We start from the raw sequence: 72,089 nt of genomic DNA, 5'->3' as shown, positions 1-72,089 counted from the left end.
GAGGGGGAAGACCAAAAAGGGGAAGATGAGGAGGAAACCAAAACAGAGGAAGAAGACACCAAAACAGAGAAGGAAGAACCTGAAACAGGGAAGAAAAAGACCAAAACAAAGAAGGCAAGACCTGAAACAGAGAAGGGAAAGACCAAAGCAGAGAAGAAGGAACCTAGGACAGGAGGAAAAAGGACTAAAACTGAAAGGAAAAAGACTAAATCAGTGAAGACAAAGACTACAACAGAGAGGGCAGAAACTAAACAAGAAGAGGAGGAAATTAAAACAGGGATAGAAGAAACAAAACCTGCAGAGGCATTAAAGACAAAAGAAGAAGAAACAGAAGCAAATAAGGCAGAGGTGTCTCCTGAAACACTAGAAAGGGAGGCAACAGCTATTCTGGCTGCACTCAGCACCCCAGTTAAGCCTAAACAAAAGAGAAAAAGGCAACCATCAATGTATTTCAGGGCTCGAAAAAGTACAAGAATAAAAACAGGGAAGCCTCAGCCACCCTCAAAAGAGCCTATCACCATTGAAGATTCTCCTACTGCCAAAAAGGAGGAATCTCCATCCAAAACCCCCATTACCTATGAAAGAGGAAGCCCTAGAGCTTCTACTTGGAAGGAGAGGATAAAACTACAAGACTCTAAAACAGTCCTACAGGAGGTGCAGACCACTCTACAGGAGACCTTGACAAAGCTACAGGAGACTGAGAACCTTGAGAAAAAGGCAGAAGATCAGACCCAGAAGAAGAATGAGGCAGCAAGGATACCAAAACCTGACCCTCAGCCCAGTTTAGGCTCTTATTACAACCTTCTGGAAGGAGGGAAAATCATCCCACAGAAGTTTGCAGTCCCTCTTTTCTTTGAGCTAGAAAAAGAAAGAGTAAGGAGCCACAGATGGATGCAAATTGCAAAGTCCAAAGGGGTGGAAGACATTGGGCACATGGAAAACAAGTTGAGAGAAATGGGCAAGGAATTGAGCACTGTAAGACATATAGAAGCCATCAGAAGATCTCACTTGGAAGTAGAGAATGAAATGTTAAGAAAACAGCTGCAAGAAAGGGAAACCCAGGTAGAGACTGAAGTGTTAAGAAAATAGCTACAAGAAAGGGAAACCCAGTTAGCATGCATGGCTAGCTGGGCTATGGAGGCACTATAGTGTAGACAGCCAGCCAAATCATATGGAGTATACCTCAAAGATCAGTGGCTACAATTCTAGATCAAGACTCTGGCCCAGAGAGGCACCATACCTTTCCAGGACTATAGACAGTTCATGGATTTATGTGATCACAGTTCAGTAGAGGACAAGGCAAAGTTGGCAGAGTTTTATTTACATAACGTGCCCCTTACTGATATGAACCTATGGGACCCCAATGCTAGGTTAGGAGACTTGCAACTAATGGCCATGGCATCATGGATGAGTCATGAGGAAAAAAGAGCAACAGAAATCAAGAAGTTGATGGCAAAAGAACAAAATGAACCCCTGATGATTAGAGCAGAGCCATCAGACCCTATGGCTCTCATTAGCACACACCAACAACTTTCAGTTGATCCTAAAAGTTCCCCTAAGTACATCAATGATCAGGCCCAGGCTATTACACATTTTGAGGACATAGAGAGATTGCTTGGAGATGATTGCAATCATGCCTACATGAGAAGGTGGAATACACTGCCACACAACCTACAGATCAGGGAGTATCACTCCCCAAACAGAATGAAAGAAGCATTGAGGAGAGTGCCACTGTACAAGAACTCTATGCAAAGTTTGAAGGCCCATTGGATTGGCCTAAAGCTGAGTCCCCCACTGCTGCTAGGACTGCTAGAGGGCACAAAGGAGGAAGAAGAAAGACAGCAGTGGGAAGAGGTGGATAGAAAGGCTGGATTCCATGATAGGGAAGAGGATCTCACATCAGAGGCATGGGATGTCAGGGGGGCCATCAAGGCCATCAAAGATGAGGAGATAGACTAGTTGCTCAGAGGATGAGCAACACATTCAGTAGGGGGGTGATGATGAGCCCCATAAATGGGTAATTATATGGGCTCATTTTGCCTCTTAACTCAGCTTAATCCACCATTATCATTAGTTTATTGCATGTTTTTTATTATATTTATGCTAATAGAGTGAATTGGGTTAGTCATTATGCCATGAAGTCTAATGCGTGCCTTATGCAGATTTTTGGTCAATTTTGGAACAAAGTCAAAGGATTAATGAGCATTTGGTAGCCAATAGTCGAGGAAAACAAGGGAGAGGATTTGTAGGAGGGTGTCCCCCTCATTTATGACTCCCTACCTCGAATCCTCCTTCAGAAAACTCGGAGCACACACAGCCACATTGATGCATCAAAGGGGCAGTTGAGCAAGTGAAGAAGAACTGTTGTCTATCTCTAGTCTTGGGAGCTGAGCCTCCTTGATTTTAGGAGAGTTGTTGGAGGCTCCAGTTGTATAAATAGGATGGCTTAGGTTCTCAGTAGTTTAGTTGGATGTTAGTCAGAATTCTCGCACTTTTGTTGCAGTTTTTGCTCAGCTCATTTTTGAGCTTACTCTTGTGAATAGTTTATGTAATGTGACTTTTATTTTGATAATGGAGATGAAATATTTTCTGAGCCAGCACTGATTTCTTTCAGAGGGTTGAAGCTCTTGGGTTAGGGCCCAACCCAAGCTTCCCAACACCTCTTGCTTTGTACTTATATGTTTTTGCTTCAGTTCATGAATTAATTTCTGTTAGATAGATTCATTTTTCCTTAGTAGAATAGGTTGTTTTTGGTGGTTTACATAGCTGTTTCCATTTCAGTTGCTAAAGTAGGTTAAATAGTGGTAAGAGAAAGATACAAAAAGGCTATCAACATAGCCTGACCTCCTTTCCTCCTTTGGGAACCATGAATTGAGGTCATCATCTGCTTGCTGTCATAAAAACACAGTTTTGTAGTTCTCATGCAATTTCTAGTGTTATAGTTTGATTCAGAGGTTAATGTTTGATTCAGATCCATTTTTCCATACTCATTTCGGTTTCTGCAATAAATCTCTTTCTATGCTTTCCTGTTCATATAGCATTGTTCAGCATTTTATTCTTCTAGGTTAGAATTTAGGTTAACATAAGAGATAGTTCTGTTCTTTTGGTACATTTAGTTCTTTTCTTGCTCAATTGTAGTATTTTGACTCGCAGCTCACTTACAACACACCTCTGCTCACAGGTCCTAATTTCTCTCATCATCATCTCTTTTCTCACAGGTTTCACAAGTCATTCACAACCCTTCACGAATCTGCCCTAATTTTTGCATTTCTCTCATAAACTTTCCTCTTGTCTCTTGAACAAATCCAACCATCATATTATTTCATAATAATCCTTAATGAGATTCAGACACCTTGACACCTCCCTCTAATCTTCAGTTACCCTTTCCCACCATTCTTCTACCTTTAAAACCTCTAAAAACAGCTCCTGGCATCCTCTTGTAGATCCCCTGTAGCCTCTTGTAGAATTTTCTGAAAGTGAGTTTTTGAAGTCCGATTGCAGAGGAAGTCTCTAGAAGGTTACCAGAGGCTTCTTAGGACTCCCCCACACCTTCCTGCACCTTTTCAAACCCCAAGGTCGCCTCCCATTGCCACCAAATCTCTGCCACAACCACAAACAGATAAATTACAAGCATAACAATTTCACATAAAACACTCAAAAACCCAAAAAGATGTTTTTTTCTCATTTCCTTCCAAAAATAGCTTGAATAGATGTAATTTACTTTCTCAGTAGTCAATGGCACTCATTTCATCAGTTTCATCTCTTTTCTGCAAAAGTAGGGTTAGTTGGAAAAATTAGGGTTTACTAGGGTTTGCTTTACACTCCAGTCTTCTTTCTCTTTCTGCAAATAGAATAGTCTCTGTAGAGTTAGCTTTCTTTCATCACAGTTAAAAGCTTCTTCTGGAAACTCATAGAAGTTGGCTTGAGCTCCTAGTGATCTTGTGCCAGCTGACCAAGTGACAGCCTGCAGTAAGAGCTAGTACTTGTGCATACAGCACCGTCACTTCCAAGTTTGTTACGAACTACCAGGTTGATAAAAGTAAAGTAGGAAGCCCCAAGAGTTGCAGCATTGTTGTTGCAATACTGGTGCTCACCAGTATCCTTATTCTATTTCTTAGTACTAGGCATTTCAGTCTGTGTTTCTACTGTTTTGCCTTGATTTCTCTTATTTTGATTGTTTTCAGTAATTGTCTCTGTTTGGGTTTCAGTGGAGGTTATATCTACAATTTTAGGGGTAGAAGTCTCTGGTGTTCCCCGAGGGAGGATTTGTAACACTTTGTTAACTGGAGCTTCTTTTATTATCTTAGTCTGGGTCTGGATGGATCTTTTAATGGGAGTCTCATTATTCTTTTTACTTCTCAAGCTATATTGTTTGTGTACCTCATATATAGATGACTCATATCCCTATTTAAAATCAAAGGATTCACCAGATTATAACTGCAACTGCTGCAGCATATATAACTCTTGTTCCTCTTGAGTAAGAAAAACAGTGTCTTCCTCTTTGGTTTCTAGTAATTTTATATGGGTATCCTCCTCTCCTTCTTAGTTCTATGAATCCTCAACATAGTTCTCTTGGAAGGGGGGCCTAATCTATTGATCTAGTGTAGGATTCTTTGCAGCATTAGGGTTCTTCCTAAAATTGGGGTTTCTTATTGGGGGTTGTTGTTGTTGATTCTCCCATTGATTTTTCCTCTCCATGTTTTCTAATCTATCCATTATTCTCTCTAAACTCTTAGCTAAAATATCTACTTTTCCATCTGAAGTGGAAGCTTCCTCTTTAAATACAACTTTCTTCTCATTTCTCATTTGGACTTTCTTAGCTAATAGGTTGGCCTCTACACCAACAACATTGCTTTGCATTTTTTCTAGTGTTTCAAGGTTTCTTTCCCTTAGCTGGTATGACATGTCAGCGTCAAAACCATCAGGGAACCTAATTAATGCTAGGTCCTGAAGGCTTAATATTGGCTGGAATTGCATTGTAGATACTATTAAACCTAGTGCAATAGTCTTTAACTGACTCATTAAGATCTCTTCTAATGTTTTCATATTCAGAAAATATTTGCAATGGGTTTTTCTTTCTCTCCCATCTATCAATGAGTAACCTATGAAAATTAGCTAAGTCTGCAATATGGTTGACAGGAAAGGCTTTGAACCATTTCTTGACATCCCCAGTTAAAGTTTGGGCAAACAATCTCATTTTGACATCTGCTTCATCTATATCATGCAACTCAAAAAAGTTAGACATCTTGTTTACATGTTGTTGGGTAGTGTAATGACCAGTAGCATCAAACAGGAAGATTTTACTCTGATAATCTGCGGGCATGGCATGGAGTTGTGCAGGTAAAACTAGAGGTGCATATCGGTTTGCCATTGTTGTGATTCTGGCTTGACTAGGGGGTAAAGTTGTGGTGCTTGAGGAAGGACTTGAAACTGATGGAGGTGAACTAGATGATGATGAGGATGGTTGATTAATAACTAGTTTAGGTGATTGGATTGTGGTAGATACAATTGGTGAAGTTGTGGTAAAAGAAGGGGTATTTACAGTGAGTGAAGTTTGTGCAGAAACTTCAGGGGCAGCAGTAGTAAGGGCAGCTACTTCAACAGATTGTTGAATGTAAGAATCACCTATATTACTTATCAATTTAGAGGCCCAAGCTTCTATCTTGTCAAAAGTCTCAACGACAAATTTATCTAAATCTGAATGAATAATCCTTTTTTATTCAATGAGTTGAACAAACTCAGGGTCTAAGATTGTTTCATGGATTGCATTCTCAGATTTACTTCTAAATAATGAGAGGTCAAATGAAAAATCGAGAGGGATTTCCTCTAAAGTTGACAACTCCTCAGGGAGTGAATTGGATCTAACTAACCTGCTACTACTAGCTTGAGTTTCTGTTGTTTTGGGTTGTCTTAAAATTCTCTCTAGGTCATCAACTATAGTTGCAGGGTTTGGATTTGGGTTTTCCCTGGTATAGTGAATCTTCTTGGGAGCCAGAATTTTAACCTTTTTAATTTTTTTTATGAAATTTTTCAAAATTGACTTCAGAAAATGACCTTAAGGGGCTCAGGATTAAATTTAAGGTTTCCTTAAAGTTTTATGAGACTAAGGATCGAAGTCCCCAATATGGTCGCCAGAAATGTTATCACTCTGATATTTCTTTTGAAGTCGATGAAGAAAGAAAAGTCAAAGGTAACCACAAACCACTTTTGGAGATCAAGACCTAGCCTTCCTGATGCTCAGAGAGGGATCTATCTTTATAATTTAACTTTGTTTTACTTAAGATGATTTTAGGCAAGTTATTTCTTGCACTTGGGTTTTGTTTTGAAATTGGGTGGTGGGATCACTTTACTTAGATAAACAGAGGTTTGGCTTTTACCATTAGGCTATGGAGTCGAATGTCAGACAAACAAGACTAGATTCATTTCTAAAAACAATTTCTACAGGGCAAGATAGATGAGTTACTGCGGATCTCAAAGGCTAAATGGTGAAATGTTTCAAATCGGATCCAGGGAGCAATTAAGGGTTCCCTAGGCCGGATTCTAGAAGAAATAAAAGAAGTCAACTAGGATGGGAAAGAAATTAAGGGTTCTCAAATGCAGGTATCAGAGGAAAACATGTAAATGACTAACTGTGCAAAACATAGTGTAATTAAACAAATTCTGAGTGATATTTCCAGTTAATTCATTCAAATTTAGAACACATTTAAGATTATGAAACACATAAGAAGGTAACAAAATCACACAAAGAAAGTACTTCACTACAAATGGCTCATCTCATGAATCTTGTAGCGAAATGCTTTTGCAGTCTGTTGACTTGAAAATGGTACAATCACCCTTAGGTTTAAGATCAAATTAACTCTACAAATGTAAAATAGTCCACCCTAATACTTTGAATTTTGAAGCATTTCTACAAAAGGAATTACAAAATATCTGAAACTGTTTTCAGAACTAATCTAGGAAAAAAGAAATATATTCTTGCAAGAAGATAGAGACAACTATTGAACTGTTGCTTGTTGTCCCTGTTATTAAGGTTATGTTGGCTTTTATCTTTGATATTTTGCCCTTTATTCTGCTTGGCTATTTGGTCTTCACACTGGATGTTCTATTTTACTTTAACCTTTCATCTGATACACTTTAACCTTGCTGACCTGTCAACATCCTTTTACCTTACTGTTTCACTTTTTACTATGGATTTATAATTTACTGTCCTTTTACTAAAGTAAATCATTGAGTTTTTCCTATCTTTCTTCATCTAGTAATTGGATATTGAGCATTTTTCTGTATATCTCATCTGCCTCTGTATATTTGGAAAAAGTAGGCTTATTAATAAACAAGTGTTTTACCTCATGTTGGAGGTAACACAAGTTTTCAAAGGTTTGGTATAACACTTTGCCTGTTGGCATGCCCTTCATGGATGAAGTGATTACCTGTTCTTTGGCCACTTCCCTGATCTTTTTGTTATAATCTACCTGTGTCATTAACTTGTCATTTATAACTAAGGGATTAGGTAATCCCTTTTTCTTCAAAAGTTAAAACTTAGCCATGAACCTATCAACGGCTTGTTGCATGTTCTAACACTTATCTTCTAAATTCAACATCAAATTCCTCATGGTGAGGACTCTTTTGACGTCCAAAATTGTACATGTCCTGTCAGGTATCTCCAATTCTTGAAGTTCATACTTATTCTTGGAGTTGAGGAAGTGGATGATTCTTGCTGCTTCCTCTGGCATATCTCCAAGTTCTGTTTTAACCCTTTCAATGGCTTATGTAGCCTGCTTTATTAAATCTATCTACTCAAATATGATCTGGATGGATGGCCAAATATCATTGACAGAGTCAATGATATTGGCCCACAGTTTCTCTTTGGCCTTTCCTATAGGTTCAGTCAAGGCCAGTTCTTTCTCCAGGCTTTTTATCCTTTCATTCATCCTTGCAGCCTTTTGTTGTTCTTCCTTATGTATGATCTGGGTAAGCTTGCAATATGTCTTAAGGCTGCTGACTTTCTCCTTCAGTTTGTTCATCTCATTGGTCTGAATGGACATTTCTTCCATTACTTTAACCAGCCTGTTTGCTTCTTCACTTGTGGAGGTTGTTGTTGTTGATCCTGTTGCTGATGTAGTCTGTGCAGATGTCAGTAGTGTAGTGGCCATTAGAGCAATAGGAGCTAATGTTGCTTCCAGAGTAGAAGGTACACTTGTGGTCACTGTTGGAATGATATTTGCCAGAGCATTATCAATGCTCGCTTGTTTGAGCTAGATCAAGCTATCCAACTCCTTCTCCATATCCTTTAACTGGTCATTCAGTTGCAAAACCAAGTCCATCATCTCCTCATGATTGGTCTAGCTTTCTAGGACTTCTTTTGTCTGTGGGTGTTGCAAATGAGGCAACTTGAGCTGTTTCTTGAGGGCTGTTATGTCCTTATTCTTCTTCTTGATCAGTTTCTCTTTGGAATTTACATCGCTTGGGTCATGGCCCAATTCAATAACCAAGTCCTCCAAGGAATTTATCCTGGCATCTTTAGCTTATGAAGAGGCTCTCTCCAACTTGAATTGAGTTGTTATATTGTCTAATGAATCCTGTAGCTTGTAAGAAGCCATGGCCTTTACTGTGAGGGTGGAGTAGATCATTTCTCTAGCCTGCTTGTGAAACTCTATCTGATCAATGGGACGAACATCCCTGGCTAAGACCTCAAAATTTGTCTTCTTGTAGTCTGCTGAGGTCTTTGGTTGCTATACAGTGGGCTGCAAGAATGAGACGTGCATTTTTCCTTCTTTGATGTCAAAGGCTGACATCAATCTAGTCTGGTTTGGCGGTGTGAGCTTGAGATATTTAGCATATGTCTCCGCCTTCAATCTCTCATTTCTCATTTTGATTTCTTTAAATCCATCTTCGATGCCCCTTTCCTGTTCAGCTGGCCTGACATAGGAAGAAATCTCCATACTGGGTTGTCTATCTATCAACTGTGTGTTGGATGTTGAGGGTTGTTGTGTCTCCTCTAATGCAGTTGCTTCTTTACCTTTCTGTCTCATTGCCTCAGTGTCAATTATTTCTTCTGATGCAATGTTATCCTCCTGTTCAAAGACAGGATTCAATTTGGGCCTCTTGCTTGGCTCAACCAACTCATCAATAGTCTCCATGGCAGAGCTAGATGCCTCATCCCTGCTCCTCTTAGGATTCTTCTCCTCATTTACTAGAGTTTGTATGACAGGAGGAATGTTCATTGGTCCTCCTTGTTTTGGAACCTGCAGGAAAGAGTTGTGATCAAATTGTCTCTCCAAATCAATAAGTGTGTTCTCTATATCCACAACAATGTTGTCCATGTCAATCAAGGTTTTCTCCACTCACTCTTCCTGGTTAGAAAACTATTCAATTCCAGGCCTTGGGTGGTGGATGTATGCTGCCAACTTGACTTTGAGTCTGAGCTTGTTTATGACCCCATGAGGGTCACAGTGCTAGATGAAATTGTTTTTGAATTTCATTAGTTGAAGTAACCTGTCGGCCTCTGGTCCAACTTCTTTGTTGTTGCAAATAAACGGGCCCATCTGGGTATTCACTTTGAATTGGGTTTTCTTCATATAGGCTAGGAAGTTGATCTCATCAGAGCTGATGATTTGCCTAAAGTACTCAAGAGAAAATATCCTCATAGGGAGGTATTTAGGCAACTTATAGGGGGCTAGCTCACAGCCATAAATCCTTATCTCTGTGTGGTTTTGGTATAAGTACCAATCTCCCACCTTGTTGTTCTTGGCTAATTACAGTACTCTCTTAATCTTTGGGTTGATTCTAGGCCGAGTCTTAGAAGTCAGCATGTTCATGACTCGGTATACAAAAGAGTCTTTGAAGACTTTGTAAGTGAATGAGGTGGAAAACTTGTGGACCAAGGGTGTCTAGTAGATGACTGATCTCTCCTTTCCCTAGGTGTCCAATTTCAAGATCCTCAAAGGGAACTTATCTATTTGGTAATACAAGAAGATATGAAACAACACTGAAGAGTATTTGAAAACTCTTTCAGTGGCAAATCTAGTGAACTATTCATGCATTCTGTCTGCAATGAACTGTGCATAATCATACATGACAGCAGGAGGCTTGCCTGGCGTGAAAATGGATAAGAAGGCCATGATGACCTCATCCACATGCTCATCAGATGTGTATCCTAGGATGCATGAGAGCATGGTGATGATTCTCCTGCCAGTCTCTGAAAAAATAGTGGCAGCATAGAGTGGAATGTATTTAGGAGTATGTCTCTCCTAAATGATGAAATTCTAGAATATTTGTTTGATTTTGACTGTGTCTGGTGTGATGTACAGTTCCAACAGGTTTCCAATGGACAAAGGAGTCAGATTAGGACTAGGTTGGATTTGCAGCATCTGGTTGATGGATTTAGCAGTAATGGTGAATAATATCTCATGGTTTGGTGCCTCAATAGCCCTATGGCTTGGAACATAACAGGCATGACAAAAATGTACTATGTCTGGGAATGGGTGAACTTCTGGGAATGTATACTTGGGAAAATTGGATTCCCAAAGGTTAATATCATCAGCATGGTTTAGGAACCTATCCTTGGCCCAGCAGTGGATTCTCAGAAGGTGACCTGGGTGGCTATGTCTTTAATTTGAGAATCCATATTTGCCAGGGCCAAATGGTCAATGTCCAGGTGAGGGGTTGAGACTGGTTTGACATCCAAAGAGGTTGGGGTAGCCATATTTGTGATAAAATAAGGGGATTGGGCTTATACAGCTGGTGAAAATGGAGTCTTGGAAACTCTGGTACAGGGATAGGGTATTAGCAGTTTGCAGGATAGGGGTTTTCTGTTTTTGAGGGGAAATACTCTCAATTCAATGGAAATTTATTAAATTCAATTAGTTATTTCTTGAATTTACTGTATGCTTTTGAATTTGAGAGGGTCGTTCTAGTTCTGTGTCGAAATACCTGGAATTTATGGTTCAGGTTGCAGACTGGTTTTGAATGGTGGCTACAGAGGTTTATGTGGCTTCAGTCGTGAACTGGAGGGTTAAAATGGGTGTCTAGAGCTTCTTCAGGCTGAAATTGGTAGTAGGAACTAGTTGCAAAATCTCAGGGGCACAAGAGGGCTTAGAAATATTTCGCAGAGAAAATGAGCGAAAAAGGGTGAAAATGGGGATCGGCGGCCTTTTAACTGGCAATGGTGTAAAATTGGCAGGGAAAGTGTTTTATGAACAGTGGACGGTTTTTGCGTTGGGTGGGGAGGCGGTTTAGGGAGCGATCACACCGCTTTTGAGCAATGGGTGGTATTTTCCCGAGAGCACACAACTTAACACGGTGTCGCCACGTAAGCCAAGGGGGTCCGAGCAATACCACCCATATCGCATCCTCTCGGGCCGGTAAAGGTCAGGAGATGAATGGGTGCGATATGGGCGAGGGCCATAGGATCTGAGGGTACATGATCCAACAGCCATCGCTTGGTGGAGATGCACGGCAAGAGATGGGGGAAAGATTTAGTGAGGCCCAGGGGTTAATTATACTTTAAATGTAATTAATTAATGTATAATTGCGCGGTTAATAAAGTAATGTGGGTTTATGGAGTATGATGGGGAAAAATGAATTTGTGGGGTTAGTAAAGTAATGTGAGGGGGAATAATAGTTAGGATAGGAGGTTTTAGTGGGGTTTTAGGGAAATTAATAAAGGAAAATTGATTTTTGCATGATGAAAAAGGGTTTCACACTAGGGAAAAGGGGTTTTTTGGGTAGGGGAATGAATTTAGATGGTAATTCACTAGGGAATGTGTGAAACCAAGGGGGAAGGGTAAAAATGAAGGGAAAAGGGGTTTTCATAAGATATAATAGGTAAAAGGGGAAATTAGTTAAGTATATAGTGAGGGGTGAAATGGAATGGGGGAAGTTAAGCAAATGAACTTGAGAGCATCCTTTTTCTTTCACAATTGCTCTTGCACACTGAAACACATGATTTAAACATGATATATGTGCTTATGCCTCAAAAGGCTTGTATTTCTACAACCTTTCTTCTACTTACCCTTTTACTTACCCTAACATTTTTTATTCACTTTGTTGGGTGCACTTAAGCTAGCAAACCTTTTTCTTTCCTTTTTCTTTTATGAAATAAACTATCTACTTCTAACCTTATATCTTCCAAGGGCTCAGATTAAACTGATGAGCTCCTTTTATTTCTCTACATATCTACTAATCTGCCAAGATTAAACTGTTTGGCTAGATTTTTATTCTCTAACTATAAACATGAAATTCAAAGCATGATGTAGTCAAGATTTAACAGTTTGACTATCATGGGTTGTGGCATGTATGACAAGCTTCACACAACCATTATTTAAGACAGTAAAGTAAAGAGTAGTGGCACCTGGACTTGCACACTTTCATAATCTGTTTTTTGTTTGGGGTTCATATTTTTTCATTTTTTTATCTTTTCTTATTCTTTTTGTCCTTTGATGTTTCTTTTAGGACATACCCTCTTTACATTTTTTAATTTTAATATGGAAAACATTTGCAGAAAGCAAAGGTATGTACAATATTACAAGATTTAACCTCAGCCAATTCAAAATTATGAATCCTATCACTATAGGACTCTAACAGACCCTATGGTTTCTCAAGTCCATAAGAGTGAGCTTAGGGAAGAAGAAAATGCTTCGCCCCTTCTTAATAACAATGTTGGTCCTTATGAATCCATTCCTAGTGGTTGGAAAGGTCTCTTCTTTATGTTCCAAGATGATTCAATTAAAGAAGATCCTTTCAAGATTGTGGGAAAATATGATGACTCTAATATAAAAGAAATTAAGGAAGATGTTTCCCTAGGCCATTCCATCGACAAAGGGTTTTTCTTCATGTTTGAGCATTCCTCCCCTGGCTTGGAAACAGGTGTTTGTGATGATATTCATTCCCCTAGTCTTGATGAAGAGCTGATTTCCCCTATGAAGAACCAAGAATCATAGTTTTTCCCCAAATATGATAATGAGTCCACTTCTTGTCTTCCCAATGACCAAAATAGTATCATCCTAAATATGTTTTATTCTTTCACTCCTTATTACCCTAAGGATGATAGGCTCGAGATAGTTCTTCATCAAAGTTTCATATACTTGGTTATTGACATTTCCATTTCTTGGTTGGAGGATCAAATCCATTCCTCTCAACTCGTGTCTTTTCCTTCTTCCAGGGTTCCTTTATATGGCATATGGGTCTCCTGTTTTCCCAACTCCCTCCCTTGCAACCCCTCATACCATTATTCCCATTGTCAGATAATCATGGAAGCATGCCTTCTTGTATTGATCAATTGACATGTTGGTTTCATTAGGTCTATCATTATACATAGCACCTGACATTATATGTTATGCATGTTAGAGTAGGATGCATCGCATGTTTATTTTGCATTAGAGCTAACATCATATGATATTTCTCATGGTATATTAGATGTATTTAAATTAAAATTCATAGATTTTATTTTTATGTTGATTTTATGGCCTAACATTAAGCATGTGCGACCATGAGATGTCGTGAAAGCATGTTCCCCCTATGTTTTCATCCATTATATGTGCAAGTAACAGGTCTACATTAACAAAGATATTTCTAGAGTTCTCGTGACCTCTCATTCAAGTTGCTTTGTTCACTTTTTCAAGAGATCACGTCCTAGCTAGAGCCAGATGTTACCCACCATTTTGTGGGTGATATCCTTATGAGAAATTTTTTCTCCAAGATGGTCCTCAGTGGGAACTAATAGCCCCTTGCAGCCACCAGCAAGCTCATTGTTCCATTTCTCTGCCACCTGAGCCAACCATGTGGTCCCTTACCCATCTGTCATGATCGTATATTTCAAGGTGGGTTTCCCGAACCTAAAGGTATGCCTTGTCATTTGGTAATTAAGCATTGTAGTTTGCTTATCATGGACACTTCTAGGCATGGATTAATGGGGGTATTCGGCGAAAATAATGGACTAGGTCTTTCCTCTTGTCCCCTAAACCCATTTTGGATATTAACCTTGGATTCTAGTCCCGTGGGATATCTTTTATTGACCATTTGGCTTTAGGGATGGTATTTCATGGGAAATCTACTTTTGGTTATGTGATCCCACTCCCTCATCCACATATATTGCCTCCTTCCCACTCATTAGAACCCCATTCATCACTTCTCCCACTCGGGTCCACATTCATCCACTGGGTTCACATAGGGCTATCTCTCCCCTTCCACTTGCCCACACCTTGGTTCGGGCAGGGAATGATGCCCTGAAGGTTGATGCATCTAAAACAAAAAGTAAAAGCATAATTGGCCACACTCAACAGGAAATGTACCACAAAATGCAATAGATGTCAGGACAAACACATTTAGCACATGGGAAAAATCCAATACATGAGCTCTACCCCATCATCATGCCAATCACCTTGGTTCTTATAGGTTCTATGAGTCTCCTTCATCATATAGGAACCCATGATTGTCCCAACCCCTAGTGGGCAATGAACTGCCCTACCTTAAAAGGGGTATCCACTACTATATCTTACACATCATGATCTTACCCCTTGAGCCCCGAGAAATTAATTACAAAAAAATCATAAAAGGAAAAAGGTATATAAAGAAGGGTGGATAAATCAAGGCCGAAGCACCTCACTTACCACAATTGCTCCCTCCTATACATTATATACCCAAGTGTGGTTTTCTCTTTTACTAGCTACGCTTGTACCCTATCATGTGGCCCATGACTTCCCCTTTTCATTTTGTACTCCATTCATCCCTTTACCACGTGAATACCACCTTTTAAAGGATGTACCTTGCACATATTATCCCCATTAGAAGTAGAAACTACCTAATGGGATACTTGGTTAACTCCATTTGGAGCTTGGAGACATTAGCACATGTCAAAGCCCATTATGGAAGGACATTATGGAGTCCCCACTTGTGTTCCATGGTTTGTAAGATCTTTTACTCGATTTCCTTGATGCCTTTTTGTACTGGAAGGCTAGGGGACGCATTGGATCTTATGCAGGATTGCCGGTGATTTCCATCTTGGGTTTGGTGTCTGTATACAGGGTCCTAACCCTCCATATGGATACATTGGCACATGTAGGGTGTGTGTTGAGAGCCATGGGCCTCTACAACAGTAGAAAACACTCCATGGATCCCTAGAGAGGTTCACAGATTGCTCGAGATTCACCTATTGGACGAGGAAGATTGATCAGGTGCTCAAAATTAGGCTCAAACTAAAAGTGGTATAATCTTGATAAAATTAGCTTCAGATCAAAGTGCTTGTCATCTTGATTCCAATGGTGCAAACGACACTCGAATCTGAGCTCATATGAAGAAGTTAGAACAAGTCAAAGTTCAAGTTTGACTTGGACAGATGGCAGGAAAAGATGATGTGGCAAGACTCTTCAGCAAATGGGGAAGCACCAAGTGGCAGGCTGCCATTGGCCCCGCATTTTACAAATCTTGTATCAAAGGCAGGGCAGCGTTAAAGAATCAGCCCCAGAGCAAGCCAGGGTGTGATGCAATAATCGCATTCACACATCGCAACAGGGAAGGCATTACAAAATCAACCTCGACAGTACAAGGTTGTGATTGCAACATTGCAATCGCATATCGCACAGTGCAAAGTCACGTTATATGTATTACACTGGCTCCGCCGATTGCGATATATTTCAGATGTGATACAGTTATACTGCAATTGATAGTTCCACCGAGTCCGTCGCCTATCGCAATCGCATATAGCCCACACCGCGTTCACAAAACATAAGACCCACTGGTTCCCACCAATTGCAATTTGCGATGGAGTTATCAGTGCCGATAGTTTATGGCCACCGTGCGGTGAAATTTTGCCCAGTTAGCACTTTTTGGAGTGAAATTGTAAGATCATGTCGGAAATGGTGCAATTTGTGGAGCGAATATGGCGAAAACTAGGAGAGGTCATAACTTTTGCAGTTTTCAACCAAATTGGAGGAAACAAGAGGCTAGGTAGAAATTTTGGTACATTATGGACTCATTGGAGCAGGTTTCAAAAGCATTTGAGCATTGTAAACACATATTTTTACACTTTTAAGCATAATAGAGAGGCCCAAGCCATTGAAAGTTGGACCAAGGAGACGTAGCCCAGGAGGAGTGAACACCTTTATCATGTTCCTATTGTAATGTGATGTTCTGTACATGTTTATGCTACTATTCAGTCTCTTATTTATGTTAATTTTTTCATAAAATTAACATAAAAACTCATCATTTCACTTGCAAAAAAAATCATGAATCCTTAAGCACAATGAAAGCATTTTGTTTCTAATCTGAGGAGCATCTTAGCATAGAAATATAATATTCTAAATCATGTCATTTTGGTATCAGAGCTCTAGGTTTGCTTTGTGAAAGAAGGATTTAACTGTTTACAAGTTTATGGCATGCTTACAAGGTTAAAACTCAAAAGAGGAGAAGGGAAGTGATCCAGGTGGATGTTGGTGGCCACCCACTTATCCCACTTGGACCCCCACAACTGTCTCTTTCAATTTTTTAGTTTCCTTAATTGTAGCACAGTTTACTATTTTTAGCATTTTTTCGGGTCCTGAACTTCTGGAGCCGTTTTGAGGCCCTAAACGATGTTTTTTGGGAAAACCGGGAGCAACATGGGTCCTAGACCGATGTTGTTCACTCAAAAGTTGTAGTCCTCAGATAGATGTTTCTAACGAGGTATTGTGCGCTTCAAACAGAGATCATATGTATTAGTGTCAGTATCTGCATACTTCCATCAGGGATCAAAATTTGCTCTTTGCATTGTCATTTTAGGGGTCCCATACTGATCCACTGATGGTTATCTTCTCTTCAAAAAGTCCAATTTCTCCCTCATAGAGTATACTTGCTAACCCTTCTTCAGGTTGTCTTCAATTATGGTTTCATGGTCAATTTGCAATCATGCTTTCATTAGGTCATAGGGCATGTTTTCATTAGGTCTTAGGGTTTCATTTCCAAGGTCAAGAGCCTGATTTTAACATATAAATAAAGGTCAACAAGGGTATGAGGATGATGAATAAGTCAAGCATGATGGCTTGTAGGTCATAGCCACTGAATAATTATCTTTTAACCTAATGTAATTTTCACCTCAAAAACATGTTTTTTGAGCTGAAAACAGTGTATTTTGAGTTTATTTGTATTTCATATGTAAGTTTAAGTCACTATATGTAATAACTGATCCCAGTTGCACCAGAGCATCTCTCCTTGCTACAAGACAAAGAAACACTACAAAAATCAATTCAAGTTGAGCATTTATCCACCTGCAAAGACACAAAGAAGAAAAAGGCATTAAAATAGAGTTTTGAAGAAGGACAAGAAACATTAGAAAGTGGGTTTTTCAAATGAAAAATCAAAATCTACTCCTATTTAAGCTCCCACATTTCATTTCCAAGTTCATTATTCTCATTGGCAAGCAAGGAGTCAAAAAAGTGAGAAGAAGAGGCAAGCTTGAGCGAGTTTTGGGCGAAGGAAGTTTGGCGCTGTGCTTTTGGAGGGTGGCGCTGCGCTTCTGGAGGGTGGTGCTGCACTTTTGGAGAAGTGGAGTATTGGCGCTGCGTGTTGACAGAGCGGCACTATGCTTTTGAGGCAGACAGGTTGGCGTTGCGCGTCTGGGTTGGTGCTGCGCATTGAGAAGGGGGGCCATAAAGCCCTCAAAACTTCAAGAAACTTCAAAATTTCTCTCTCGTACCTTCATTGCAAGTAATTTGGCCTCCCTAATTTCAGTTTTGGTTTGCAAATCAAACTTTTAAGCATCATTTCCCATGGTAAATATGAAACCCTAAATTTTCCCCTAGTATGCCTAAAACCCTAAACCCTCATTGTTCCTCCTATCACCTATCACTACAACTTTAAACTCTTTCCCTATCCCTATTTCCTTATGCCTTTATCCCTTTAACCTTATTCCATAGCATTCCTATCCCTTTATCCCTCTTCCTAAAGTGCAATTTCTCAAACAAGACAAGCCCTCCCTCTCATTTTTATCATTCCTACTCCCTCATTCATTTTCCAGCCCATAAGGTCATCTCCCATCCCCTCACTCCTAAATCACCCATACTCACTCCTTCCATACCTTCTCTAGGGGTACACAACTTCAAGACTTAGCAAACATGGACAAGGAATACCTTCCAGCAGTGCTCAAGTGAAGACAGATGAGAAGGCCAAAGAGACTAGAGTTACTGAGGTGCCTAGTACCTACATGACATATCATAGGGACACAAGGAGATTGTTTGCAGCTGATAACATAGCCTACCACTACAGGACTTGAAACAAAATTTGCAACATGAGGGTCAAAAAGATGAAAGCTAGGCTAAGGCGGGCTCTAAAAGGAAAAAAAGAGGAGGATAGGCTTAGGATACTTGTTGAAGCTTCCTTGGCTCATTAGGACACTTGATGATGGCGCTTCTCACCAATTTTGGGCAAGTTTGGAGAATTTTTTGTCATTTGCCAATTTTTGAAATTCTACACACAAGAAAACTACCTAGACGCGCAACGCCACCGGTATTGCGCTTTTCCTAGGGGAACCCAATGAAGAAATGGTTTACATTTTTGGATTCAGAGTGATGAAGACATGCACCCTAGAGATTTTCAAAGTTTTTGGGGCAGAACTGGTCCACCAAAAGGTCAAAAAACACCCTAAAAATGACCTTTCTACCACTTTTTGGACACACAGAAGCAATCTTGGGAGAATCACGTTTTAAGGGGTCAAATTAGCTTCAAATTCCGAAATTATAGGTCTTTCGGAACGTAGACTTGAATACCTTTCCAATGAGCTATCATGAGCTCAATTTGGATGTCGAGAAGGCCTCCAAAAGGGACCTGAAAGTGGCACTATACGTTGGGCCAGTGGCGCTGTGCGTAGGGAAATTTTTGCTCAGGATGGCTATTTTTCCAGTTTTTTACTATGATCATGGATTCTCTCTCATGGAGGATGATTTACATTTGTAAATGATGACTTGGCATGTAACTATGATAGATAAATAGTGATAGAGGGTAGATTCATTGCTTTAGAAGTCAGTTTGAGCTCAAATGAATCAGTTTTTCACTTTTAAAGGCAAGTTGTTGAGATGCCTATATTCCTGATTCTTGTTCAGTATTAGTTAGATTAGCTCCTCATCTTAGGGATTTGACCCCTGAGGATGGGAGGAGGTTGAATTCATATCTATATCTTCTTCTTATTTCTCATTGTAAAGGGTTGGACTCAGTTGGATGCTCAGACCTTGATTGTACACCATTTGCAGCAGTTTAGCAGGAGATTAATAAGAATTGTAGCTATTTTTGTGGGATCCATGTGGTATGGATTTTTAGTAAAGTTTCTTCTTCTGTGATCATATGTGAATGTGTTTTATGTATTACTTTAATCATTTCATTGCTTCTAGTTGAATGTTTTCAAGTTGATAGGCCGAATTCATTACATCAGTGCTCTGCCTTGGGAAACCATTCAAAATTTCATGTTTTCTGCAATCTAGGAAGGATCCATGGTTTTCACATGCTCTTCTTAACTTCTCACTAGTCTTAAAAATCTCACCCATCAATCTCTAGAGTGCTAAATCCTACACCTACCTTGCCCCATTGAACACCCTGCAATTCTGACCTAATTCCCTAGACCTAAACTGTCCAACTCCTCTTGATCTGGCAGAATCCCTTCAAAATCCAATCAAAATTGTGTGCTACTATACCTAGCCTAATATCCTTTACCTAATCTAGTCATCTTGGTTGAGATCCTTATGGAGAGAGCCCTCTCCCAGCCTAGTAGGGCTAGCTACTTGGCTAAGCATGGTTTGTGGTTACCCTGGCATTGTCTTCCTTCAGCCTGAGGTTCAATCCATGTGATAACAGTATGCCAAAGTTACGACCCCGGGAAGTTGATGTACCAATTTACCCAAACAGGGCCCACAGTTTGGCGTTTCATCTCCTAGGGTTAGGTTTTTGTATGTTTAGGGTTTTCCATTGTTTCTCAAAAATAAATAGGCCTTCGAGCCTCATTGTAACACAGTTCAGAGGCATGTAGCCACCACATCTCTTCTCAGAGATAAGCTACCATCGCCCTAGCTAGTTTATTTCCATTTCTGTTTGTAAGCATATTTCAGTATTTTACAATAATGAAATGAATTATTATTTCTGTTGCATCTCTATATGTATGGTTATATCTATAATTTGTCGTGTTCCTGATTAAATCTGGATCAGTGGTATCAGAGCAGTCTGCTCTTTCTATGTCTTTCTTTGCATGTCCCCAACAAGGTCAGGATATAAGGAGTTAGGGCTTGAACTAGTCAAACCTTTGCAAGACCAACCTCGCAAATCCTGACGGCCTCCCATGGCAGATGAAAAGAAAGATGAGGAGGCAGGAGATCCTATCAAAATCTTGCTCAAAGAAGCCCTCGAGCAACAAAGGAACGCGGTGATGGACAACTTTGCCCAGATCCTTCAGTGGCTACCCAGGGATGACGCATCGACTTCCAACGGCTACTCTGGAAACACCACACCCTTTAAGGTACAAGTTAATTTTGAAATCCCCATATTCAAGGGTCAAATAGACGTAGATGCCATAGATAAATGGTTAACTCTGCTAGAAGGGTATTCTTTTGTTCATGATTTTTCCAATCAGGAAAATATTATTTTCACTCTTCTCAATGCAGCCCCCCCACATCAAGGATTGGTGGTAAACCTACTGCGAGCAGAAGGATGAAAGTACGAACTCACTTTTTCTAGTCACACCCACTTGGAATTAATTTCGGGATGCCATCAAGGAGTAGTACTACCCTGTCAAAAGCTATGAGGAAAAATACATAAAGTGGACCATGCTGTGGTAGGGAAGGGACATAGATGTGCTAGAGTTCACAAACATTTTTCATACCCTTCGCACACAGTTAGGTATCAAGGATTCTGAGTTGCATCTGGTACTCAAATACTGTGGTTGCCTACATAGATACATCCAGGACGAGATGGAGTTCCTGAACATCTCCTCGCTCAACACGGCATACCGATACGCTGTCAAGATCGAGCATAAGTTTAAACAGAAGAAGTGAAACTTTGGATCTCCGAATCCGAAGACTAAAGGACAAAGCCAAGGCAGGGTGACCCAAGACAACCCGTCGAAGCCACAAGAAAAGAAAAACACCACGAAGTCAAAGAAGGACACAGGAAAGTGGTATGAGTTCCACAAGAGCCCCACTCACAACACAAGTGAGTGTGGGACCAAGCAGTCGTTGGTGGCCGAGTTGAAGGCTTCAGAATCAGATGCATTTTCCGACCCTGAGTCAGAACCCAACAAGGGGAATGGCAAAGGGAAGCAGATCATTGATGCGGAGCCCAGCGCCACTATTGCCAATGCCAAGATCCAAAAGAATGAGCCTTAAGATCCAAAGGAGAGGGAGAATATTTTCCACTCATAGATGTGGGTGAAAGGTTCGCCACTCCAATTCATTGTTGACAGTGGAAGCCAAAAGAACCTCATTTCAGCAGGGGTCGTGAACCAGTTGGGCCTACCGACTACACCACACCCATAGCTGTACAATATCGGGTGGCTTCACCAAGGATGAGATCTCCAAGTTCACCAGCAGTGTTGCCTTCCCTACAGCATTAGGCCCTTCACAAACAAGGGATTGTGTGATGTTTCACCTCTAGATGTTTGTGATGTATTATTAGGCCAACCATACTTATGGAGGCAACATGCTGTGTATGAGTCAAGGCCTCGTGCTGTTATTATTACTTTGGGTAATTCATTATACAGGATACTGGAGGTAGCCCCACCTACCACCACCTCTTTGATCACTGCTAAGAAAGGTAGCAAGCTCATCTCCCATACTAGGAAATTCATTTCCTATCTAGTTCACTCCCAAAGTAAGGGGAAGATCATCGCCACATCCATGACCCCCGCGAAGGATTCCTCCACGCAGCAGTAGCAGCAGAGGGATATAGTCATGAATACAGACAGGAACATCTTCTCCTCACTCACCGGGACATCGTTGCACTATCAAGTACCACACAAGTTTCAGGTGGGCGACAAAGTTTGGTTGCATCTACAGAACGAACACCTTACCAGAGCCCATCAGAAGCTCGGACCACTCCGATATGGTCCTTACACCATTACCAAGGCTATGGGAAACAATGCTTTGGAGCACAGTATTCCCCAATTCCTTCACTTGCACTGAGTGTTCAATGTGGATCACCCTCGACCATGCTTCCCACCATTACTGGACACATCAGAGGTTGCAGAACAACTCACCGAGGACCAAGTTCAGCAAAAGTTTCCTCATCTCATGGAGGGACTCAACACAATGGGAGGAATGATCTAGGTGGATGTTGGTAGCCACCCACCTATCCCACTTGGACCCTCACAATTATCTCTTTCAGCTTTTCAATTTCCTTAATTGTAGCACAATTTACTATTTTTAGCAGTTTTCCGTGTCCTGAACTTCCAGAGCCGTTTTGAGGCCCTAAACAACTTTTTTTTGGAAAACTAGGAGCAACATGGGTCATGGACAAATTTTGATCACTCAAAAGTAGTAGTCCTTGGATAGATATATCTAACGAGGTATTGTGCGCGTCAAACGGAGATCGTATGCCAAAGTTATGACCCCGGGAAGTTGATGTACCAATTTACCCAAACGGGGCCCATAGTTTGGCGTTTCATTTCTTAGGGTTAGGTTTTTGGATGTTTAGGGTTTTCCATTGTTTCTAAAAAATAAATAGGCCTTCAAGCCTCATTGTAACACAGTTCAGAGGCATGTAGTCGCCACATCTCTTCTCAAAGATAAGCTATCATCGCCCTAGCTAGTTTATTTCCATTTCTGTTTGTAAGCATATTTCAATATTTTACAATAATGAAATGAAGTGTTATTTCTGATGCATCTCTATATGTATGTTTACATATTCAATTTGTTGCGTTCCTATTTAAATCCGGATTAGGAAGCTGGTTGGAAGCCCTAAAGTTGGGTCAAGGGGATGGAGACCAAGGTTGCCACAATATCCAACACCAGTTCAACCTTGAGTTGCAGTTGATACTCCAAAGATCATGTCTCATGAAGGAGAACCTACAAACATGATAGAAGATGAGAATACCTTCAGAAAGGCCTTCTTTGATATGGCAGAGATGGTGAAGGTCCTCTATGAAGAGAGGAATACCAGGCTACAAGGGGAAAGTTCCAAACCTCCCAAAGTAGAAGGTTATTCAGGATGAGGTAATGGAAAAGGAGGTAATGGAAATGGATACAAACCTCCACCCTCTCCACCATATTCTTCATCTTCTTATTCACAAGTATCTTTACCCTCTTCCACTAACACAACCCTTACTCATACTCATCATCATACTTCAAAAGGAACTGGTAAATCACCTTTTTTAAAACTTGATGTTAAATTTGAGTTGCCCATCTATAATGGTGAAGTGAATGCAAAGAAGCATGGTAATTGGATTCATCATTTGGAGGTCTATTGCGGGATTCAAAACTTTCAAGAGTATGACATAAATATTCAGTTAGCGTCCTTGAGAATGGAGGGTGCAACATTGGTATGGTGGGAATCAAAGACCCAAGAGGAGATTAAAAGACACGATAAGATCTCAATTTCTTGGAATGATTTCATTGTTGTAACAAAAAGACAATTCTACCCTCTAGCTTATATGTAGAAATCCATCATGAATTGGCAAAACTTTAGACAGCTTAAAGGTCAAAATGTGCAAGATTACACCCAAGAATTCAGAAAAAGGTCTTTGATGTTAGGTGTAGATTTGCAATCACAAGACACATTGTTGAAGTACATAGGCGTTTTACATAGTTACCTTAGGCATACTATCTTAATGTTTAATCCCAATAATCTAGATGATGTGTGTGTGTAAGCCACTCATCTTGAGGCAAGAGGGAAAAACACCCCAGAAGAAGGTAGTAAAAATCCATTTAAGAGTAAAGGAAAGGAAAAGGCTTTCAAAGGGAAGGCAAAGAAAAATGTGTCTGACAAAAAAGGAGAGAAAGTTGTATGCAAACATTGTTCGAGAGAGGGTCATGATGAAGCTCATTGTTGGAAGCTTCATCCCAAAATGAGGCCAAAGAGAAACAACAACAATGGAAAACATAATACAACTGCAACCACTCAACAAGATTTGGGATCCGATTCGGGTGATGAAACTAAAATCACAACCATGGGGTTAAAAGGAAAAGAATTCATTGCTAGCACTAGTTCTTCAAACTCACAAAATGAAACTCCAAATGAAAAGAGGAGAATAGAACTTTTTCACATAAGGGTGATCTCAAAACACAACAAGATTGATATGCTTTTCAATAGTGGCTCTCAAGCCAATATTATCTCTGAAAACATTGTCAAAAGTTTAAACTTGGAAACCGTTCCACATCATAAACCATATCCACTTGGATGGGTGTGTGACAATGCACAATTGCAGGTTACTAGAAAGTGTAAACTAAAATTTGCCATTACTGCAAATTTCATAGATGAAGTGGAGCTTGATGTTGTGTCGTTAGATATCTGTGGCATAGTTTTGGGCAACCCATACCTTTATGACAAAAAAGCTATCTTCCATAGACATGAAAACAAATATCATTTATTCAAAGATGGAGTAGAATATATTGTGAGAGCTCATAGCAAGAAAATAAATCTTTCACTTGTTAATGCAGGGCAGATGAAAAGACTAGTGAATTCGAGCAAGAATTTTGTGCTTCTAATGATCAAACCCAAGAATGATGTTGATAATGAAGCTTTTAAAGGTTGTGATTCAAATTTGAAAGCTGAATTGATTGACATAGTTAGCCAATATGATGAGATGTTTCAGGAACCAAAGGGATTACCTCCCAACAGAGGAATCCAACATGAGATATAGTTGCAGCAAGATTGTCCTCTTCCTAACATTGGCATGTACAAGATGTCAATGATGGAAAGCATAGAAATTAAGAAGAAAATATAAGAGTTGTTCAATAAAGGGATCATCATACCATCTTCCTCACCATGTGGTTCACCTATTATCTTGGTGCCAAAGAAGGATGGAACATGGCGCATGTGTGTGGATTTTCGTGCATTGAACAAAATTATGGTAAAGAACCATTACCCGCTGCCTAGAATAGATGATTTACTTGATCAATTGAAAGATGCAAAGTATTTTACTAACCTGGACTTAAGAAGTGGCTACCATCAAATTAGAATAGCTGAAGGAAACATTTGGAAGACAACATTCAAAACAAAACAATGATTGTTTAAATGGCTAGTTATGCCTTTTGGTTTATGTAATGCTCCTGCTATATTCATGCGTGTGATGAATGATGTGTTGAGGCCATTTCTTGATGAGTTTGTCATAGTCTACGTAGATGACATCTTAATTTTCAGTAAATCTCATGATGAGCATGTCATGCATGTAAGAAAAGTACTTGATGTCTTGAAAAAAGAATAGTTGTATATTAATATGTCAATGTGCGATTTTGGAGAACATTCTTTAGTTTATGTTGTGGTTAAATCTTGCACCTGCAGCACAATTGCAGCAGGAGACAAGGAAAGCTCCCTAGAGACAACCTCTAAGTTGATTCCAGACTAGTGCCTAGGACATATTAAATAGAGGAGTGCTTGTAATGTTATATGTGATAGGGTTGCAACACTCCAATTGTCACGTAAAAAGGTATGATGGGCTTGGTTCAATAAGCTTTCAAAGAGGAAGATTCAGGCCAACTCATGGATCCAAATGTTGGGGGGTATTTGGGCAATCTCAAAGAGAAATGACTTCTCCTTATGGTGGCCGACACATGAAAATGAGACAGATAAAACTGAAGTTGTATTTATGGTGGAGAGGAGGAAAGGAGGGAGAGGAAGAGATTCACAGGGCTATCACAAGCCGAATCCCAGGCAACAATGTTCCAACAAAAAGGTGAATTAAATTGATAGGGTTGTAAGCAATACATGATCCTAAACCAAGGTTTTCCAATTAGATGATAGAAATAGAGGAGAAAAAGAAGGTTTCAAATCAAACATAACATGGATATCGTTATCTGCCAAAATAGCTAAGATAAATCCATAGATTGAGGAGGAACCAACTGTGTTCATTACACTATTTCGAAGAAAGAAAAACACAGGTGAAATGAGATTAACAGGAGGAACTTGCTTCACATTAATCATGCTTGGAATCAATAGGGAAATACCATTTATCCCAAAGGGTCCAATAACTAGTCCATACACTCGGCCATGATATTAGTGAAGTCCTATAAAAACATATTGAACCAAACTAGCAACACAAATTTCAACCCTCGCGGGTCTGAGAATCCGGAACTAGAACCCTTGTATTATGTTTCATCCCCCTATCTATAAGAAGAGGGGGAGAGATTTGAAATAAAATTAAAATATCTGATCCTAAGCCCTAGCTGTCATGCTAGACTAGTTGTCTCAGCTATGTCAGGCTCTACTACCACCTACCTAAGATTACAACAAGGATCGAATCCCTTCCTGGAAATAAACAAAAATTAATGAAAAGAGAAAGGAAATGGAGACATGAAGGAGGAGGTGTCCCCTTGTTGTTCCAGTGGAGGCCCTGGATAGAGCCACATCCCTGCTGTCATCAAGATGTTTCTCTGCTGCTAAGGCGGTTTACTGCTGCTCGATCGCTTTCTGTCAATTCTACCTTAACTGCCTGAGTGACCTGTTTGGTGGAATAGGGAGCAAAGTGGGAAAGGAATGTGCCCAAGTGGTCCTTTGTTGTGTGACGAAGTAGAGCACCATGTCATGCCATTAAGTCTTCCTAAGTTCCCCCCATACTGCTCCGCAGTTGCACCATGTCTTATTTAATATCACCGCTCCAACCCATCCACCCATTTGAATCTTTGTACAGTGCTATCGGTGTACCGTGTCACGTGCCTTTAAATTATTTAAAACAGATGAACAAGCAGGTATTTTCAATTAACTCTTAGGCCCCCTTTATTTATAGCCCCTTTTATGAATTTCCTTTATACGACCAAGGATTGGAACCAAAGGCCCATGTGTTTGGCACTAAAGCTCTCAATAACTGCACCGGGGGGGGTTTCTTTATATCACAGAAGTCCCTCTTCGGCCGATTTCCCAGAAGTGAAAATTTAATGAAATGTGGCTTATGAAATATTGAATCTGGGGCCTTTTCCTTTGTTATCGATTTCTCCCGCATATCGGCGCTTCAACTCTATTTTTCCCTGCTCTATGCTTTTTCCTTGGCGTGGGCCGACAGTCTGGACGCGAGGTCCTTATATACCCTATCCTAGTCATTTATCGCGTCTGGGGGAGGAGTCCCGCATATCGCAATCGCATTGCATCGTTGTCTTAAGCCTTTACCCCTTAACTACTACAATCGTCGATCTGCAAGGTGACGTCATTATTGCCACGTGCCACCCTATGAGTGGTGACACATGGTACCTGGAAATGGTCCCATGTCACCCCTGAAAACATTAAAACTAGGTGACACGTGTCCTTTGCCACGTCACTATTGACGTCAACTTTCCTGTTAGCTCTGAATACAAATTACATGTCGCCACATGGCCTCCAGGAGGAGAGAGAAAGAGGCCTTCCCGTCCCTATTTTGTCAAGCAATTTTTTGTTAGCAAATTTTGACCTTTCTAGGAACTTTCGCAATATCAGCCCCCGCACACGGTCTTTCAAATTTGGAACCCGCCGATCAGCTGATGTTGTGGGATGCAAGATGGTGGGAATGCGAGATTACGCCACACGGAGGAGACAGAAAGGGGGGTCGTCTGCCCTCATTTTGTCATGATTTCCTTTGTAAACTTTTCAGCCCTTCCCCTGCAATGCAACTATATATCGCAATTCGGCCCACGCATGCTTTGGAGTATGTTGTGACTGCGGGACTACTGGATTTGCAGGATGTGAGATGCGATATCGGCGTTCGAGACTGCGATATGTTGATAACCTTAGTTGTGTGTGCCAAAGATCATGTTGATATGATGATATGCGATAAAATTTGCACCCAGACCCGCCGACTTTCGATATGTGATATCGACGATCGACAGATCATTGTTTTTGCACTTGCCAATGCTCCTTGCAAGCCATAAAACCTAATATGCGATATGTGATGAGCCTCCCAAGTCTTGATTGCGATTTTTCCCTCATACTGAGCCATTTTTTAATTTTCTGAGCTTTCCAAGGTAATCTTACAAATGCTTTAACTTCTGCACTAGGAGTCCATTTTTGAACTTCCATATACCATTGGAAAGCTCCTTCTGAGCACTAGGAAATGGAGAGGATCCGATTGAGCTATGGTAGCTTCCATGGCTCAAAATTTGGCATCAAACATCACTACTATTTGGCTTTTGAAGCAACTGATGTCTTGTGAAGCAATGAGTCACAACATTGGCACCTACTGGGGACAGTGCCTTTATTGCAAGGTGTTGAGAACCTGCAGACAAGTATCCTTCACCATTGGGCATGGAGTCAATAATATATGAACTTTGTAATCAACAAAATCTCCAAGGGACTTTCCTCCTCAATCTAAAATGCAGAAATAAAAAATCTAACAACTGGAAAGTAAATGCTCAGTTGGTGAGCTTATTTATATACACTCCTACTTATGCACAGGGCTCAATTCACCTAAGTGATTTCAACACTCCAATGGAGTCAGGCCAGCATTAGAGTACTAGGCCTTATGCCTTCACATTGCTGAAAAACAAAAATTAAAATGTGCATGCACCATGAAAAATTTTCAAACAAGGAACCTGATACATGCTCTTGAAATGACCTTTGGTGCTGACTTAAGAATAGGCTCATGTACTCAGCCACAGGGTCATGGAATAGACAAGGGACGTTTGTAGCAGACTTTTGTTTACATGAAACCTGTTGACGATGTCTTTTTGGTCATGGCAGCCACATACATTATCCAACTCTTCAGCTTTGGCCTTTTCAGGAAAAGCCTGCTGATGGGAGCTTTTTCTCCACTTGCTGGCAAACAGCTCCTTCTGAACTTCTACGACCATCTCTTCCTCCTCTGAATAATTTGAATCACAAATTGGAGGAGGGTCTTGGTCTTTTTCTCCATGTGAAGGGTGTGCGTTGTGAACTAGAGCCTCTTTGCTGACCTCCTGATCAGCTTCCTCTTCTTGTGCAGCTTCCCTGACTAGAAGCATTGTGGCTCTGCATCACTTGAGTCATGTTCATCACAGGAAGGAGGAACATCAAATTAAGCCAAATTAGACCCCTAAGGGCCTGTTGGTAGCTCGATGATATTTCCTTCTTTTTTCCCGCACATTTAGTGATGCTTCTTGATACGAGCAGATGCTTTCTTGGAGCGGAGTTCCATAAACATCTTTAGCAGGGTGTTCGACCTCGGGAAAGTCTTCATCGTTAAAATGTGCGCAACAATCTTCAAATAGAGAATTCAGTGGATATAATCTTCTGCAGTAGTGGTTGAATGCTATATGCAAAAAATTTAGGGAATATATGCTGCCACGAGGTATTATTATGTACCAGACTCTAGCATCCCCCTCTAAAGAATACATGAACAACTTCATTTGTGCATCTTCAAGGAAGATACCTTGTTGTTTCATGCATTCATGAAACTCTTCGAGGTGTTGGTTAGGCCTTCTCTTTATGCTCCCACTGAATCTAGGCAAATAGCTATCCCACTCATGAAATGAAGGGACATGATTGGGAGAACCAGCAATAGAAGAAAGATCCAGTGGGGCGAATTTGTTGACTAGGAATGTAGGAAGGGCCATCTTGAAAACCTCCCTATACGAGTGATTTCAACTTCAAAAGCAGGGAGAGTTTTGGGTTGTTGTAGAATCTGAGTGAGTATGGGGCTGCTTGAAAGCCAGGATGACGAAATACAGATATGGATAGTGGATTCACCAGGATGTTTACCATAAAATTGACAGTGGAGTCACCAAGGTGAGAGATCTTCAAACCACATTTCCTTTGCTCACCTAACAGAGGAAATGTAAAATTTGGTCGTACCCAGGGAAAAATATTCTAATTCATTCCTCAGCAACAATGCCAGAAATATGTTGTGGCTAAATCTTGCACCTGCAACACAACTGTAATAGGAGACAAGGAAAGCTCCCTAGAGACAACCTCTAGGTTGATTGTAGACCAGTGCCTATGACATATTAAATAGAGGAGTTCTTCTAAGATTATATGTGAGGGATTGCAGCACTCCAATTGCCACACAAAAAGATATGAGGCGCTTGGTTCAATAAGATTTAAACAAGGAAGATTTAGGCCAACTCATGCATCCAAATGTTGTGGGGTATTTGGGAAATCTCAAAGAGAAATGACTTCTCCTTATGGTGGCCGACACACAAAAATGAGACAACTAAAACTGAAGTTATATTGATGGTGGAGAGGAGGAAAGGAGGGAGAGGAATAGATGCATAGCGTTGTAACAAACTGAATCCGAGGCAGCAATGTTCCAGCAGAAAGGGTAATTCAATGAATAAGGTTGTAAGAAAGACAAAATCCTAAACCATGGTTTTCCAATGAGATGATAGAAATAGAGGAGAAAAATAAGGTTTCATATCAAAAATAACATGGGTATCGTTCTCTGCCAAAACATCTAAGATAAATCCATAGATTGAGGAGGAACCAACTACGTTCATTACACTATTTCAAAGAAAGAAAAACACAGGTGAAATGACATTACTAAGAGGAACTTGCTACACATTAAGCATGCTTGGAATCAACAGGGAAACACCATTTATCCCAAAGGGTCCAATAACCAATCCATACACTCAGCCATGATATTAGTGAAGTCCCATCAAAACATATTGAACCAAAATGGCAATACAAAGTTCAGCCCTCGCGGGTCTGACAATCCGGAACTAGAAACTTTATATTATGTTTCATCCCCCTATTTATAATAAGAGGGGGAGAGATTTGAATTACAATTAAAATATCTAAGCTTGAGCCCCATTTGTCATGCTAGACTAGTTGTCTCGTCTCTATCAGGCTCTGCTACCACCTACCTAAGATTAAAATAGTGATCGAATCCCTTCTTGGAAATAAACAGAAATTAATGAAAAGAGAAAGGAAGTGGAGAGATGAAGGAGGAGGTGTCCCCTTGTTGTTCGAGTGGAGGACCTAGATAGAGCCACATCCCTATTGTCATCAGGATTTCCCTGATGCTGAGGCGGTTTACTGTTGCTTGGCCAATTTCTGCCAATTCTGCCTTAACTACCTGAGTGACCTGTTCGGTGGAATAGGGAGCGGAGTGGGAAATGCGTGTGCCCAAGTGGTCCTTTGCTGTGTGACAAAGTAGAGCACAATGCCATGCCATTATGACTTCCTGAGTTCCCCCCATACTGCTTTGCAGCCACGCAATATCTCATTTAATATCACCGTTGTCGACCCATCTACCCATTTGAATCTTTGTACAATGTTATTGATGTACCGTGTTGTGGGCCTTTAAATTATTTAAAACAGATGAACTGGTAGACATTTTAATTAACTGTTAAGCCCCCTTTATTTATAGCACCTTTTATGAATTTCCTTATACGACCAGGGGATGGAACCAAAGGCCCATGTCTTTGGCACTAAAGCTCTCAATAACTGCGGGGGGGGGGCCTTTTTCTTTATATCGCAGAAGTCCCTCATCAGCCGATTTCCCGGACACGAAAACTTTATGAAATTTGGCTTATGAAATATCGAATCCAGGGCCTTTTCCTTTGTTATCGATTTCTCCCGCATAGCGGTGCTTCAACTCTATTTTACCCTACTCTATGCTTTTTCCTTGGCACAGCCAACAGTCCGGATGTGAGGTCCTTAAAGACCCTTCCCTAGTCATTTATCGTGTCCAAGGGAGGAGTTCGGCATATCACAATCGCACTGCATCGTTGTCTTAAGCCTTTACCCCTTAACTACTGCAATTGTCGATCTGCGGGGTGACATCATTACTGCCACGTGTCACCCTGTGAGTGGTGACACATGGCACCTGGAGATGGTCCCATGTCAGCCTCGAAAACACTGAAACCAGTTGACACGTGTCCTCTGCCATGTCACTGTTGACGTCAGCTGCCCTGACAGCTCTGAATACCAATTGCATACTGCCACGTGGCCTCTGGGAGGAGAGAGAAAGAGGCCTTCCGGACCCTGTTTTGTCAAGCATTTCTTTGTTAGTGAATTTCGGCCTTTCCTGGGACTTTCGCACTAAATTGTAATATTGGCCATCGTGCATGGTCTTTCAGATTTGGAACCTGCCCATCAGCTAATGTTGCGAGATGCGAGATGGCGGGAGTCCGGGATTATGCCATGTAGAGGAGAGAGAAAGGGGGTCTGCCCGCCCCTGTTTTGTCATGATTTCTTTTGTAAACTTTTTCAGCCCTTCCCCTGCGATGCAACAATATATTAGAAATCAGCCCCCTGCATGCTTTGGAGTATGTTGTGACTGCGGGACTGCTGAATTTGTGGGATGCAAGATACGATATCAACGTTTGGGACTATGATATGCCGATAACCTTAGTTGTGTGCCCCAAGAATCCTGTTGATATGTCAATATGCCGATATGCGATCAAATGTGTGCTCGGGCCTGTCGACTGCCGATATGCGATATCGGCGATCGGTGGGTCACTATTTTTGCACCCACCAATGCTCCTTGCCCTTCAGAAAACCCGATATGCAATATGTGATGAGCCTCTCAGGTCGTGATTGTGATTTTTCCCTCATACTCAGCCATTTTTTTATTTTCTGAGCTTTCTAAGGTAATCTTAAAAACTCTTTAACTTCTGCTCTAGTAGTCCATTTTTGGGCTTCCATATACCATTGGAAAGATCCTTTTGAGCACTAGCAATGGAGAGGATCTGATTGAGCTTGGGTGGCTTCTTTGGCTCAGAATTTAGCATTAAACATCACTCTTATTTGGCTTTTGAAGAAACTGATGACCTATGAAGCAATGAATCACAACAATTTACTTGGGTCATATTGTTGGAGGAGGTGAGTTGAAAATAGATCTCTCCAAGGTTGATGTCATTGTGAATTGGCCAAGGCCCAAGATAGTTACTGAGGTAAGAATTTTTTTGGGAGCAGCCAAATGTTGGAGGAAATTCATTGCTAATTTTTCTCTTATAGCCGCTCCTTTGCATGCGTTGACAAGTGTGAAAAAAAATTTCAGTGGGGAGGCAAACAACAAAATGCCTTTGATGCATTGAAGGAAAATATTAGTATAGCTCCAGTACTTGCACTTCCAGACTTGAGACAGTCATTTGAGATTCAGACTGATGCTAGCGACTACGCCATGGGTGCAGTTCTCATGCACCATGGTAAGCCTATCTATTTTCATCCGGAAAATTTTAATGGTGCAGTGATTAAATGCCCTACATATGACAAGGAATTGTATGCATTGGTACAAAGCATGAAAAATGGGAAACACTACTTGATGGGTAAAGAGATAGTCATTCACACTGATCATCAACCATTACAATATTTGCAATCAAAATCAAAGTTGCAGCAATCAAGGCACTTCCAATGGATGGGTTTTCTTCAAAAATTCCACTTGGTAATCAGGTATTGTTATTAGCCTCGTATGCATGAAAGTGTGTCTCGTTTTATTAAAGGATGTTCATTATGTGAAATCAGTAAGCCTAGTAATAGGAAGTTAGGATTGTACACACCACTTCCAGTTCCTTCGGGACCGTGGGAGAATGCTACTATGGAATTTGTATGAGGTCTTCCATTGTCAAAAATAGGTCATGATTATTTATATGTAGTTGTGGATAGGTTCAACAAAATGTGTATTTTGATGCCATGCAAAAAGAAAGTTACAGCTAAACAAACTGCGCAGTTATTCTTTCAGGATGTTTGGGTGCATTTTGGATTGCCCACATCCATTGTTAGTGATCGATATTCTCGCTTTGTTGGGAATTTTTGATCAATCTTGTGAGGATTCATGGACACCAAATTGAAAAAGAGTACAAGTTTTCATCCACAAACAAATGGTCAAACAAAAGTGGTGAACAAAATAGTGATATGTCTTCTTCGTGGGTATTATAGCAAGCATCTTAAGTTGTGGGATGAACATTTTAACTATATTCAGCATGCTTACAACCGAGCAAGCACTCTTCAACTCAAACTTCGCCATTTGAGGCATGCTTGGCATACTTGCCTAAATCTCCTTTGGATTTTATTTTTGGCAAAGATGTTTCTATTGAAGGTCATAGAGACATAGACAAATCAATAAAGTTCATTGAACAAATCTAATTAGTACACCAAAAGGTTCAAGAATAGCTTGATAAAAGCCAAGGAAAGTACAAAGCAAGGCAAGCCAAGCATAATCAAGATCACAAGTTCCAAGTTGGTGATGAACTTTAGCTTCACATTAACAAAGAGAGGCTCCAAGGAGAAGGTAAAAAGCTAAAACCAATTAGATATGGTCCATTTAGAATTTTGGAAAAGATTGGTAACAATGCCTTCAGGTCGGATTTGCCTTCATATATGCAAATTTATGTTGTTGTTAATGTTGAGAATTTAAGGTTGTATGAGCTTCCTTTGATTGAAGATCAAGGAGAGAATATTCAAATTCCATCTATTGAAGACTTTTCTCTAGAATTCCTTGATGAGATTCAACAAGGCACTATACTTGACAAAATAAAAAGGATATCAAAAAGGGGAAGTCTTGATTGTCTTCGATTGGGGCTCAAGGGTACAAATCCTTTAAAAGCCAAATGGATTGTTAGGTCCCTATAATACTAGTGATTCCCCCATTACTATTGTCATTGTAGCCCTTATTGTTATTATTGTGCTCATATTGTCCCCATATTGTTATTATTGTGCCCCATAGAAGCCCACTATTGTTATTGTTGTTCCCTTATATTATTATTATTATGTCGACTTTGATTATATTGTGATCCCTTAGACTCCTATATATAGAAAGGAGGTTTATTCATTTGTATCATCGAAGAATTATTCATTTATGTAATGTAAAGGAGGTTGGCCCCTAGAAGAGGCTATGATTTAAGTCGTTGATCTATTTCTTTCTTCTATTTTGTGAGCTGGTTTCATAACAGTTGGTATCAGAGCTTTGGATTCTAGGGTTTCACTACTCCAAACAGGTCATCGTGGAATTTTCTCTATAACTTTTTTTCTATGATGTCTCTGAAGATAAAACCAAAACCCATTTGAGTTTAAATCTCAATGATCCTTGGGTCCAATTTTCAGATCTTTTCTCGCTATATTTTTGGAGATATGATCTAAGGAAGTTAGGGTTTTTGCAGGCTCCCGAATTACATCCAAAACAGGTGACCTTGGGAAAATCATCATAACTTTCTCTCTGAGTATCAGATTGAAATTTCGTCAGAAGTTAAAGAAAGAGGATAGATTGTAGTTTTTTTGCATCATTTTTAGGTCCGAAGGTTGCAATAGTGACACGTTTCACTTTGTACAATTTCGCTCTACTAAAATAGTCTATAATCAGGTCATCTTGGGAAATTGGGCATAACTCCTTAGAGAATCCAATTTTGACCAGACTGCTGGCGTTCGAAAGAAGACTCAGAGGGATACCATATTTCACAGTTTTAGACCTTGGAGATCTACAATTTAAGAGATACATCAAATTACAAAGTGAAAAAAACGTGTGTAGTTTTTTTAAAATTTTGCATAAGTTTGGTTTCAAAAATTAGTTTGAAGGAATTCAAAGGGCATACTGAAGAATAATTATCATTAATTGATGCCCCAAAGAAATAAAATGGAAACACCTAGTAAGCAACCTGAAAGCTCTAGCATGACTCATGAAGAAGAGGAAGAAACGCAACATGATATATCAAAATTACGAGAACAAGTGCAACAAATTTCACTCTCACAAAAACTAACAGAAGCTAAGATGGATGGTTTAAAGAAAGGCATGGAAGCTAACATGGATGGAATGGAAGATAAGATGGATGGTTTAAAGAAAGACATGGAAGCTAATATGGAAGACAAAATGGAAGATTTGAAGACATATTTGACAAAGTTGCTACAAGAAATGTTTACTAATGGTGAAAGGGTAGTAAAGGAAACTCATGATGAGAACAAAATAAATGTTAATCATGATTTCATAGAATCTAATGTTGGATTGAAGACCCACCATGTTCCAAATATTGATATGAGGAAGTTTGATGGCAACGATGTCGTAACATGGATACTACAGATGGAGCAATATTTCGATCTCCATATTGTGCAAAACACACAAAAGGTACGCATTGCAACTTTATATTTGGAACCAAATTAGTTTGTATGGTATTGATGGTTTTTCTCTCGTAAACAAATTGTCATTTGAGCAATTTTTACGGAAGAAATGATAGCACATTATGAGGATACAAAAAGCAACACCTTTTTTAGCCAATTGATAAATCTCAAACAAAAGGGTTCAATGATGGAGCACATTGAGGACTTCCAAAAATTGAATATAAGGGTAAAAGATATTCCAAAGGAGCATAGGATTGACGTGTTGATAGGGACTTTAAAGGATAACATCCAACATGAGGTTCACCTGTGGGAACCTGATTCATTGGAGAAGTGTTGTTGGGAAAAGTATCTATTCAGAACGCCCCTATCCCACTCTAAGGTGTGATAGTGCCTTAGCAACAAACAAGGAAAACTATTTGAGTATTCTTCTTTATGAAATTTAAATGAGGAGGAAGGATGTAACTAACCTGTGTCTTTCGCTAGTTTGTTGATCCAATCGCTCCTCTCTTCAATAGCTCCCAACTCCCTGCTCCCTTACTGGCCCAGCTTCACCGAATTCCTGCAAGATCACAAGAGAGAGAAACTACACAAAGATATAGATATACATTCATAAAAAGCTCAGGATCAGATTAAGCTAAACATGCAAATATAACAAAACATCATTGATACACAGCATGTAGGAGAAACTCAAATAATTTTATTGATATGATAAGAAAGTCCAAGAGGAGATACAACCAAGTGAGTCCCGATCCAGCATCTACCTCCCAGCAAAGGAATCCCTTCCTCTCCTCCAACAAAGCATAAATCACCCAATGTACTAATCTCAATCTCAAACCAACAACAATTCTCTGCAAAGTACAAAATTCCAGCCTCTGGATCTCTGGGATGAGGGATCCATATATAGATGTAAGCAGAGAGGATGAGTCAGCTTATGTTTTGACTTGTGGCTTCTCTCTGTCAGTTCTTGCTTCCACTTGGAGACTGAGAGCCTCTTACTCATCACTTGGTCAAATTCAGTGAGGCAAGTGTCATTGGAGAAGATTCTGGAAGCTTCCATGGTCTTTCCACCTCATTGAATGACTCTACCACTTGTCATTTCCCGCTCAACGCACCTGGGTAGTGCATTAAAGTGCGTTGCAATGCACCTAGCCAGTGTATTTGGGTGCTTTGCAATGCAGGCAGCTAGTGGAGCTTCTGAATTGATCTTGATTTGACTAGTTCTGAGTGGTTTTTGGTGGAGAACTTCTAGGAGAAGCTGTCATTGGTTGACCTTGTTCCTTTAGGGGCAGGAACAACACTTTTAGGGACTTTGGATCCCTTGGATTATGGACATTTCATGCTCAAAGCTGTAAGGCACAAAAATGTCTATAACAATTGCCCCCTAAAGTATGAGGCCGTTTATCGAGTGAAATGCTTTATTAGGAGGATCCGAAGTTCATTCAATGCTGGGAGGAGACCTATAATAAGATACAATACAATACATTATTTTTCATACTGTTTTCATGATCTAGCTGAGGCGGGCATTCCCATGCTCAACTTCATAAATTCATTTTATGTACATAGAACAGACAATCGTCTGATGGTAGACTGATGATTCTGATGAAATCATCATCCTTTTGGTAGGATGATTATCTGTTCTGCAGTGCTATACATGTCAATGTCTTTATTTTTCCTGAATATATATCGCAGCCCGGATGGATGAAACTAGATCCGGGGTCTTCAATCTCGTCTGATCTTCACTCTAAGTACAAGTCGATCCATGTGAGAAATGTTTTGAAGTCGAACATGGAAAGACATCGCTTGATTACCAGTCAATGATGTAAACTGTTAACAAGCGCGAGAGGAATCACCAATAATGATAATGACCCTCAAGGTACTGCAGTACAATTCACATGGTGTGAATAAAGGACTTGGCGTCGAACACCACGCAAAATCTTTCGGTCGAAGGTCATTGATGTATACCTGTCGCCGGAAGTGAGAAACTTGCCATTGAGGCATGCAAGCTTCAAAGTACTGAGGGGGTGTTCCTAGATCAACTTCTTGGATAATGAGCTGATGTCGACAAGAAGCGATCCGTCAAAGGAGGGCCTTAATGAATCCCACATCAATGACACGGAACAAAGCAAATGATTTTGATGGAGGTGAAAACGATCTGATGATATATGGTTCAGGGTGGCGGTCATGAAAGAATGAAGTATAATGTATGGTAGTGGATGGGACACGGTTGACTTCTGTGGGTGACTTCTCTTGAACATATCGGCGACACTTATATGATGGATTGGTAGCATTTACCCCAAAGGTGGATGGTATGGCGAGACCATGGTGATGTGACCGGTGAACGAAACAACCCAACCCGACTCAGGCACGGAGTGGAAGTGTCATGTTCAAGAGCGACTTGCTACCAATAAAGGTTCTTTGAGTTTCTTCCCAATTTTTCCCCAGTCATTGCTGACCAGTACCTCTTTATTTTTGTCAAGCTTGAGGAGGATAACATATGCTTGTTCTATAATTTGCCCTTCGGGCAAACCCATCGCTATGTTTTAACGAGCCTAGCGATAGTGAAACTCGTTCTCGTCTAAAGACAAGTTTGTCGCTATTAATCTTTTTAACGAGTCTAATGACAAAGATAACTCGGTCCTTTTCATTTTTAGATAGTCTGAAAAGGTACGTAAAGTTAACTCCAGAGTTCCTTTTTCGTCATCTAATCCCTTAAGTCCGAAAAAGTATAAAACAATACAGAAGGGATGAATTTTCGATAGTTTTAACGAGCCGAACAAAACAAGCACTCGATCTTTTTGTGCAATAATCCCTCAGGTCCAAAAAGATTAAAATCTAGAGGAGGGATAGCTCTTCCTGTCGCTTTAACGAGCTGGAAGGCCAAAACTCGACAATCTTTTCATATTTTACGAGTCAAATGAAAAGAGCTTAAAGAAGACTCATCTTTTGAGGAACGAGTGATAAAATGGGTAGCAGCTGATTCCAGGTAAGGGTTGGACTTTTCCAAGCACGGCAGTGTCACAAGGATGGCTAGTGAAATCACTCTTCACAGCTGTTCCTCAAAATGGGTAAACAATCATATGGAGGTGAATGATCGGCCAATGGAAAAGTGGAGGTGACGGTGCAAACACGACCAAGGCTTTAATGGCTGATAATGTTACATTCACGGTGGTTATTTACCGGAGGATAGTTCATTTTTTAACGAGCTTAAACGCGGGTTGAAACACTTGCTCGATCTTATGTTTAATTTTTAACGAGCATGAACTATGTGCTAAAACTGCTCGAAAATCCAGTCATATGATAAGAATGTCTCATGTAAGATGCCATTTTTTATGGAGCTTGCGCCTTACAAAGCTATGCCCTGCATCCTTTCGTTATGCAAGTTCGGAAACGACTAATCCTACGAGTTTAAAGGGTTAGACCTACGGGTTAAAGGGAGGACCTAAAAATTTAAAAAAATAAATAGTCGCCCCTTGCTTGCACTCCAAAAGGTTTGCATGCCCCCAAGTATAAAACAGAGTTTCAAGGTTACCTCTACTTCACTTCCACCAAAACAATTGTTTTACCGAGAGAGGCCTACCTCTTTCAGGTTACCCAAAGATTGTTCTGTTAATCTTTCAAACAAAACACTTCTTCGGCGATGTCTACCGAGATAAACGAAGGTGAGCGACGAGGCCCGCCAACTCACATAACTTTGACAAAAGAATCTTATTCTAGAATAACCCCTATCTCAATCACAGACGGGGTACAGACTAGTCATATTCTCCCGCGGAAACCTACCTTATACCCAAAGTTTTCCTGCCGAAGCAAACCAGGATGAATGCCCCCTGGGTTCCAGTCATATCCCTCCGAATTACTCGCGCTCATCAGGAGGACGGACCGTGGGTTGAGACATTTCTTGCGTGAAGAGACCATTTAGGGATGGTATATGACTATTTGCGATGTGTGATCCAGGAAATGAAAGCTAGTCCACGAGCTTGACCACTCTTCCTTCGTGCGGAAAACACATTACTCTAAAGAGTGAGGAGACGATGGCTCCCATGCAATATATATAGTCTCGTCCAAGGAGTAGGTTATAATCCAAGGGTCCTTGAACGACCATCACGTTCATTTGAACGGTCTTCCCTTTCAATGTTATGGGCACATTGGGGAGGATCCCTAAAGGTCGACTGGTTCCTTTATCAAAGCCTGTCAGATTTCTCATTTCAGGCAAAAGCGATGGCGAACCAAGCGCTTTCCAAGCAATAGAGGAAAGGATACTCACAGATGCCCCCTCATCAATGATGGTGCCAGCCATGACCATTCTGTATATTTGGACGATAATTCTGAATGGTATGCTTGCTGGCAAACGGGGTCTGCCTAGTTGGTTCCAGTCGAAGGACACAACTAGGTTGCTTGGTGGTGGGACCGAGTAGACGGCTGGGTATCGCTCTGACGAACTTCCTTCCTGCGATAAAGGAATGGGTGGATTGCCCCTGTGCTCGTCAGAGTCTGTGTTGATGAAGAGAATTTGGATGGTGTCATCTTTATCCTCTTCAGTGACTGTATCATTCGAAGATAAAACCTCTGAAGGCAAGACCAGGTCAACTTCCGCCTCAACCTTTTGACTTTCGTCGGGTATGGATTCAGCTGGTTCATCTTCAATGACCGGCGCTTCAGCTGACCACTTGAGCGGGCCAGCTGGATTCTCAACTAACGAAGGACTTGGCAAGAGTTTCTTATATCCAGGAAGGAGTCGTAACGGTGAAACCGGATGATCATCCAAAACTCTTTTAGCTTCGTCTAAGAAGGGACAACGGTGGATGGCGTGATTGCCTTCGCACAGTTTACAGGGAGATCTAGCTCTCCCTTTTTGTCTTGGGACTTCACTTTCGCTAGTTGACAGTGTGCTTTCAACATGGCTATCAGAGGTTGACGCCACCGGATTGTGCAAACGGGGAGACCAGTCCCTTAGTATCCGAGGGATGCAGGGACAATCTCTGTGAAAGTGGTCTCCCTTGCAAATGACACATGGCGATTTAGGCCTGGTCAGTGCAGTGTGTGGATTTTCATTAGACGACACTCGTTTGCCCCCAGTCGCTTTTGGCTCCTTCTTCTTCTTCTCTTTCTTCTTCTTTTCCTTCTTCTCCTTAGGAACTTGACTTTTGGCTTTGCCAGCCTCATCAAGCGAAGAGGAAGGAGGAGAGGAAGAATTAGAGGAAGTAGAAGGCTGGTGGGTAACTCTGGACTGGTCTAACTGCTGATTCGACTGTTCAGGAATAGTGGTGTTCTGAACGACATTGGTTGAGAAGAGCCAGACCGGCAAGCCAATTGTCAGTCCTGGAAGCGACAATGTGGCCATATGGGGCGCACCAACATCTCCCCAAGAGGAGAAGGGACTAGGATTTCCACCAAGGGGAATTCCTTGGTTGGTAGGCTCCATTTTCTCAACCTAAAGATCAATGCAGGAAAAGGGTATGAATATTCCGTTTAAAATAAATTTTAACGACGCTTGGACACAACTTGCTTTTTCAATTTTAAAGAGTCGAGAAAAAGCAAAAGATGACTCTAGTCTCCTTCGATTTTTAATGAGCCTGAAGTGACAAGTGCTCAGATGGACCTTTTCCGTTAAGGAGTCTTAAAAGGAACGAAAGGGACTGCTCTGGAGTTCTAGGTAGAGGGTGTGCCAAACCGATCGCAAAACCGCAGAATACTTTTTAAGGTACGGGCGGTCAATCTTCCCGAATGTTGTGTTCAGTGCATTGCGATCAGTAGGGCGGCCGACACGGCTTCCTATGGATAAAGGTTTTATGCCTATAGGGGTCTCCCAATATATACTCGACGGTGCGTGGGAGCACAATCCGTACTGGCACTTATCGTCTCTCAAGAGGAATCACCCAACCATCAGTGAGGCCGACAGTAACCAGGCTTTACGACGCCGGAACAAGTCTCTAGCCTAGACCTCTATGTTGTGCGTTAAGTTCCAATGCGTTGTTAAGTTCATTCAATTTATTTTAGGTTGATCTTTCTTAGAAGTTTTCCTTTTTGGATCACCACGAGATGTATATACAATTCCTAAATGCAGTCTAAAGATGATAAGCAAGCTTTTATCTCTTTTCAACAATGAAAATCCTAGCTACAAGGGGAAAAGAAAGACACAATCTTTTCTCAAAGAGCATAGAGCACACTGTAAATGCATGTTTCCTAAATCAAACCATAAAAACTATCAATATGCAAATGCATGTATTTGTTTTCACTTTCTTAATATTGATGCCTAAAAAGAAAGCTGTTGTACAAAATTTGAATTCGATTTCAAGTGAAAATACAAACAAGTTTCTTTTTGAGATCAAAAAGACGATTACGACACTTTATGATTTTGAAGTAAACACTTGTTTCAACACTAGAAATTCACAAATTCAAACCAAAAAACAAAAGTAAAAGCACAATCAACTGTCAACAGCAAACAAATTTACTCCTAAGCTCAAAACGACACTTATGACAGGTCTAGATCTAAGGGCGACAGTATGACTAGTTTACTTTTGTAATGGGAAACTGCAAATGATGTAACAAATACACAAAAACAAATACAGTTTCTTTTATACAACTGAGGCGGAATTAAGGCAGAGAAAAGGGGTTTTCAGATAGGTACACACACTGATAACAGGCTGCAAAAACAGAGATAAAACTGAACACAAGGATGCAAAGAACCACAGCTGCATAGGGCAAAGGCTGATCAGCGCACCTGTTGCACAGAGAAACTGAATTGCAGCGCAGGTAGCCCTCTCGGGACCTGCGTTGAAATGCAGAGTCTCTTCACAGAGCCTGCGCTGAAGCAGAAACAAGAATTGTCTCTGGGTTCTGGGTCACGGTTTGCAGTTTGATCTGAGGTTTTTGGCCGGATAAAAGCTATCAATAAGGTACAATTAGAAGGATGATTTAAAGGAGGACTAAGAGCTATCACAAAGGGCAGTTAGAGCTGTTACACAGTAATTTATCACTGCCTTCCTGTCAGTCACCCTGCTGTGTCCAAGAAGTCACAATCACTAAGTGTTTGATCCCTGAACTGGCTAAAAACCCATTTTTCCAAAGTTTTGTGCATCAGCGCGTCTGTTCCTAAAATAACCGCGATGACCAGCGCCCCACAGTCTATTTCGTGCGCTGCCATCGTGGAAGAACATCACTTTTCCGCGATGACACACAGCGCGGCTTTCACGTGTCCTTCCGCGCTGACATGGCTTGTTCAGTTATTGTCATGTGCTGACAGCGCGGCAGTCTCCATATAATCCGCGCTGATCCAGTTTGGGCGAATTTGTTCAAACAACCAGCCTTCCAGATCTCTCCAGGCTTGGTTGTTAGCTTTGTGAATGTCGACTCCCTTCTATGGCATGTCTGTTCGACCTTTTGCAACTACTCCCCTTGAAGATAAGCTCATCCTTCCACCTTTTTAGGAGACTCCTTCTCCTATATAAACTTCCACCATTACCATGAGCAGCTGGTTAGAAAATAGCTAGACTTAGCTCGGATTGTACAAGAGCTTGTAGTGCTCAGATTGCTGCTATAGGTGTGGTGTGTTAGGAGTGGAAGTGGTTGATTGCTTTGGGAAGTTTGTTTGTGACATTTGTGTGAGAGAGAGAGACTAGTTTGTCTTGGGAGAACCATCCTCAAAGGTGAATGCTTGAGATACATGCTGACTGATCCCTCCTGAGAAGTTTATCGACGTCAGAACATTTGGTTGTACTCTTCTCTATTCTGATTAATAATAGATGACTGCTATTATTGTTCCATTCTCGTTTGTTTATGCAATGGATAAATGTGAATTATGTCTTTTCTGACTGGCATATAGTTACTTTTACTAGATTTCACGCTTGCGTTCGCTTTCCCTTCGTGTGTGCAGGTGTCCGTTCGCGGGGATCGCGGAAGACTATGACCAGCTGAAGCGAAGGAGCAAGGGAAATATCCCCTCGACAAACGACAGCGCAGGAATCCAAGTAGGTGCTCTTTACTTCTTGTCTAATTGTAACTAGGAACATGCGTGGCAGCATTGTGTGATTGTTGCTAGACCCCTGTTGGGCTAGTAGGGATCGCCTCTATCCGTAGAGGGGATTTACCTTCTCAACAATTTGGCGACTCCGCTGGGGAATCAGCCTTTTTGTTTTTGAGTCCACTTTTGTGTTTGGCTTTTTGTGGGTTTTTGGGATTGTCTTTTGTGGCTTATGAACTTTCTGGGTGTTTCTGGAAAGCGTCTTTATTATTAAAAAGCTCCTGCCTTTGGTTTGGGAAGTTTTTGTTTTGGCTTTCCTTGTTTTTTACTCCCAGCGCGTTTTATTTCGGAACAGTCGCGCTGACATCGCGGCCCTGTTTTTTTGGTTTTCTCTTCATCGCGCCTGTACGTCTAACAGTCGCGCTGACCTCGTTTTCAAGGGCAGCGCGCTTTATTCGTGTTCTTCCGCGCTGACATCGCGTCCCCTCTTCTTTGCGATTTCGGTCATCGCGTCTGTGTGTCTTATATCCGCGCTGACCTCGTTTGTCCTAGGGCAGCGCGCTTTTTCCCTGACTTTCCGCGCTGACGTCGCAAAGTTGCTGAAGGCCTCCCCCTGTCAGCGCAAAGTTGCTGAAGGCTACCCGCGCTGAGCCTGAAAAACTTTTTTTTGTCCAATTTGACCTCCTGAACCTCTTGCTGTGACTTTCCCTGCTTCTCCCCACTTGTCTGATGACTTGTTTTTCACTCTCTGAACTTTGAACTGTTTGATTACGAAGCTCAACTCCATAGGGTTTCGTTTTGCTTGGTTTTAAGTTTGCAAACAACTTCCCTTCTAGCTGCTTGGTTCACGTTTTCGTCCTGACTTTCGCGATTACTGGATTGTGTTTGAGTCTCTAATTGACTGGTTGCAACTCTGGTCCATCGGATGTTTGCTTTTCTCTATTTGATTTCACGCTCTGAAACCTAGGACATCTAGCGGCCGTGTGTGTGTCAAGCCTCCCGCAAGGATCCCTGTTTGCTTGATTGACCAGCTCATTCTAGACTCGCTCTTCGCATTTTTTCAGTGATTGTTAGAGTGTATTGGTTTGTGCTTCCAATTGATCTTTTGCGCTTCCTCCTTGCTTGCAATCCTTGCTTGTTTTGCAGAGCTTAGATCACATAGCTCGTGCATTACCTTGTTTCCCTTTGATTTCGAGACTTTGGTTGAGTGTTTTGGGAACTTCGTGTGCTCTCATTAAGTAGTTTACTTGGTGTTCAAGTTCCTCCAAATTCCTTTAGGTGTGTTATGTCAATAAAAGGAAACGAATTAGTAGCTTGTTTTAAAATTCGAGAAGGAAAAGAACATTTCATTGATTTCCATTTTCAAAAGAAAAGTTTCCTTTCCTCGCTTTAGTTGCATTTAGCTACTTGTTTGTTTGTTTTCGTTTTGTTTCAAAAATTCTTTGCTCTCTCGTAGCTAGAATTCATCGAACGAAACGAAATTCTTTTGCACATAGATTGCATCTAAGTAATTGTGAGCGAACATACGATAGAGCTTGAAATCGAAACTTAATCTCAAGATCAACTATAAAATGAACCAAATGAATCTAAAAACGCATTGGAACTAAACGCAAATATTTAGAGGTCTAGGTTAGAGACGTGTTCCGGCGTCTTAAAACATAGTCACTGTTGTTTCACATTAGGTTGGGTGATTCCTCCTTCTGTGACTCGATAGTGGTCTAATACGGACTGCGCTCCCACGTACCGTCGAGTATATAGGGAGACCCCACTAGGCTTTTATCCTTTATCCATAGGAAGCCGAGTCGGCCGCCCTACAATTCGCAATGCAGTGAACACAGCATTCACGAAGATTGACCACCCGTACCCTAAAAAGTATTCTGTGGTTTTGCGAAGAGTTTGGCACACCCTCTACCTAGAATTCCAGAGCAGTCGCTTTTGATCCTTTTCGGACTCCCTAAACGGAAAGGTGCCTGTGAGCCTCTTGTCACTTCGTGCTCATTAAACATTCGAAGGAGACTGGAGTCATCTTTGTCCTTTTCTCGACTCCTGAAATATGAAAAGGTCAAGTTTGGTCCTTGCGTCTTAAAAATTAATTTGGCCACGATAACATTACCCAGTTAGATCTTGTGAAGCGTTAGCTTGAGTAGGTTTCGTTTTCGTTTGCCATGGCAACTTTTCCAGGATTCACTAACCCAGGTTCCCCCTCTGATGGGAATCCAGGACAATTCCCTCCTCTTGGGAATGTTGGTGCTCCGTATATGGCGACGTTGTCCCTACCAGGGTTGACTGTCGGGTTGCCTGTGTGGTTGTTTTCCACCTCTTTGGTCTCTACCGTATCGGCTGTTAGTCCATCAGTCCCTCCACCTGAACAACGTCATGTTGATCCAAAGGTGGATCTCTCCCCTTCGACGCCTACTTCTACGTCGTCCTCTTGTACTTCGCCTGGTGAAATTCTTGATGTGAGTAACCAGGTGGCTAAGAAGAAGAAGAGGAAGACCAAGAAGAAGAAGTCCCCTAAGGGAGAGCCTACACACACAGTTCCCCTCCTAAGTCCAGCTATTCACTCCAGTACACCTGAAGTTGGGTCACCTTCTGCTCCTCCACGGAAGGTTAAGTTTCCTTGTCGATTATGCAGGGAGGACCATCTGCTTCGTGATTGTCCTGGCATTCCCAGGGTATTAGAAGTTTGGTCTCATGATCCGACCCACCCCTCATCGTCCACTGATGATCATGGCGATGCTACCTCATCAGTTGGGAATGGTAAGGAGAAAAGGAAGTTTCGAATCCCCTGTCGACTTTGTGAAGGCAAACATCCCCTTCACCTTTGTCCACTCATGGATAAAGCCTCTGCTGTGTTGGAAAGTCTTGCTGCTCCTCCGAATCCACTTCCCGCTGGTTATCAGCGTCTTTCTACAGCTGTAGATCGCGCCCTTGTTGACAAAGAGATTGTTTCAGATTCCTCTTTTGTCCAAGCCCCTCTTCCCGAACCTGGCTGTTCCCAGTCTGTTCCAGACCCGCCGTTGGTCGGAAAGAGTGTTGATTCGAGTTCACCTCCTCTCAAGCACTCTGTTTCGGAAGAGCAAAATTCTCATGTTCTTCTCGTCTCCTCAGATTCTCCTGAGCTTGATAAAGGTTCTCCTGAAACCTCTCCGGAGAATTTAGATTCGGTTCTTTCGGAGCAGGGGGGCAACCATATGGTTCCCCCTCCAAGTAGTTCGGTCATCTCCTTTGACTGGAGTCGTTTGACTGCCCCTCCCCTTCCGTCCCATGTGCCTTTCTGGGTCACCGCCTATGCTTGCAGTAAAGCGCTGCCCGGCACTGTGTTAGACGAAGGAGCATCGGTTAGTCTCATGCCCGTTACTACTTGGCGAGCTTTGGGTTCCCCATCGCTCGTACCTGTCGCGCCGCATCTCACCGCGTTTGACGGAGGAACGAGTCAGCCATTAGGGATCCTTCCAAAGTTTCCTATTACTTTGGGGGGCAAGACTGTCTATATAGACATCTCAGTTACCCAAGGTTCTTTAGACTTCAGTCTTCTCCTTGGTCGTGATTATGTGTATGCCATGGGAGCCCTTGTTTCTTCACTTTTCCGTGTGGTTTGTTTTCCACACGATGGAAGAATCGTGACGTTCGATCAATTATCATTCGTTCGTCCACAAGCCCCTCCGGCGCACTCGTCCTTTCCTCCCGGTTTTCATCCACAAGTTGCATCTGCCTCGCCGCAAATCAACTACGTGGCCACCTACCCCGTGCTCGTACCTAGTGATGACACCATCGTGCATAGTGTCCTGGGGGCATTAGGTCCTGATTTCCAAGATGTCGGCCTTTCCTCCAGAGCCTCTTTCTTGGGGGCCTCCACTTCCCGTTCATTATGATGAAGTCTGGATGGAGCATAGTTCACTTTCCTATGTCAAGCTCCCTAAAAAATGAAATTAGGTCTGGTTGGAGCATAGTTCACTTTCCTATGTCAAGCTCCCTAAAAAATGAAATTAGGTCTGGTCGGAGCATAGTTCCTTTCCTATGTCAAGCTCCTTAAAAAATGAAACTAGGCTTGGTTGGAGCACAGTTCCTTATCTTGTGTCAAGCTCGTTAAAAAATGAAACAAAGTGTCCGGAGCATAGTTCCTTTCCAGTGTCAAGCTCCTTAAAAAATGAAACTAGGTCTGGTTGGAGCATTGTTCTTTTCCGGTGTCAAGCTCCTTAAAAAATGAAACTGGGTCTGGCCGAGGATAGTTTTGATCTTGTGGCGACCTCGTTAAAAAATGCAACAAGGGTTATGAGGATAGTTCTTTTCCTGTGTCAACCTCATTTAAAAAAAATGAAACAACTCCCTTTTCAGATCGAGTCTTTGATTAAGATCTCGTAAAATCCCAGTCGAGTCTTTCCACGATCTCGAAAGTGAACCTTCATTCCATCCACTTTGTCGAATGCAATGAAGCTTGGGGGGCCTGTCCCTCGATTTGCATTATTATGCTGGGGGCATGCGAACTTATAACAAGCATAGTTTTTCGTTTCAAGCTTGTGTAAACATGAAACCGAATCCAAGCAGAGTTCTCCATGGTTCAAGCTTGTGTAAAAATGAACCCATACCCGATTTACATCTCGTGATTGCCATTTTTATCCGCTGAATTCTGCTAGATGAGCCTTGGTTGTTTCATTCCATCACCACCATCTCTTTGGCCGATCATATGCTTTCACTTGGTTGTTTATCCTTTCCTGAGGAACCGCAGCGATGAGTGGTTTTATTAGCCAGCCTCTTGACCATTACATGTTTCGAGCAGTTCCACCATTGCCGGAACCAGTTGCTATCCTTTATACCACTCGTTCCTCTAGGACGAGTCGCCTTTAAGCTCTTTTCTGACTCGTAAAATATGAAAAGATTGCCGAGTATTTTTCCCTTTTTGACTCGTTAAAGAGAATAAAAATGGAGGTCTGCTTTCAGCTCTTTTCTGACCGTTTAAAGATGAAAAGATGGCCGAGCTCCCTTTCAGCTCGTTAAAGGGAACGAAAGGCGGTCGTTTTTAAGCTCTTTTTCCGACCGTTAAACCAAAAAGATCGCCGGGTGCTTGTCGTTTCGCACTCGATATTGGCTCTAAAACGACGTGTCTTCGACCACTTTTTTACTTTTTCCGGTCGGCGACACTATTTATGAAAAGTACTCCTCGGTTGTAATGACCGGGCGGTTCTTTCGAGCACAGTTTTATACTTTTTCGGGCTCGAGAGACACAACTGTACGAAAAAGGACCCCCCTGGAGCCTCCTTTTCCGCATTCTTTTCAGACTCTCGAAACAAGAAAAGAAGCCGAGTTTTTCCTTTGTCAGGCTCGTTAAACACTCAATGACATCGGATATTGTCAACATGACACACATCAAGCATATGTTACCCCCGTCAAGCTTGTCGTCCAAAAATAATCAGGGTACCTGCCTGCAAAGGTGGGGAAAATGGAACTTTGATTACAGTCGTCTCGGCAGTACGTCGCTCTTGAACACGGCACTCCGCTGTTTCGTGTCTGGGTGGGGTCATCTCATCTCGTTTTCACTAACCTCCATGGGTTTGGGACATCCTATTTGACCTCTCATCTGTTTATTGCCATCATCATCCTACCCGCTGCTCATTTGATGTCAAGTACTGCCAAATCCGTTATAGTGCCGTTATGTGTTCAAGAGAAGTTGTCCTCTGCCACAAAGCAACCTCGTTCGCTATCTCATCACAAATTATTATACCTCTGTCTCGTGTCGCTGATGTGGGAATCATTATGGCCCACCTTCGATCAAGGCCACTTCTCGTCGACTTCAACTCATTATCCGAGAAAGTGACTTAGAGACTCCTTCCAGGTGCCTTGGAGCCTGCATGCCTCAATGGCAGGTTCCTCGTGTTCGACGCAAGGTTTACATCATTGACCTACGATCGAATGATTCCGTGGGTGTTCGACACCAACTCATTGATTCACACGCTACGGATTGTACCTATAGTACCTTGAGGGCCATTGTCATTATTGGTGGTACCTCTCGCGTCTGTTAACGGTTCTCATCATTGACCGGTAATCAGGCGATGTTCATACATGTTCGACTCCAACCCCTGTATTCACATGTGTGGACCTGTACTCTGTTCGGGTCGAGATGGAGCGCAAGACCCTGGATCCTTGCTCACTGTGGTCCAGGCTGCGATTTTGTGGATAATCATTACATGACTCATCGATGGATGGCTGCGCCCATACCTGAGTCTTCATGGATGGCTGCGACCATACCTTGTCTTTATTATGGTCTCTTTAGCTGGGTGGCTGCGTCCATACCATAGACCAGTCTCGCATGTCTTTTGGATGGCTGCGCCCATGCCTAGACTGCATGTATATGATTGTCAGAGATTTTTCGGTACTTCCTGGTGGTGTTCCAGTTCGGCGTGTGTTGTAAAGCATTTCACCCCTCCCACTCTCTCGGTCTTCATGCTTTAGGGGGCATCTGTTACACAGTAATTTATCACTGCCTTCCTGTCAGTCACCCTGCTGTGTCCAAGAAGTCACAATCACTAAGTGTTTGATCCCTGAACTGGCTAAAAACCCATTTTTCCAAAGTTTTGTGCATCAGCGCGTCTGTTCCTAAAATAACCGCGATGACCAGCGCCCCACAGTCTATTTCGTGCGCTGCCATCGCGGAAGAACATCACTTTTCCGCGATGACGCACAGCGCGGCTTTCACGTGTCCTTCCGCGCTGACATGGCTTGTTCAGTTATTGTCATGTGCTGACAGCGCGGCAGTCTCCATATAATCCGCGCTGATCCAGTTTGGGCGAATTTGTTCAAACAACCAGCCTTCCAGATCTCTCCAGGCTTGGTTGTTAGCTTTGTGAATATCAACTCCCTTCTATGGCATGTCTGTTCGACCCTTTGCAACTACTTCCCTTGAAGATAAGCTCATCCTTCCACCTTTTTAGGAGACTCCTTCTCCTATATAAACTTCCACCATTACCAGTGAGAAGCTAGTTAGAAACTAGCTAGACTTAGCTTGGATTGTACAGAGCTTGTAGTGCTCAGATTGCTGCTATAGGTGTGGTGTGTTAGGAGTGGAAGTGATTGATTGCTTTGGGAAGTTTGTTTGTGACATTTGTGTGAGAGAGAGAGACTAGTTTGTCTTGGGAGAACCATCCTCAAAGGTGAATGCTTGAGATACATGCTGACTGATCCCTCCTGAGAAGTTTATCGACGTCAGAACATTTGGTTGTACTCTTCTCTATTCTGATTAATAATAGATGACTGCTATTATTGTTCCATTCTCGTTTGTTTATGCAATGGATAAATGTGAATTATGTCTTTTCTGACTGGCATATAGTTACTTTTACTAGATTTCACGCTTGCGTTTGCTTTCCCTTCGTGTGTGCAGGTGTCCGTTCGCGGAGATCGCGGAAGACTATGACCAGCTGAAGCGAAGGAGCAAGGGAAACATCCCCTCGACAAACGACAGCGCAGGAATCCAAGTAGGTGCTCTTTACTTCTTGTCTAATTGTAACTAGGAACATGCGTGGCAGCATTGTGTGATTGTTGCTAGACCCCTGTTGGGCTAGTAGGGATCGCCTCTATCCGTAGAGGGGATTTACCTTCTCACAATCACTAAGTGTTTGATCCCTGAACTGGCTAAAAACCCATTTTTCCAAAGTTTTGTGCATCAGCGCGTCTGTTCCTAAAATAACCGCGATGACCAGCGCCCCACAGTCTATTTCGTGCGCTGCCATCGCGGAAGAACATCACTTTTCCGCGATGACACACAGCGCGGCTTTCACGTGTCCTTCCGCGCTGACATGGCTTGTTCAGTTATTGTCATGTGCTGACAGCGCGGCAGTCTCCATATAATCCGCGCTGATCCAGTTTGGGCGAATTTGTTCAAACAACCAGCCTTCCAGATCTCTCCAGGCTTGGTTGTTAGCTTTGTGAATGTCGACTCCCTTCTATGGCATGTCTGTTCGACCTTTTGCAACTACTCCCCTTGAAGATAAGCTCATCCTTCCACCTTTTTAGGAGACTCCTTCTCCTATATAAACTTCCACCATTACCATGAGCAGCTGGTTAGAAAATAGCTAGACTTAGCTCGGATTGTACAAGAGCTTGTAGTGCTCAGATTGCTGCTATAGGTGTGGTGTGTTAGGAGTGGAAGTGGTTGATTGCTTTGGGAAGTTTGTTTGTGACATTTGTGTGAGAGAGAGAGACTAGTTTGTCTTGGGAGAACCATCCTCAAAGGTGAATGCTTGAGATACATGCTGACTGATCCCTCCTGAGAAGTTTATCGACGTCAGAACATTTGGTTGTACTCTTCTCTATTCTGATTAATAATAGATGACTGCTATTATTGTTCCATTCTCGTTTGTTTATGCAATGGATAAATGTGAATTATGTCTTTTCTGACTGGCATATAGTTACTTTTACTAGATTTCACGCTTGCGTTCGCTTTCCCTTCGTGTGTGCAGGTGTCCGTTCGCGGGGATCGCGGAAGACTATGACCAGCTGAAGCGAAGGAGCAAGGGAAATATCCCCTCGACAAACGACAGCGCAGGAATCCAAGTAGGTGCTCTTTACTTCTTGTCTAATTGTAACTAGGAACATGCGTGGCAGCATTGTGTGATTGTTGCTAGACCCCTGTTGGGCTAGTAGGGATCGCCTCTATCCGTAGAGGGGATTTACCTTCTCAACAAGAGCATTTGTGGATCAGCTTGTTCAGATCATAAACAGGCCCAGTGAGTGGACTAGAGTGGCAGATCTCTACTTTGCATTTGTAAATGACAAACGCAGTTCGATTCTCCACTCCTAAGTTTATGAGAAGAACAACAATAGAAACACAAATAAACTAACTAGATACGATCCCCAGTGGAGTCGCCAATTTGTTGTTGGGAAAAGTATCTATTCAGAACGCCCCTATCCCACTCTAAGGTGTGATAGTGCCTTAGCAACAAACAAGGAAAACTATTTGAGTATTCTTCTTTATGAAATGTAAATGAGGAGGAAGGATGTAACTAACCTGTGTCTTTCGCTAGTTTGTTGATCCAATCGCTCCTCTCTTCAATAGCTCCCAACTCCCTGCTCCCTTACTGGCCCAGCTTCACCAAATTCCTGCAAGATCACAAGAGAGAGAAACTACACGAAGATATAGATATACATTCATAAAAAGCTCAGGATCAGATTAAGCTAAACATGCAAATATAACAAAACATCATTGATACACAACATGTAGGAGAAACTCAAATAATTTTATTGATATGATAAGAAAGTCCAAGAGGAGATACAACCAAGTGAGTCTCGATCCAGCATCTACCTCCCAGCAAAGGAATCCCTTCCTCTCCTCCAACAAAGCATAAATCACCCAATGTACTAATCTCAATCTCAAACCAACAGCAATTCTCTGCAAAGTACAAAATTCCAGCCTCTGAATCTCTGGGATGAGGGATCCATATATAGATGTAAGCAGAGAGGATGAGTCAGCTTATGTTTTGACTTGTGGCTTCTCTCTGTCAGTTCTTGCTTCCACTTGGAGACTGAGAGCCTCTTACTCATCACTTGGTCAAATTCAGTGAGGCAAGTGTCATTGGAGAAGATTCTGGAAGCTTCCATGGTCTTTCCACCTCGTTGAATGACTCTGCCACTTGTCATTTCCCGCTCAACGCACCTGGGTAGTGCATTCAAGTGCGTTGCAACGCACCTAGCCAGTGTATTTGGGTGCTTTGCAACACAGGCAGCTAGTGGAGCTTCTGAATTGATCCTGATTTGACTAGTTCTGAGTGGTTTTTGGTGGAGAACTTCTGGGAGAAGCTGTCATTGGTTGACCTTGTTCCTTTAGGGGCAGGAACAACACTTTTAGGGACTTTGGATCCCTTGGATTATGGACATTTCATGCTCAAAGCTGTAAGGCACAAAAATGTCTATAACAAGAAGGCATTCAGGTTGGCAAGAAAAATGGAAAGCAAAATTATGGCAACAAGGAAGCCTACCACTCACAACTATAAAGATGGAAGTGTTGTTGCTACTAGCCTTCCAAAACCTACAAGGTTGACACCACAACAATTAGAAGAAAAAGGAGAAAAATGGATTTGTTATAGTTATGATAGAAAATACACTAAAGGTCGTAACTGTGCTGACAAAAAATTATTTTACATAGATTGTGAAGAGGAGGAAGGAATGGAATAAGAAACATCAAAAGAAGAGGATATACACCAGGAACAAACCCTAGAGAAAGAAGAAATGAATCTGACCATATCTTGTAATGCATTGGCTGGAATTACCACTCCTCAAACTATCAAGATAGAAGGACATATCAAGAAGAAAAAGGTAACAGTGTTGATTGATTCGGGTAGTACCCATAATTTTATTCATTGTAAGATAGCCAAGGAATTGATTTGCTTCCTATATCAAGCACCAGAGTGTCAAGTGATGGTTGCAAGTGGAGAAACCATAAATTTCTTTGGAAAGTGCCAAAATATCAAGCTATCCATGGGAGAATATGTATTGAATAGCGCAATGCTTTCCATTCCAATGGGTGGTGATGATGTTGTACTAGGAGTCCAATGGCTACAATCCTTGGGTACAATAGCTTTTAATTTTCAAGAACTTTTCATGAAATTTTGTTCGGAAGGAAAGGAAGTTGAATTAAAGGGTATCGCGGGGAAACCAGGAAAGATAATCAGATCTAACGGAATGACAAAGCTTCTAATGAAATAACAATGAGGCATAATGGCACAATTATGTTCGCTAGAGGTTCCCACATTGAAATCACTTATTTCATTAGATATCCAAACAGTCTTGGACAATCATTAAAAAGGTATTTGAGACTCCCAAACACCTCCCACCTATTCGTGATCATGATCATGCTATTCATTTGATTCCAGGAAGTGTTCCTCCTGTTAGCGCTTGAAATTTCACCTAGGCTGAGATAGACAAATCTCAAGGCTACATCAAACCATTACACCTCGTAGCTAGCCCTACGAGGAAGGAGAAGGCTCTCTCCGGTCAGACTCAAGGTATTTTCTCAATGGGGTGAGCAGACCAATTAGGATCAAAGATATTAGGCTAGTAAACTGATGAGGAGGGTTGATTTAAAGTTTTTTGGGGTTTTTGGTGGCAATTGGAGGGAGTGCAATTCAGGGTGTGGGGATTGAGCTCAGTTTTTGCAGGTGGGTCTTTGGGGCAAGGAAGGAGTTTGTGCTGATGCCTTAAGCTGAGATGGATGATCAAGGAAGAAAGAGAGGGAGCTAAAGAGTGCAAACAATGACTTTGAATCCTCTTTAGACAGTGGAAAATATAAATATTAAACAAAATTGAAAGCTGAGCATGGCATGCATGAATTCAAACTTTATCACTTATTTTGTTTAATTAGCAGCAATAGAATAAGAGATGGAACACATAAACACACTTACAATGACAAGTAGGAAACACACCATCAACACAATAATCCACAAGAATCCACAATGATGTCTGCAAAACCCTGGCCTTCCTTTTCCTCAAATTGCAGAGATACAAGTAAAATATACAATAGAGCTTCTCCCTCAAGAGTCCAACCATGAAAATGAGTAAGAGAAGGCATAATATAGATCATCTAACTCCTTTCCCCACCTCTAGGGGTCGAGCTCAGCTTCATAGGAGCAGTTTGAACTAATTCTAAACTAAGCACTAGATAATAGGCAGTCAAAACAACTTGCCTCTAAAACTTAGGTAACCCATCCATGCATTTAATATTCACTATTTACATCAAGGAAACTTCTAGAAGGGTTAAAGGAGAGTAAATGTATCCATGTGCCATGAAAATTATCCAAAAATCCATCATTTACATGCATTAAGAGTCAACCAAAGTAAAAACAGTGTTTTGCAGGCCGAAATAGTCAAAATGGTGAAATTTCCCTGAGTGGTCGCACACATTGGAAGCTGTGTTTGAGGGCCTTCCTGGTGTCCCAATCAAGTGCAAGATAGCTTGTTGGAAAGGTCTATGAGTCTACTTTCCAACCCCACTGGAATTTCTGAATTTGGAGTTGATTTGACCCCTCAAAAGTCATTTCTCCCAAGGCAGCTTTCTGCAACTCTAAATAGGGGCAGAAAGTCAAAAATTGCATGTATTTTGAGCTTTTGGAGGCCCAAATCTCCATAAAAACTTGACCCCATGCATAGGCAAGTGTATTTTTGCATGAAAATTCCAAAAATGCAAATTTTTTCTCATTCTGAGCTGTCCCCCCGAGTGGTCGCGCGCGGGGTGAGACCACTCCAACGGCCAAAACCTGTAAAATTGCACAAAAAATTCACAAATGACAAAATTTTCTCCAAATTTCTTGAAATTTGGTCTGGGAGTCCCCAATCAAGTACCATGCTCAGTCAAAGAGGCTTTGGCCAAAATTTGGAGTGGATCGGGCGTTTTCCTTCGTTTTTGTGCTTTGGCCAACCGTCCTTGGAGCACCTTCGTTCTCGCCGGTATTTTTGACATTTCTCTCAAACCATGACACCTGTGTAAAAAGTGAAAGAGGTTTTTCTTCCTTGTCATGTTTTGGACAAAAACCTCTCTCAGTTTTGCAAAATTCATCTTTGATTGCTCAGAAACAGCTTTTGAGTGAAACTTGTCCCGATGTGTGAAACAAGGGATTTTGTCGAAATGGAGCGAAATGAAGGGGATAGAGGGCTTCTAAATTCTTGGGGAAATTTTTGGGAGTGGGGAGGGATGTTAGGAAGCAGGGGAAAGTGGAATCTCAGAGATTGAGTGAGGGGAAGGGGTCGAAAAGGACAAAACACAGGCCAAACCTAGAAAATTGTCAGGTTGTAGCTAGAAACTAGGGTTTGTGCAAAAATGAGGAATTTGGCGGATCTAAGGGATGGGAAGTGTTTGATAAGGTACTTTAAGGATAGGGGAAGGTGTATGAACATCAGGAAACAAGTTTTTCCGATGATTTGACCATCCAAGAGAAATTGCCTTCAAAACCCTGGGAGAGGGAAATGACCTTGCCTGGGCGCAACATGAAGCATGAACAAGGTGTAAAATGACTCATTAGACACTGACATGATAATGACAACCCTACGAATGATGATAAACTCAGCTGAATGGTGACATGGACTGACATTTGGGCAAACCCTAGACCTAATGCCTAGTGACCAAATTTTGCTTGAAGACTCACTGAAATGACAAAATTTGACCTTGACACTTCAAAATCACTTTGTAAGAGCACATTTGATCACTGTAGGAAGGCTGGAAAGACTGACACTAACATTGGCTCCAATGGGGATGGTAGCTCCTTGGAGGTGCCAAGAACCTTAGACCTCTGGGAGAGCAGACCAGTGCCTTATTCATTGGGCAATGGAGTCATTATTTACACCTTTGACACAAAACTTTGACACATTTATTGAATGAAAACTTGACTGAAAACTGACTGAAACTTAACTGAAGCTTGACTCAAACCGACTCGATGGCAAACTGAAATAACTTGAAAAAACTCACTCAATAGACCAAACACAAATGACTCATGACTGACTTAACTAAACAAGAGAAGGGCAGCAGTCCATCAAGATGTGAAATCATGATGACAACCACCTGTGTTTTCTTACAAGACAATATACATCAAACTATATCATAATGCCAATGTAACCAATCAAGCAAATGCCTTCTTGACTGATTCTCCCAATCAGATCTCATGATCAACAATAGATACTGGTAACCGGGCATCCAAAAACATAGCTGACCATGATCTCCTTCATCACTGAAGACTGCAATAAACACTATCACTGCTGGCTGCAACAAACTTGCTAGAGGATCGTGAAAAACATGAGGATTTGCCATTGCCACCTCCTGCTGAAAGAACAAGGTTTCCTTTGCTTCAAATTCTGATCTACCTTCATCATGTGCTTCAGTAAAAGTATGCTCATGGGCTTCAAAAATCTCTGAACAAATAGATGAGCAGATCTCTTCTTGGAAAAACATTTCGGCACATGAAACATATGAAGAATCTGAAAGGTAATCCTGTATGCTATGATCTTCAGTAGTCAGACAATATGGTAGGTGATCTTCATATAATATGACAGCGGGATTATCATCTTTGTGAAGGACAACATTATCGGTTTGCTGATCTACAAGACACTCATCTTCTTCAACAAAGGAAGAATTTTCCCCAACACTTTCCTGACTATGTGTGCATTGCAAATCTGCTGTAGCTTGGGCTGTAACAAGACCTTTCAAAAGCCGATCTATCTCCTCTTCAGACAAAGGAGACAATGCCTTTTGTTTTCTTCTGCTTAAACAGTAATTATGTTCATATGATAGGGCACTCAAACTATCATTTATTACTGAGCGATTGAAAGGAGATTCATCACTTACTTGCACAAAGATCTCACCTTGCTGTTCATGAACATCTGAATCCAAAACTCCGTCTATGATCTCAACAGTAGAGCTCTCTTTGATGGGTTGCATGCTGCTGTCTTCTTCTGTGGGTAAATCTGAAACAACATTTGCTCTTTCCTCATTTTCAACCATATGGAAATCTTCAGCTTGCTGATCTTGACAAGTATCCTCTAAGATTTCTGTGTGCTGCTGAAATGAATTTTCATACAATGCTTCCATGATCTCTTCATCCATGAAATTATCATCTTCATAAAACTTCTCAAGGCTTTCAATAAAACTATAGGCATGCTTGCAACAGTCTTGAACTAAATTCAATGATGGATAAGAGTCCTTATATCTTTCAATGAACACAGCATGAAAATCCTTTAAACAGTAAATACAAGCAGGTGGCAAACTTTCATACCATGATTGGGCTTTACCTTCCAGAGTGGCCAAGAATATCTTCATCAAGCAATCTTCAGGAAAATCTACCTTGAATTTGCGAATATGCATGTGAAATCTAACTAGATGTAAAGCAGCATCCTTCTTACCATCATCATTAAATATAGGCAAATTCCTTGACCAATCTACCTTTGGAATTTTATTTGGAAAACCTGGGATGTGATCTCGGCTCAAGGGAGCATATCTTCTTGCGATCCGATCCATCGTGAAAAGCTCAAAGCTACTGATCTTCCTGCAGTGAAGTCACCATGAAGCATAGGTTGCTGGATTTCTTCAGTGAAAGGAGTCGCCAAGTGAATGATTCAGCCTTTCAAGTGTCTGATCGTTGTCCACTATCAACAATCAGATCTGAACTTGATACATGTACTGGGGTGAAATGCAAATGAAGTGTTGTATTCACAAGCTCACGGAGATTGACTGAAGCAGCGTTTATCTACTAACGCTGATGTAAAACAAGAGCGTTTTCGAAGGCTACCTGGCGTATCTTCAGGCTCCGTCTAAGACTTATGAAATAACACGTCAATGAGCAAAGGATTAGATGTTTTCCCCAGTATGGTCACCACTATGTTAGCGCTTGAAATTTCACCTAGGCTGAGATAGACAAATCTCAAGGCTACATCAAACCATTACACCTCGTAGCTAGCCCTACGAGGAAGGAGAAGACTCTCTCCGGTCAGACTCAAGGTATTTTCTCAATGGGGTGAGCAGACCAATTAGGATCAAAGATATTAGGCTAGTAAACTGATGAGGAGGGTTGATTTAAAGTTTTTTGGGGTTTTTGGTGGCAATTGGAGGGAGTGCAATTCAGGGTGTGGGGATTGAGCTCAGTTTTTGCAGGTGGGTCTTTGGGGCAAGGAAGGAGTTTGTGCTGATGCCTTAAGCTAAGATGGATGATCAAGGAAGAAAGAGAGGGAGCTAAAGAGGGAAAACAATGACTTTGAATCCTCTTTAGACAGTGGAAAACATAAATATTAAACAAAATTGAAAGTTGAGCATGGCATGCATGAATTCAAACTTTATCACTTCTTTTGTTTAATTAGCAGCAATAGAATAAGAGATGGAACACATAAACACAATTACAATGACAAGTAGGAAACACACCATCAACACAATAATCCACAAGAATCCACAATGATGTCTGCAAAACCCTGGCCTTCCTTTTCCTCAAATTGCAGAGATACAAGTAAAATATACAATAGAGCTTCTCCCTCAAGAGTCCAACCATGAAAATGAGTAAGAGAAGGCATAATATATATCATCTAACTCCTTTCCCCACCTCTAGGGGTCGAGCTCAGCTTCATAGGAGCAGTTTGAACTAATTCTAAACTAAGCACTAGATAATAGGCAGTCAAAACAACTTGCCTCTAAAACTTAGGTAACCCATCCATGCATTTAATATTCACTATTTACATCAAGAAAACTTCTAGAAGGGTTAAAGGAGAGTAAATGTATCCATGTGCCATGAAAATTATCCAAAAATCCATCATTTACATGCATTAAGAGTCAACCAAAGTAAAAACAGTGTTTTGCAGGCCGAAATAGTCAAAATGGTGAAATTTCCCTGAGTGGTCGCGCACATTGGAAGCTATGTTTGAGGGCCTTCCTGGTGTCCAAATCAAGTGCAAGATAGCTTTTTGGAAAGGTCTATGAGTCTACTTTCCAACCCCGCTGAAATTTCTGAATTTGGAGTTGATTTGACCCCTCAAAAGTCATTTCTCCCAAGGCCGCTTTCTGCAACTCTAAATAGGGGCAGAAAGTCAAAAATTGCATGTATTTTGAGCTTTTGGAGGCCCAAATCTCCATAAAAACTTGACCCCATGCATAAGCAAGTGTATTTTTGCATGAAAATTCCAAAAATGCAAAGTTTTTCTCATTCTGAGCTGTCCCCCCGAGTGGTCGCGCGCGGGGTGAGACCACTCCAACGGCCAAAACCTGTAAAATTGCACAAAAAATTCACAAATGACAAAATTTTCTCCAAATTTCTTGAAATTTGGGCTGGGAGTCCCCAATCAAGTACCATGCTCAGTCAAAGAGGCTTTGGCCAAAATTTGGAGTGGATCGGGCGTTTTCCTTCGTTTTTGTGCTTTGGCCAACCGTCCTTGGAGCACCTTCATTCTCGCCGGTATTTTTGACATTTCTCTCAAACCATGACACCTGTGTAAAAAGTGAAAGAGGTTTTTCTTCCTTGTCATGTTTTGGACAAAAACCTCTCTCAGTTTTGCAAAATTCATCTTTGATTGCTCAGAAACAGCTTTTGAGTGAAACTTGTCCCGATGTGTGAAACAAGGGATTTTGTCGAAATGGAGCGAAATGAAGGGGATAGAGGGCTTCTAAATTCTTGGGGAAATTTTTGGGAGTGGGGAGGGATGTTAGGAAGCAGGGGAAAGTGGAATCTTAGAGATTGAGTGAGGGGAAGGGGTCGAAAAGGACAAAACACAGGCCAAACCTAGAAAATTGCCAGGTTGTAGCTAGAAACTAGGGTTTGTGCAAAAATGAGGAATTTGGCGGATCTAAGGGATGGTAAGTGTTTGATAAGGTACTTTAAGGATAGGGGAAGGTGTATGAACATCAGGAAACAAGTTTTGCCGGTGATTTGACCATCCAAGAGAAATTGCCTTCAAAACCCTAGGAGAGGGAAATGACCTTGCCTGGGCGCAACATGAAGCATGAACAAGGTGTAAAATGACTCATTAGACACTGACATGATAATGACAACCCTACAAATGATGATAAACTCAGCTGAATGGTGACATGGACTGACATTTGGGCAAACCCTAGACCTAATGCCTAGTGACCAAATTTTGCTTGAAGACTCACTGAAATGACAAAATTTGACCTTGACACTTCAAAATCACTTTGTAAGAGCACATTTGATCACAGTAGGAAGGCTGGAAAGACTGACACTAACACCTCCAAACATTAGGCCTTACAGATATCCCTATGTCCAAAAGAGTGAAATTGAACATATGGTTACAGAAATGCTAGAAGCTGGTATAATTCAACCTAGTCAAAGTTCTTTCTCTACTCCAGTAGTATTGGTGCACAAGAAGGATGGATCATGGCACATGTGTCCAGATTATAGGGAGATCAACAAGCTCACTATTAAAGATAAATTTCCCATTCCTGTCATTATTGAATTAATGGTTGAATTGCATGGATCAATTTACTTAACCAAGTTGGATCTTAGTTTAGGATATTATCAAATTAGAATGAAGACTGAAGACATTCCGAAAACAACATTTAGAACTCATGAGGGTCATTATGAATTTTTGGTCATGCCTTTTGGCCTTACCAATGCACCTTCTACATTTCAAGGTTTGATGAATTCCATTTTCAAACCCTTCTTTAGAAAATTTTTGTTAGTATTTTTTGATGATATACTAATCTACAACAAGTCTTGGAAGGATCATGTTCAACATGTTGATAGGGTGCTCAAACTATTTGAGGAGAAACAATTATATGCAAAAAGCTCCAAATGTTTCTTTGGAGTACAAGAGGTGGAATATCTAGGTCATATTGTATCTCATGAAGGTGTTAAGTTAGACCCTAGAAAAATTAAAGCCATTAAGGAATGGAAAATCCCCACATCCATAAAGCATCTGCAAGGATTTCTCGGGTTGACAGGGTATTATCGCAAGTTTGTTAAGAATTATGGGAGAATAGCAGCACCTCTAACAACATTATTGAAGAAAGATGCATTTTCATGGACTCCCAAAGAAACAAAGTCCTTTGAACATCTTAAAGAGGCAATGTGCTAAGCACCGGTCTTAGCTACGCCTGACTTCACAAAAACCTTTATTATGGAATGTGATACCTCAAGAAATGGAATTGGTGTTGTTTTAATGCTAGAAGAAAGACCCATTTCTTTCGAAAGTCGTCCAATCAAAGGAAAGTATTTACACAAAGCTATTTATGAGAAGGAAATGTTGGCAATACTACATGCACTTAATAAATGGCGACCCTACCTAATGGGAAGACACTTCAAGGTAAAAACGGATCGTGATAGTATTAAATACCTTTTAGAACAAAGATTATCTTCAGAAGAGCAGCAAAAATGGGTCACAAAGATGTTGGGTTATGACTTTGAAATCATCTACAAAAAAGGGAAGAAAACTGTAGTGGCATATGCACTCTCAAGAAAGGATGAGGATGTGGAAGCATTGCTTTGCGCCATTTCTATTATCCAACCAGATTGGATAAACGAAGAAAGGGATGAATGGAAGAATGACGAAGAAGTGTGGGCACTCATTCAAAAGTTACAGCAAGATCCCAGTACATCTGATACATTTAGCTGGAAAAATGATTCGTTATGGTACAAAGATCACTTATACCTATGTAAGAATTCCTAACTCAAACAAATGATTCTTATGGAATTGCACAATTCTCCCTTACGAGAGCACTCGGGATTTTTAAAAACTTACCACAAGGTTAAGAAGGAATTTTTTTGGGATGCCTTAAATCGAATATTCAAAAGTTTGTGGCAGAATGTTTGGTTTTCCAACAAAATAAAGTTGAAACAATTAATACCCTAGGTCTATTACAACCTTTATCCATTCCAAGCCAACATTGGGAGGAGGTTTCAATGAATTTTATCATAGGTTTACCCAAGTCCGAAGGAAAGAGTGTCATCATGGTGGTAGTTGATAGACTTACCAAGTATGCACACCTTTGTGCAGTATATCATCCATTTAAATCCAGTACAATTTCTACTGCATTTATGGAAACAATTCAAAAGCTACATGGAAACCCAAAGATTATTGTAAGCGACAGAAATCCCATTTTCACTGGAAAATTTTGGACAAAATTGTTTTCTTGTCTCAATACTCAGTTAGCTCATAGCTCATCTTATCATCCTTAATCTGATGGGAAAACTGAGATAGTAAACAAATGTTTGGAAGGATATATTCGTTGCTTCGTCTTTGATAAACATACACAATGGGTCAAATGGTTGCCTCTGGCTAAATGGTGGTATAACACTTCCTTCCATACTACAGCAAAAATGACCCCATTTATGACACTTTGTGGATATCATCCGCCATCCATCACATCATATTTAAGAGAAAATTCTAAGGTTCAAGCAGTGGAAGATCACATCGAGCATCAACAACAAGTTCTCCAACTCTTAAAGGATAACCTCACTTTCGCGTAGAATAGAATGAAACAACAGGAAAATCAACATCGCAACGAAAGAAGTTTTGATGTAGGTGACTGGGTATTCCTACGGCTACAACCATATAAACAAATGTCCCTCAAGCAAGCTAAGAAGGATAATAAATTATCACCAAAGTATTATGGTCCATACAAGGTGTTGCAAAATATTGGTACTATGGCATAAAAATTGGAGCTTCCTGCAACTTCCCGAGTGCACCCAGTTTTCCATGTTTCATGTTTAAATAAGGTTATAGGTGACAAGCTCCCAGTTCAAACAATATTGATAGAACTTGACGAGGAAGGAAAAATTATATTGGAACCTAAAGCAGTCACAAAAACAAGAACTCAACAGCTACAAAAGCGATCAATTTCAGAGTATCTCATGAAGTGGAAGAACTTACCTGCCGAAGATTCCACATGTGAGAATGAGAATTTTATACAAATCATCCAAAACTACTCAAGTGTTGAGGACAACACTTTTTTGATGGAGAAGGGCATGTTAGGTCCCTATAATACTAGTGATTCCCCCATTGCTATTGTCAGTGTAGCCCTTATTCTTATTATTGTGCCCCTATTGTTATTAGTGTGCCACATAGAAGCCCACTATTGTTATTGTTGTGCCATTATATTATTATTGTTATGTTTCCTTTGATTATATTGTGACCCCTTAGACTCCTACATATAGGAAGGAGGTTTAGTCATTTGTATCATCGAAGAATTGTTCATTTGTGTAATGTAAAGGAGGTTGCCCCCTCGAAGAGGCTACATTTTAAGTCATTGATCTATCTCTTTCTTCTATTTTGTGAGTTGGTTTCATAACGGGGACAGCGGTTGAAAAGGTGAGGCAACTGTACCCTCACCGGTTGGACAATTGACAGTGATCTTTTGGGATCCAAAAGGCTTCTAGTGGGGAGGAGTGATTAGGTGCTCAAAATTAGGCTCAAACTCAAAGTGGCATAATCTCGATAAACTTAGCTTCATATCAAAGTTCTCGTCATCCTGATTCCAATGGTGTGAACGACACTTGAATCCGAGCTCATATGTAGAATTTAGAGTAATTCAAATTTCAGGTCTAACTTCGATAGATGGCAAGAGAAGATGACGTGGCAAGACTCTTCAACGAATGGGGAAGCGCCAAGTGGCAGGCCTCCATTGGCTCCACATTTTGCAAATCGCAAATCGGAGGTGGTTTGACGTTAAAGAATCGGCCCCAAAGCAAGCCAGGGTGCGAGACGATAATCGCAATCGCACATCACAATAGGGAAGGCATTACAGAATTGGCTTCGAGAATATCAGGTTGTGATTGTGATATCGCAATCGCATATCGCACAGTGAAAAGTTCTGTTATATGTATTACCTTGGCTCCGCCAATTACGATAAATTCCGGATGCGATAGAGTTATATTGTAGTTGATAGTTCCATCAGGTCCGCCTCTTATTGAAATCACATATCTCCCACGTCATGTTCACAAACCATAAGACCCATCAGTTCCCACCAATTGTGATTTGCGATGGAGTTGTCGATGCCGATAGATTATGGCCACCACGCAGTGAAATTTTCACCCAGTTAGCACTTTTTGGAGCGAAATTGTAGGATCATGCCAGAAATGGTGCAATTTGTGGAGTGAATATTGGGAAAACTAGGAGAGCTCATAACTTCTGCATTTTTCAACCAAATTGGAGGCAAAAAGAGGCTAGGTAGCCATTTTTGGACATCTGGTCTCATTGGAGTAGGTTTCAGAAGCATTTGAGCATTGTAAACACATATTTTTACCCTTTTGAGCATAATAGAGAGGCATAAGCCATTGGAAGCTGGACCAAGGAGACATAGCCCAGGAGGGGTGAACTCCTTTATCATTTTCCTATTGTAATGTGATTTTGATGATGTTCTTTACAAGTTTATGCTATTGTTTAATCTCTTATTTATGTTAAATTGCTCATAAAATTAACATAAAAACTCATCATTTCACTTGCAAAAAAAATCATGGATCCTTAAGCACAATGAAAGCATTTTGTTTCTAATATGAGGAGGATCTTAGCACAACAATCTAATATTCTAATCAGATCAAAGATTCACCTGGTTCACCTATGCCCAACCAGCCCCAAAATTATACCATGCACTTAGCAGGTGACCCAGGACTTGTATGTTGATGTGGAATCACTTACACCATCATTTCAACCCTTACATATGGTCTACAAGCATCTTTGACTTACTTGGAGACCCATGAGGTCACTTGTGTGCCCTCACAACTAGTGGGAGTGCCACAGGTTTATTATGTGGAGAACAAGGAGCCGACCCCTTTTCCATTGATTTTGGAAGTCCAACTCATCATTTTGGCACTTATGGACTTCATTAGGCTTCTTAGAGAGCCCAACAACATGCATCATTGATTATTCAACCTCTTGGGAGGCTTATCATTTTATTTATGAGCTAGTTTGGTGGGCTTGTCACCAATAGATAGTTATTTACACATTATTTTTGTTGATGGGCTAATGTAGGCTCAAATTAGGTAATTCAAACTCCTAATGAGTGTATAAATAGGAGAGACATGAATTCTTTTGTATCATCGCTTTGGATTGGATCATTCTCTCTCTTGAGAATTTCACATTTCTTTCTTGGAGGACAAATTGGAGCACGGATGAATTTTGATGTTTGGAATGGATTTTCTTATCTTGGAGCTTCTTTATTGGAAAATTTATTGATGGTTGGATATATTATCTTACATGTAAATACAACTTTGATGCTATTTTATTTTACTTTGTCACATACATTGATCATGAGATTTTCGTTATTTTAGTGCTAATTGTTACACGCATTTACTGCTTCATTCTGGAATTATGTTTCTAATAGCATATCTCTATGTATCAGTCATGTTTGTTGAATGAATTTTCCTAGAGATTGAAGTTATCTTGATAAGCCATCTTCATCTGCAAGCACAGTATAAACGCTTTAAGGTCACTTTCTTTTTCTACCCTAACATTGGACAAAATTGCTCATAGAGCCTCCTTGAGCTAGAAACGAGATCCTTCTTCATAATTATTCTTGACTCCATATCCCCAAGAGGAAATAGGCATTGGTACACCATAAGGAGATCACCTTAAACCTTTTCCTTTATCTTTTTGACCTCTTTTCTAGGTATAACCATGCTGGGCCAACTAGGGCATCACTTTCCCGACAAAGTGGCCAAAAAAAAAAATTGATCTCCTATCCTGTCGTAGCGGCTGCAACACCCTCCAAAATTTTGGCCCGCATCCAATTTCAGAGTCTCCTTCGAGAGTTTTACTTTATGTTTTCACGCACTTGGGTTCACCCTGTGAACTTGTGTGAGTCTTCGCACCCACCTTCCTTGATCGTTCAGCAGGCAACTTTTTCATATTGGTAGCAATGTCACACTTGCGACCATGTTCTGGTCATTCACAAGGTTTCCACTTTGTGTGTAAATATTGTGTTCGCTATGTAAACATCCATTGCGCTCACACACAGAGTTGTATACACTGTCGCGCAAGCATCATCATAGTCGTCCAACGATCAATCACAAGCATCACGCTTGTCTACTTCCACCGTCGATCATGTTGTAGCATTTTCTGGTTTTGATAAGTTAGAATAAATTAGACAAAAATGAAAATGTATATACAAAATGTTAAGATTGGATATGGATAGAAATAATATTGAATGAAAAATGTTAGAATTTTTTTTGAATAAATATGTCCATATCGAAGAAAATGTTAGGGTAGATGCCCTAAGAAATAAATGCAAAACAAAATGTTAGGTTAGACAGAAAAGAAAAGAAGTAAACTCTGAAAGTGTTGCAAATCTAAATTCCACTACTTTGTTCTAAATTCAGTTTGAAAAATAATAGTTGTGTGCAATTTGTTTAGATGCCACACTAGATTATTTAATCCAATTATATAGGTGCATCATAATTGGATTTGTTCTCATAGGTAGAAAATAAATTGGCTCAACAGTTTAATCTGAGCCAATGGAAGAAATAAGGTATAGAGTTAGATTGTTTATAAAAGAAAATGTTGAGTTGCTAGTTTAAATGCACTCTAAAAGAATAAGTAAAATGTTAGGAATAGAAGGGTAGGTAGAAATTGAAGCTTTGAAATGTTGAAATGGTTATTTCCTAAAGTATAATATCGCATCACATAATTCATAATGAAATGAACCATTGGGCGGAAGCAAAGTGCAATGTGTGATGTGCGATAACGCTGTCAACTGTTGGATGACTGCGGATTCCTGACCATAGGATCTTATCGCATGCATCGCTCTTAAGGGAATGAACCATCGGGCATAAGAAAATGCAATATGCGATATTCTATCCCTTTATTCACTAAAATTAACCGGACCCACATCCACTTATCATATCCTTCATAACGTTCATTCCCCGCTCATACGATAAACACCCGTTTACCTCCGCTCCACATCACTTCATTAAGCTCTGCCCAATTAATGTTAAACCTGTCATTAACCTTCAATAATCCCTTACCACCAATGCTTAAAGCACTGGGCCCCTCCCTAAGCCCATGCTTTATCGCCCGCTCACTTCCCTCACCCGACTACCGTTAGATCAACTCCTGTCTAATCCAACACTCCACATCCATATCGGTTGCGCCCAATGCCTGAACAATACCCGTCCGATAAAGTGGTTTTCCCTAACCCCCTTGAGGCTACGTGTCACACTCTAAAGTATATCAGGTGAGCCCTCTTCAAAACCACCTTCGCCTCATAAGCGGTGCGATGACCCTTTAAAACCGCCTCCTCGCCAACCCGATAAACCGCCAATTATTCAAACATTCACGCCATATTCAAAAACTTGCCCGTTACACTTTAAAACCCTGAAAACTCTTGTTTTCGTGCCTTTTGCCCATTTCACAGTTTAAACCATTAAAATCCTTCAGCGCTACCCTGAACCTCTGCGATGCCATTTGACCTCCAATTGCGTTCAGGACGCTGCCACAACTCCTTCCTCAGGCATTCCTGTGCCAGAAAGCCATCAGTTGTTTTTCCTCCCAAACCTGTGTTTTCTTAACTATTGTTGTGTTTTGCAGGTAATCAACTGAAGACTTGAGCATTGGATAAACAACTCTGATATCAGTCACAGAGTCTGTTTATTCTAAGACTCAACAAGAAACCTGTCGAAAAGCCTATATTCAAAGAAGAAGATCATTACACAAGGAAAAGAGAAGAAGACAACTATGCAAAGCCTTGACTGTTAAAACAGAGGATCAGTGACAACAACTCTCATGATTAAAAAACACTAAGGGATTCTTTCTTCATCCCGGATGAAATCAAGCATATATTTTGGGTAAAGACCACTTTTACTAAATACACTGAGATGGATGAAATCTACAAAGGATAACAAGCATTTCTATCCCAGATAAGAAATGCTGGGAAGAATTAACAGATTTACTTAATTAAGGATAATTGAACAACATTCATCTTTTGAAGGAATAGTCAGCTAGCTTCAACCTCCTTTCAACTTTTTCAGTGATATGTCATCAAACAGCACAACACCAAAGTAGTGCCAGATCATTAGATAGTTTTATTTTTTATTGTGCAAATAATCTATTTTTAAAAGCAGTTTAGGATATTTTTCAACTGTATAAATAACTCTCTTCACGAGTTATCAAGGGTTGCACCCTTGATGAAGCATTTCTAGAAATTTGATGTACTTGACTTTTCTGGAACCTCAATACAAAGCAAAGGATTCTGAATTCTGTTTTGTACAGTTTGTATTTCATGTAAGTTTTTCCAGTATTTTTTTTTTCACAAAGTCGGTTGCTAGATGTATTCAAAAAAGGAGGGGGAGACTAAGCTCCGGTGTTACATTGGAAGAGCTCACAGTATGAGCTTGCAGCTGAATTACATTGTGACATTTCACTGGAATGCTTTTATAAACCGATTGAAAGATTCTAGCACAAGTGTAGATTCTGATAAATTGGGACAAAAGCAAGCTGACTTTACAATACATCTAGTCTATACTTATGTGACTGATCTGCCGAGCAGTGGAATCCTCCGGGTGGCTGTCAGCTTCTGCAACTTTTGCACTAGAGGAACTGGTGCTTGGGGCATTGATCTTGTCCATCATAAACTTGAGAATCTCAACAGACTCCTGAATGTGCACACAGGTATTTGAAAGAGCATTGAATTGCTCCTGCAGAGAAGAGATGCGGTGAAGGAAGAGGTTGAGATCGGCCTCATATTTGGCTGTGATAATCCTTGTAGCAGCATCGATTTTTTCGTCCAGAAGATACTGATGCGTTATGACTTGTTCAAGTTTAGCTTGAAGATCACGACAATGCAGGCAATCCTCACTTCGATCCATCAAAAAAGCTTCAAAGCTAGCCTGGAGCGGTGCTAGAAGAGGACTCTCACCAGTTGTTGCAGCAAAACTGGGAACAGGTCTGAAGGAGATATCAGACTTGGATTCAGAAGCTGAAACCAGGCAATAGGAAGCGCTAATGACCAGAACAAGGGTGCAGTGAGGCAAAGAGGCAAACCTTATTAAAGTGATTAGGAGGGGTCGGGCATTAGGGAGCCTGAAGAAGGAGGTGAGACCAATAATAGAGATCGATAGCCAACTGATAGCCACTGCAGAGGACGCAAAGAGAGCAAAGAACATGGAGATTGGGGCTTGCAAATGAAGGGAGGCTTCCTGAGATAAATAATAGGCGAGCAGAGACTTGAGGAGTATCGTATCACGTGGTAGAGGCATGAGCGATCACGGATATTGCAGACAAAGTTTACGTTCAAAGGAGCAGCATATCCTGCGGTGTGATACAAATGGATTATCGGCGATTTGCGACAGTATACATCAGATTTACTGTGGATTTGATCAGGGTACTTTTTTACAGAAGCGCAGTTCATTGGAAAAAAACAACTAGAAATAATCATAGATATCATGGGATGAATTGATGTAGGACCTCATTGTTGCATAGGATGCTTCCTTTAGGCCGTGAGCAAGCTTGACTGGCCCTTTTGTCGGCTTCTTGATTATTGGAACGGAGGACGTGATAGAAGTGGTACTCCTGGTCATGAGATATCAGGATTTTACATCGACTGATGGTTTGTTGCAAAAAAATGTTGGATGCTTGCCGTCTGCTGTTCATTAAGCTGATTATGATGGCGGAGTCGCCAAAGATGAGGGCTTTTTTGATCCCCTGGGCCTGTAATTGAATAATGCCTTGGTAGAGGCCCAAAGCTTCGGCTCTGTTATTTGAGAGGATTCCCAATCCCCATTCATAGGAGGTTAAGGGTTCACCTGAGGGGTTATAGATGATGCCCCCTGCTCCCGCAGCTCCTGGGTTTGATTTAGAAGCTCCGTCAAAAAATAAGGAATGAGAGTTACTTGAGTGGAGCCAGTTGCTGAAATCGTCCTGTTTTAAGCGAATTTTCCAACTGAGACTGTTTGCTTTGCCCAGGTTACTGTAGATTTTCACTGTTGAAGGGATACTGATCTTGTCAAGTAGATTTCTTATGAAATCTCTTTCCTCAGTCCAGAGACTAGTGATATCAATTTTTTTGGTGATCTTGGAAGCTATAGTTTCGGTCGCCAGACTTTTTGCCTTGATGTAAAGGTGCTTGATCGAGGTCTCTTTGTCTCTAAATATCATGTTGTTCCGAGCAATCCAAATCCTCCATAAAAGAGCAAATGGGAGGGAGTCCCACACTCTTTTAGCTGGATTATGCTTCATGGATTGCCAAGGGTAGTTCCTTTTCCAGTTATTTAGAGCTTCGTCAATGGAGTGTTGAGAGTTCCAGATGGAAGGCGCGGAGGGGTTGATGTTGTTCCAGCATGAGACTGCAAAGGGACAGGAGATAAAAAGATGTTGTATGGACTCCTCTGCTTCTTTGCAGTTAGGGCATCTGGAGGGTCCAGCAATGCCTCTTTTTTTGAGATTCTCTGCAGTGAGAATTTTTCCTTTCAAGAGAGTCCACATGAAGAATTTAATCTTTGGAATTGCTTCTGCTTTCTTTAAAATCTTCCAGTGTATCCATGCTGGCGCTGGGTGTTCCTTGCTGCTTAAGTAATCATAGCCTGCTTTGATTGAATAATTGGTTCCTGTAGGGTCCCATCTAAAATCATCCTTGTCGTTTTTGAAGGTG

This window comes from Pinus tabuliformis, chromosome Q, assembly GCF_031772625.1.
Source record: "Pinus tabuliformis cultivar Carrire ecotype Pingquan chromosome Q, CPIR1, whole genome shotgun sequence".
Lineage (NCBI taxonomy): Eukaryota > Viridiplantae > Streptophyta > Pinopsida > Pinales > Pinaceae > Pinus > Pinus tabuliformis.
This window is presented reverse-complemented; position numbering follows the sequence as displayed.